Raw genomic sequence first — 72,089 nt, forward strand, 5'->3', positions numbered from 1 at the left:
CCGAACTATAGAAAGCGTTTAAAATAAAAATAAAACTCTTTCCAATGCGTATTGCACATAGTGGATTAATTTGTCCAAAGTCCATGCTATTTAAGTGAAGTTTACGTTTTCCAAATGTTTAACAATATGAAAACTAATATTTCACTTGAAAGTCTGAAAGCACGCCATTAGAGTCATTCAGATACGTGGATGTTACATCTGGAATTTTATTAAAATTCAACGTATTTGGCTGCTCTCCTCTGGCTTTGAGCATTGGCCCCATCCTGTTGTAATAGCTCTCAACTGACTTGTTCCTCCTCAGGAACTTTCCTGCTTTGGAAGCCTGGAGTACAAGTTCTAGGGCCTCCTAAAAGCTGCTTGCTTTCAGCTAGGACTCCTTCCAAGTCCTAGCATGTCAATATGCTTTTACAAAGATCGCTATGTCACGGCTTACTTTTTTATCATTGCAACAACAATGGTAGTTAAAAACAGTGTTCAGAGCAGGTTTGCTCTTTTCAGCAGTTTATTCTCTCCAAGTTGCTTCTTCCAATTAACAAAAAGGAGTTGAAGACCCCATTTCCTGAAGCCACCTGTGGCCTCCCTTTTGTAGGATAAATTTCTCTGGCACAATCAAGAGTTTCTGTAAGCTCCTGGGTTCTTTTGGAATGGAAATTAGGTGAAATGAATTTCGATTATTTTTCAGATCTAGGGTAGTGGTGGGTGTTGGATGTAAAATTCCCTGATTATATTTCAATCATCATCTGACATCTTTTTTATAACACAACCTCTGATACTTTTAAATTCAATATATTGACATCATTTTGCTGGTGACACATATGCTTTGAGCACGGAATTTGGAAGTATATACCTTGGGTGATACTTTCAAGTCTATCAGAGATTAAATACAGGTATTGGCAAGGTGGCAATTATCATCTCAACTCAGACACGGAGGCTCACTTGGCAACTAATTTGGCACAGAAAAAAATTGTTCTAAACAATCAAAATTTTAACAAGAAGTTTCAATAAGTAGTTCCCATTTGTTAATGGGCTTGTGAAAGCCTATATAATTTGAACTACCCTGACTTTGCAGTTTCATCCTTCATCTAACTCTCTAAGCTGCCAGAACAGCCACAGTCCATACTGAACTTTGTGCAGACTGAGATCCTGGACGAACAATGGACAATGTCCAGCCCATCACTGAAAACAGAACGCGGACCCACACCCCTGCCGCAACCTGCCTGGAAGGCCAAGCCACAATCTCTGTGGCAATTGGCTCAGGACAGTAAGGACTTGCTCAAAAACTGCCAACTTCTCTATGTTTTTTGCCTCTGCTTTTCACTAAGGACCAACAAGAGATAGCTAAAGATGCTCCCCAAACCAATCAGATGAGAATTTTTACATATAGACTCTGTCCTGTGTTTGTTTAAAGCATTTGTTTTTCCTTGGATTACAGTGTTCCCATGATTCTGATTTTTTTAACCTATCTATAGATTCTATGACATTACATTATATACAACCTTTGCGTTTTTCTTAAATGTCTGGATTTTGAATACTTATGTTTCCTAGGATTTAAAAAATTTTAAATTGTCACATGTATGTGGCTTTCTTCTTCCCATAGCTGGTAGGACTTCATCTCCCATTGCACACTTCTTTGAATGTTGAAAACTGTCCGACCCTTGGTTTTAGTTGTCTTGATTCTATATGCCCAATACCACCTGATCATTTCCTATTCGATTCCTGACTTTTGCCTGAATTTCCTATGTTTACTTTTGCTATACTGTCCTGATAATAATATTCTCTCATTCTCAACTGAATTTCTCCCCAGTAAGGTATTGTGGTTACCTTTGAACAGTGTTTCTCAAACCTTAATATTAGTATGACCTACCTTTGGATCTTGTTAAAATGAATATTCTGATTCAGTACCTCTGGGTTTGGTTCACATTCTGAATTTCTCCTATTGCCCAGCCCTCAGTGCTCTTGGCCCACAAAATGCACTTTGAATAATTGGATTTAAATTTTGTTTTCCAAACCTGAGAGGTTATAAAAAATTTCTGAGGTTATGGATACATCTATATCTATATCTATATCTATATCTATATCTGTATCTACATACACTCATACACACGCAGTTATTCCTCTATATCCGTGGGTTCCCCAACCAAGGACTCAAACAACCACAGAGAAAATGTCGTTAGGCCTAGGGCAGTTGTATCTGTACTGGACATCTACTGACTTATTTTTTGTCATTATTCCTTAAAAAATATAGCGTAACAACTGGAGTCACCCCTTGGTATATGTGGAGCATTAGTTCTAAGATACCCCACCCATGTGGTCAAGTCCCTAATATAAAATGGTATAGTATTTGCATTTAACCTATGCACATTCTCTCGTATACTTTAAATCACCCCTAGATCACTTATAATAGTGAATACAATGTAAGTGCTGTGTAAATGTTTGTTACTCTGTATCTTTAAATTTGTATTATTCTTTGTTTTATTGCTATTTTTAAATTTATGCTTTCAAATATTTTTGATCTGTGGTTGGTTGAATTTGCAGATGTGGAACTAGAGGATATGGAGAGCCTAACTTCTTTCCTTTTTTTCTTTTTTTTTGAGATGGAGTATCACTGTGTCACCAGACTAGAGTGCAGCGCTGCGATCTTGGCTCACTGCAACTTCCGCCTCAAGGGTTCAAGTGATTCTCCTGCCTCAGCCTCCCGAGTAGCTGGGACTACAGGCGCCCGCCACCATGCCCAGCTAATTTTTGTATTTTTAGTAGAGATGGGGTTTCACCATGTGGGCCAGGATAGTCTCCATCTCTTGACTTCACGATTCACCTGTCTCTGCCTCCCAGAGTGCTGAGATTACATTTGTGAGCCACCGTGGCCTACCTTATTTCTACAGCATTTACATAGATTTGGATCAGTCCATTCCAACTCATCCTGCTGACTGAGTTACCCATGCTTATCTTGTCATCATCCCACACTCTATACTTGCCCACATACAGACACACACAGTCGTGTATAACCACTGCATTTGGTGTTGTGACAGTCTCTGGCTTATTGGTTGATTTTGAATTATATTATTTTTTAAAACTAGTATACAATATGTTCATTTTCTAAATGTAGCACTTTATGGAATTTTATTATGTAAAACACGTGTATGTCAGTGAAAATATTAAGGTCTTATGAAGCCAAAGTTGGAATTTAAAAGGTCTATATATGAATCTGTCATTGTACTTTTAGACAATAAAGGTGAAGGCTGGGTACAGTGGCTCACACCTGTAATCCAACCACTTTGGGAGGCCAAGGCAGGGGGATCGCTTGAGCCTGGGGGTTCAAGATCAGATATTATTTCACCATATCTAATTGTCTTATCTCAATGTGTCATTTATAGTTCAAAAAACTGTGACTCAAACAGACTGTAGTTTTTTTGTAGTGTCATTTTCCAACAGTTGAAATAAGAGTTTAACCTGGGTTCTTTGATGTCAAAGCTGGGACTCTAATCACTATGATCCAAGATGTTTACAATAGCCCTACAGAAATTCCAATTAGTTAACAGATATGCCATTTATAATTTTATACAATGTAGACAAAACTATCTGATACTAAAAATGTGGAAAAACAAGTGACTATTAGTTGTAACCTAAGATTGCAAGTGAATAATAGATAACTTTTATTTTGATGTTTTTAAAACTTCCAATAATTTTTATTTTTTCATGTTATGATACTCCTACCAAACATGTCTGAGCTAAACAAACTTGATTCTTTTATCTGTCAATATTAGTCATAAATTAAATGTGGGAAAAGTCAAATATATGAATTATTGCCTCTAAATACATCAGCCAATTTAAATTTCACAATATGCCATTTCAGTTGTACATTTAATAAAATATGCTTGAAAATCTAAATTCACATAAGAGATAAATTTGGGAATGAATTACATCATAATGACTTCAAAATATCCCTAAAAGTGCTTTTTAAAGAAAAGAATAATTCAGTTCACTGGGTATATATTTACATTTTATTAATATGTTGACAAAAGTCTAGTGCTTTGAAAACTAAAATCCACAGAGTTGATTTTTGAGTATGAATGGTGATAAAACATAAAAAAGTTATGAAAATAATACTTGGGCAAAGTTCCAGCAAAATTAATTTTCAGTAGCTTAATGGTAAGAAACTTGGTTGTGATAAATAGATGGTGCCTATACTCCACATCTGTGGGAGCTGGAGAGAGGTAGTTGCTTACTCGGTTAACCTTATTCAAATACACTAATCATGAGAAATGAACAACACCAAAGACGTCTCAAAGACTATGTACTTTTGAAACTTCTCGTTGGTTAGCTCATGGATTTTTTTTTTTGCTAGATCTGTTAGATCAGGTTTCCCACGAGGGTCGCAAGGGCATGTCAAGGACGATGAAGAGGTGTAGAGGAGTGAAGAGGGATTGCTGCCTTGTAGCTCCCCTCTCTCTAGGTAAATGGCACTTTTCACCAACAGTATTTTTAGCCTGGTATGAGGTTCTCTACAATTGAGTAGCTTAGGCTGTGAAATTAAATTAAATTGAACAAGAACCAAATGTTGCAGATTGGCATCTTATTCAAACTTGGTCCAAAGATATGATAGTTTGTTTGATTATTATAAGCATTTATTTTTATTGGGTTTATCATTTGTAGGGGAATATCCGTGGCTAGCGAATAATCTCTGTAGTTTCCTAATACCTTATTTTACTTGCTAACTCCTGAATTCTTTAAGCAAAAAGCCCTGAATTGGATGATTTTGAAGATCCCTTTGAAATCGAAATTCTAGGTTCATATGCCATAGATACAGCATGCCTGGTACAGAATTGTGAACTCATAGCAACCACAGCTGCAGAACTGCTGGAATACTCCACTTACTAGGATGTAATTTTCATCAGGGTCTAGACCAAATGCTGCCATTGCACAGGACATCATACCACAAATGGGACCAAAGCAATGCATCTAGTTCCTCAACATTGATTAGAGATTCTGAAGTAAACCAGACACGGCTCATTCTCTACTTGCCTTCAACAGTGCCAGAAGTCCAAGACTCTGCAGAGGTCAGTCATGACTCAGGCTGTTCTCATGCTGTAGTGCACAACCTGTGAGGTGACTCAGTATCCCACTTCCCCCTTCTTGCTGAAGTCCTTTAGCAGTGGACTCTGGAACACCAATTTTTTGAGACAGAGTCTTGCTCTGTCGCTCTGGCTGGAGTGCAGTGCTGCAGTCTCAGCTTATTGCAACCTCTACCTCCCAAGTTCAAGCGATTCTCCTGCCTCAGCCTCCTGAATAGCTGGGACTACAGGGGCGCACCACCACGCCTGGCTAATTTTTGTATTTTTAGTAGAGATGGGGCCTCACCATGTTGACCAGACTGGTTTCAAACTCCTGACTTCAGGTGATCTGCCTGCCTTGGCCTCCCAAAGTGCTGGGATTACTGGTATGAGCCACCGCGTCCGGCCTTGAAATGCCAGATTTTTGACCTGCACATTTCTTTATATTTTAAATCTGGTCTTTGAGTATTGCATTTTCCTTAGCCTTCCTGCCCCACTCAGGCACGTTTTTTCCTACAGCTATCTAAAATATGGCTCATTTTTCTCCGTGAAGGCCCATCCCCTACAAAGTTGCTCCCAGGTGCAGCCACAGACACCCAGCTGCAGCTCCAGACCCCAGGATCCCTGTGCTCTTGGGGGCCCAGGAAGCCCCTTGCCCCTACAGGCTTGAAAGTGCCTGCTCCCATTCCCTAGCCTCTCCTTGCTCCCAGTGGCTGCTCTGGGATGGAGCAAAGTTGTGGCTGAGCCCAGGCGCCATCGTGACCTGGCCTGGTGTGCACGCACTTGGGGTGGTGCTGACACCTCAGCCCCCTACCGCCTCGGCTCCCTCCGGACTTTGGGCACCAACGATCATGGGAGGAAGGCTGAGGGGATGTTCAGGGCGGCTCGGCACAGGCCTGCAGATGACCCTCAGCATGAACAGCCTGGACGCGGTGGATGGCATGTTGATGGCACCAGGAGATAGGCTCCTGAGTGGAAAGGATTGGGTTCCACGTGAAATCCCACCTTCAAACCAGGCATGGCCTGAAGACTGGAGGCTGGGCTGTCAGTTTTGGGTGGAGTCTGTGACCCAGAGTGAGAACTTACCGTGCTTTCTCCGGGCCGCCCGTGGCCACTCATGGACCAATCAGCACACACGTCCTCCCTCCTAAGCCCACAAAAACCCCAGATCTGCCAGACTAGGACAGACGTTGGGACTACTGGCTGTGGAAAGGTGCTACCCCCTACAGGTCTCCTCTCCACCGAGAGCTGGACACTTGCTGGGCAACCTGCCTGCAGAAAGGACCTCCCCAGTGTGGGTCTCCTCTCCACTGAGAGCTGGGCTCTCCTTGGGATGAGCCGCCTGCGGAAAGGAGCTACCAACTGTGGGTTTCCTCTGAGCGTCCTGTCACTCACTAAAGCTCCTGTCTGTCTTTCTCGCCCTCTAGTTGTCTGCATACCTCATTCTTCCTGGATGCAGGACAAGAACTCGGGACCAGTGGATAGCGGGACTGAAAGCGCTGTAATGCAAACAGGGCTGAAGCACGCTTCCCCATCCTCCCCTCACCACGTTGTGGGTGACAAGGAGAGAAGAGCTGCGGCCTTTTGGGGATTCTAGACCCAGGGGCTCCCTGAGCCAGGGGTGTGACACCCTTTTTGGGGCTCTGTGGTTCCTGGCATTTCCAGGGTTCCGGCACCACTACGTTCCCCTCAACCAGACATGGGTGCCCTCAGTGGAAGCTGCTTGCGGTACATCTGATCCAGCCACAGTCTTGCACGAAGCCAGTGCCTGTGCCGGCCCCTGGACCTGTCTGCCGCACCGCAGTAACTGGCGTGCCTGGCTGTGTGCAGTGGCCAGAGCCCATGCTTGCTTGCTCACACACCCCTTGCCACTCTGCACCTGGCTTGCCCTTGGCAGGCGTGGGATCCAGGCTGGCAGAGTGAACTGAGCATAGCCTGCTAGGCTAAGTGGGCGGAACAAACCCAGTGGGCTTGAGCAAGAACTCAGGCAAAGGCGCCGCCGGCCACAGAGGTTTCCAGCTGGAAAAGTGACACCCTAAGGATTCTGAGACACTATTGGATTAGGGTCTAACTTTTATGACCTCATTTTTAGTTCCCAAAAGGTCTTATCTTCAAATACGTTAAGACTAATGAGGCCTTCAGTATATAAATTTGACAGGGGCTTGGGGGTAGGGCGGGGGGATACAGATTAGTCTGTAACACTGGGTCATTATCTTTTTATACAATACCCTCAATTTTCTTTTATTATTTTTTAAAAACTCATCCCAGTGCTCATACATATGTCTCAGCTACTGCTGGTTCCTTTTCTAACTAAACTTTAAACATTGATTATTCATAGGAAGTGCTCCTAGTTGCTCTTCTTTTTTGCAGTCTCTTACTAGATGATCTCTGTAAGGGTAAACACAAATTAAAACTAAGAGGCTTAATTTTTCCCTGTTGAGAATAAGGGAATAGAATTCTTTCCCCTTTCTTTTCTTATAGAATTACTTTAGAAAACTTGTATTTGCATTTCTTTGAAATGTATTTAAATATTTTTAAAAGCTAAATGAACCTCTTGCCAGTTTTAAGACAGAAGAAAGTCTTTATCAAGAACCTGGAAAACATCTCTTTGGAATGTAAATATTCAAGGAAGATAGTGGCTCCATCTCCTAGGTTCTGTGGGAGGGCAGGACCTAACTTCAGCTAAAGCTTGGCCCTAAGCTGCAAAACTAGTGTCTATTATAAACATATGAGAAGTGTATCTTCCTTTATATAAAGCCAACTAACATGGATAGTAACCCCAGTTGCTAGGTGAAATGCTGTGTGTGACAAATACTGCTGCCAAGTTTTGACTTGAGGACTAATCATTCTTTATCTTGAAGGCATGAATGTCATGAGTTGTGTCTACTTGGCTACATAAAGGGCTAAGATTTCTTTCCACCTTTGCCATTTCTTAGCAAATTGCCTGGGAAGTATATCACATTCTGGTTTAATACTTATTCAATAATAACATTGTTTTCTGCTATCTTTGTGGAGAGGTTATCAGTATGGGAGGAGAATTGGTTTTCAATTATATTTTTCTAATATCTCATTCATATTTTTTGCTGGCTCCCAAATTTGATCTCTGGCCGAGGCCTCTTCTCTAGGTCAGATTCTCTAGATTTCCACGTGGATGTCTTGCAGTCATTTCAATTAAAAAAATTTAAAAAAAAAACCTCAAAATACAATCCCCAATGTTGTCTTCTACACATTGTCATCACCAAATTTCTCCCATTTCAATGTAATGTGCAACTGTTGAATGGCTCCTGCAAACACTATATTGACTTTTTTTCTTATTACACACCGGCTTTCTTTTTTTTTTTTAAATTTTTTATTGTAGCAATGTGTCAGCAAAACCTCTTGATTGTATTTCCATTAAAGACCAATGTAATTTCAATGTAGATCTTGATGTTGTCATCTTTTCTGGTCTTACTAGTCTAGCATCCTATAATTTTGTGATGGGAATATTGTAATACTGCTTATCTTTCTTTGTTGATTTTAACCTCTCTCTAAACCACACTCCACACCATAACAACACATTTTCTTAACAAGTAAGATGTTTCGGTCTATGTCTCTTAACACTACAGTCTATCTGCAAAATGTATTTGAACATAGGGCAGTTTTGTAATTTTTTGTGATTTTTCATTGAGCTATTAACATTTCCATTCACTCATTAATTCATACCAAAATATTTATTAAGAAAGGGCTGTGTGCCAACAAGGTAACTACCTTTACTTGGAATACTAATTGATAAATATAACAGTAAGACATACAATTAATTTATTTTCTTTGTGAAGTTATTTGATAAAATTAGAATTGATTTACCACCTACATGGTCAAATGTAATGCTGTTAATGAAAGTCAGGGCATTCCATACAATACCGACTTGTTTATTAAGCATTAATCAGAGCTGTGGCAGATGTGACCAAGAGGATGCCCTGTACTGGACCACTCACTGTATAATTAAATGTTCCTCTCTCATAGTGCTCTCCAAACATTACAGAGATGCTTTTTTTCTCTAATGAAAATAATTGTTTCTTTATAGTAAGTAGTCTACTGCTAAAAATTCTGTGATATTTCCAGAAAACGCATATTATGAAAAACTAGAAATTGAATCAGAAGCATAAACTAGCCCATTAGCTGTACTCTCAGGATTCACAGACTTTTTGAGGGTCAAAGGGAAATAGGTAGTAAAATCACTGTTATCTCCCTGACAGGGTTAAAGTGTTTGAATATGTTCCATGAAAAATTGAAATAAGAGAAGTAAAATAAAAATTCATGAATAACATTGTTTTTAGGCAGCACCTGTTGGTTTTCAGGCATTTATCTAGGCATCTCCAAAATTCGTGGTGCATCAGTGAATAAAATCCTCCTTCTCACTCTTCCCTATCCTACACATCTGGGCATGGCAAAATATAATATAAATATAGCATAATGATAAGTAAATTGTGGTGTTATGTTATGAAAACATGACTAACAGAGAACCGTAAGGTGGATATAAGGTACACAAGTCAGGGTGCCAGGTGGGGACTGCTAACAGTATTAAATAAGGTGTTCAGGGGAGGTTTTCTTGTAAGAGGATTTGAAGAGAGTTGAATGAATTGAGAATTTTAGCCAATGGGATATCTGGGGCAATGAGATACCTGCAGAGGGGCCAGATAGAAAAAAGGCCCTAGGATGGGAGCCTGATTAGTGTGTTTGAGGCACTGCATGGAGGCCAGTTGGCCTAAAGTAGAGTGAGCGAGAGAGGAGTAGTAGGTGGGAAGAGGAAGTAAGAATGGCAGCAGGGAGCCAGATTACCTATGGCCGTATGTGTCGTCAGGCCATTGTGAAGACTTGGCCTCTAATTCTGTGTACGATGGGGACTCATTATAGGGAACTGAGCAGAAAAGTGCATTGTCTCACTTATATTAAAACAATCACTTGGCCAGGCCTGGTGGCTCACGCCTGTAATCCCAACATTTTGGAAGGCCAAGGCGGGTGGATCACCTGAGGTCAGGAGTTCAAGACCAGCCCAGCCAACACGGTGAAACCCAGTCTCTACTAAAATATATAAAACTTAGCTGGATGTGGTGGCAGACACCTGTAATCTCAGCTACTCAGGAGGCTAAGGCAGGAGAATTGCTGGAACCCGGGAGGCTGAGGTTGCAGTGAGCCAAGATCACACCATTGCACTCCAGCCTGGGCTGACAACAGTGAGACTCTGTCTCAAAACAATAGCAACAGTCACTTTATCTGCAGTGATAACTTTAGGGATGAGAAAAAGAAGAAAGGCAATATGTTAGAGGTTACTGCAATAATAGAAATAATCAGTGATAATGGAGATAGACAGGAACTAAAAGTGGATTTGGTAGGCATGCTTGGTTTCTGGACATCCTGTGAAGATCAAGGCCCCTGATTTGCTTTTAGACTGGCTACATATTGTTAGAGAAACAGAATGACTCCAAGGTTTTGGCCTATGTAATTGGAAGATTTGAGTTGTTATCTACTGAGAAGGGAAGTCACAGATGGAGTAGTTTTGTGTGTGTGGTTTTATATTGTGTTTAGTAGAGAGGGTATCAGAAGTTCAGTTCAGTATTTCTTATATTGAAGGCAACTTTGGGATATTTATGTTAATGCAGAAGTGGATAGGCAGATGGGGAACTTCATGTCTGCAGTTTGGGAGATAGGTCTGGGCAAGATATGGAAATTTGGGAGTTATCAGCTCATAGGTGGTATTTTAAATGATGAAACTAGTTGATAGCAATTGAATTAATATAGGTAAAAAGGTAAACAGAACTAAGGATGAAGCTTTGGGGTGCTCCAATATATAGAGTTCCAGACAACAGAGGAGAAATAGTGAAGAAAATTGTAAAGAAATATAGTAGGAGGAAAACCAGCCAAGTAGGTTGTTTGAAGTACTTTTCAGTGTAATCAATAATTGTTGTGGGAAATCAGGGACCCTGAACGGAGGGACTGGCTGAAGCCATGGCAGAAGAACATAAATTGTGAAGATTTCATGGACATTTATTAGTTCCCCAAATTAATACTTTTATAATTTCTTACGCCTGTCTTTACTGCAATCTCGGAACATAAATTGTGAAGATTTCATGGACACTTATCACTTCCCCAATCAATACCCTTGTGATTTCCTACGCCTGTCTTTAATCTCTTAATCCCATCATCTTCGTAAGCTGAGGAAGATGTATGTCGCCTCAGGACCCTGTGATGATTGTGTTAACTGAACAAATTGTTTGTAGAGCATGTGTGTTTGAATAATATGAAATCTGGGCACCTTGAAAAAAGTACAGGATAACAGCGATGTTCAGGGAACAAGGGCGATCACCTTAAACTCTGACTGCCAGTGAGCCGGGCGGAACAGAGCCATATTTCTCTTCTTTCAAAAGCAAATAGGAGACATATCGCCGAATTCTTCTTCTCAGCAAGGAACATCCCTGAGAAAAAGAATGTGCCTCTGAGGGTAGGCCTCTAAAATGGCCGCTTTAGGGATGGCTGTCTTTTATGGTCGAAGACAAAGGGATGAAATAAGCCCCAGTCTCCTGTACCACTCCCAGGCTTATTAGGACAAGGAAATTCCCACCTAATAAATTTTGGTCAGACCGGTTGTCTGCTCTCAAACCCTGTCTCCTGATAAGACGTTATCAATGACAATGCGTGCCCGAAACTTCATTAGCAATTTTAATTTCGCCCCATCCTGTGGTCCTGTGGTCCTGTGATCTCGCCCTGCCTCCATTTGCTTTCTGATATTTTATTATCTTGTGAAGCATGTGATCTCTGTGATCCACATCCTATTCGTCCACTCCCTCCCCTTTTGAAAATCACTAGTAAAAATTTGCTGGTTTTACGGCTCAGGGGGCATCGTGGAAACTGCTGACATGTAATGTCTCCCCCAGATACCCAGCTTTAAAATTTCTCTCTTTTATACTCTTTCCCTTTATTTATCAGACCAGCTGATGCTTAGGGAAATAGAAAAGAACCCACGTTGAATATCGGGGGTGGGGTTTCCCCCAATAAAAAATAACTTTTTTTTAGACTGATATGAAGGGATGAGGGCTGAATTAAGTCTCCATCAGTCTGACAGAGTGTGATGGAGAGGAAGGACTTGTGGCCTAAGTAGCTGCCAGTGGCTCCACACTTCAGCACTCACAAAGACCACATGCCTTAAAGCTCTGCTGTCGCCATCCTGACATGCTTAATAATTCATTAGTTATTCAATTAGTATTTAAGAATAATTCAATAAATCATATTTTAACATGCCCTTCCATTTTAATTTTACATTGGACCCCATATATAATGGGATTGGAGTATCTGATGATAGGGAATGTTGGGGAACTTTGTTCTATTTTTACATTATGCTTTAAGTATGTGATGCATGATACAGAAGCAACTTATTTGGAGATCATTTGGAAAAAATCATAGATCTTTTTCTGATTAAATTCTCTCCTCCCTGCCATTTCTTACAGTAGAGTTTCATAATCTTTTCCAAAGAAAAATAGAATTTCTAATTGCTAAAAGACTTTACATTATATGCATAATTCTGCCAATTGCTTTCCAGATGGTAGATGTGTCTAATATTTGCTTTAAAAATAGATATATTTGGATTAAAATCTTTTTTCTCTTTTTTAATATTTGTGACCTTGAAAAAATTATACAACATCTTTGAATTTCATTAACTTCATCCAAACAGTAAAATGTATAATATCTTTCTTCAGAGAATATAAATAATAAATTTAAACTCCTGACACACAGTAAGTACTCATTAAATGGTAGCTATTATGATGATTTCTTACAGTAAATTGTTCCATGCCTTCATTTTCTCTCTTCTGAAACTCAAAAAATTCTATATACCTACCTTAAATTTGGGGAATTAAAAAGATAATGCATAATTTTATTTATTTGTATAGCAAAACAACTTATTTTTGAATAGGTAATCCATGCTTACTGTATAAAATAAAATGGTATTATAAAAACTGTTGTATTGTGAAAGTTTCTATCCTCCAGTCTTTTAGCTCCCCTCCCAGAATTTAACCACTTAACATATTCCTCTGTATCCATCAGGATTCTTTTTGCCTTTCAAAAATGGTAACATACAGTACACACTCCTGTTCACCTTGATTTTTTTTTAACCTTGGCTTAGATATTATACCTTTATCAATATATATAGAGATTCCTCCTTTTTTTTTTTCCTCTAAATAGAGACTGTCTATCAAGGTGACCCTCCAAGAAGCATGGACCAAACAGTACATGTTTAGGGGCTAACCACAGAGAATGAACTATTCACTTGTAAATACAAGCAAGAGATACCTAACAATAAGTAGGTTCTCCAAAGACCTCATAGGTGGTATTTAAAATGATGAAACTAGTTCCCAGGAGACCCTGTGAAAAACTTAGCAATAAACACTATCAGATATACAGAGGAGGATGCCAGTTGTCAAATAAAACATATATGTATATTTTTTGCTCTTCCCTTCTACCTGTTTTGGTCCTGGAAAGGCCAAAGTTTATGGGTAGCAAGAGTGTAAATTAGCACAAGAACAAGACAAAAACAATTAAACCAGCCAATAAACTCCCCATCTTTAACATGGTTGGTAGTCAGTAAGTCAAAGCTCTGAGAAGGGAGAATAGCCATGACTTCGAAAAAGTTTAAAGCTTAGTTCTTGTTATGCGCTGAATTGTGTCCCCCTAAAATTCACATGTTGAAGTCTTAACCCCCAGTAGTAGAATAGCCAGTAAGCCCCAGCGCAACTGTATTTGGAGATAGGGTCTTATAAAGATAATTAAGATTAAATGAACTTTTTAGGGGGAACCCTAATTTATAGGACTGCTCTCCTTATGAGAGGAGGAGATTAGAACACAGTCACGGGGGAGTGTTATGTGAAGGCAGAGAAACAATGGCCATCTACAAGCCAAGGAGAAACAACCCTGCTGACACCTTCATCTTGGACTGTTAACCCCCACACTTGTGAGAAAACACTACACATATTGGTTACTAACCCACGGATATTTTGCTGTGTAAAGTGGCAAGGAAATTAACAGGACTTATTTTAACTTCACCCCAAAGCCAAAAGAACCAGTATCACAAAACACAAAAGAGAAAAGGAAAAAAAAAAAAAACAGCAAAGACACTTGAAAATGATATCTCATGAATCCTGCCTATTCAGAACATTGGTTTGCACATAGATTCACTTCGGGAGAATTGAAATTTTATGATACTTTTCTTAACGTATCCCCTGCCATTATTTCAAGTTATCTTTTTGCCTCTTAGTGATATTAAAAATGTCTTCATGTAGATTCTGGCTAGTTTTAAAATTTAAGTTTAGTTTTATATATTATGCATAAATCTAGTCTTTTCTTCCATAATATCTATATGGAAGTTTATTTTATATACAGGAAAGATATTGGTACATTAATTTCGACTCCAGCTGCCACACTAATTTATCTCAATGTTTACGTGCCTTTTTTAGTCAAATCTTTTGGATTTTCTATATAAGTTACACAATTATTTGCAAATTGTGATAGCTTTATGTCTTCCTCTATGTCTTTTATTATGGTAATACCTTAAAAACTTTAAATGAGAGTAACTGTAGTAGACAGCAAACATAAACCACTTTTTCAGTTAATGTAGATTTTGTAAAAACTCTTAAAGAAAAATACATATACTTAAAACAATATTTAAAAAATAAAGAATGGATGCTGAATTATATAAAAACGTTAGTATGGAGAAGAGCACATCAATTTCATTTTGTTTTTATCCTATGGTGAATTATATTAATATATTTCCTGATTTTGATATGTTCTTGCATGTTTGGGATATGCTCTGTGGTATTTCTTACTGTTGATTATATTTGTTGATTGGTTTCAGGATTTTTACATTACTAAGCATGAGTAAAACTGATCTATCGCTTTTAAAAATATATCTGCTTTGGGGCTTTTTGTCAGTTTGTATTTGATTAAAAAAAATAATTGGGAGCTTTCACTTCTCTTTATGACATAGTGAATGTTACTGGACATGCCCTCTTGACATTAAGTAAAACTAAAAACAAAAAAAATTCTAGCAATATGAAGAGGCTGTATGAAACAATTATTTTTCAGAAATTGAAAGATAGGCAGTGTAGGACTATGACCCCTGAAAAAAGGAAAACAAATTATGTAAGCTATACAATCACCCCACATTACAGACTGCAGCCATTTCCCAGGTCAGGGAGTAGAGGAGTAAACACAGGCAGAGCACAATGCTCTCAATGAATTGCAGAGATGAGTCTTGGAGTTCAGGGAAATTGAGGCAAACTGAAATTTGGGGCAAAATACTTGAGACAAGGTAGCTACCCAAATAAATAGCTCTAGAAATCTGCAAAAAAAAAAAAAAAAAAAAAAAGGTTGAGCACTAACCACACATGGGAGAGAGTAAGACGCCTCCAGACCAGCAAAAGAAGACATTCTGAGAAAGACGTGCCAAGGACTTCTGAGCTAGAAAATGTCTACTACTCAAACAGGGCTGTGAGGAGTTTGCTTTCCAAACAGTCAGATGTCACAATGATATCCCTGCCTCATTGTTAAATCATAAAAATGATTATATGTGTAGTACTACTTAGCTAACTCTTGAGTTAAATCTAAATCCTCTAAAATATACTTAAAAACAATTCTCTAGATTAAGCTGCATTGCATTTAGCTTGACTCTGACCAAACTAAACCCATCCTTCTTTCAAGATAGAAAACAAAATATCAGCATTCAACAATATCACAATTACAATGTCCACAATACAGTGAAAAATTATTAGACATGAGAAAAGACAGGAAAATGTGACCATTCACATATTTAATAGTCATGAAAATAGACATGAAAGAGATGGTTGATTAACATAAGAACTTTAAAATGACTATTATAATTATATTTGAGAGCTTAAAGGAAAACATGTGCATGATGAAGAGAAGATTTTTAAAAAGAGCCAAATATCTTCAGAGATAGAGAATCCAGTATATACAATGTCACTGGATAGATTTAACAGCAGAATAGATACAGAGGGTCCATAAGCTTGTAGAGTTTTATCAAATTTCATCAAAATGTCCTCTTAAAATGAACCCATTTTATTGTATTAAAATTACACTTTAATAAAATTCACTTTCAAAAAAATTAGAAACTTTCTCTTATTCTAAGTTCTAGAGCATCCTAGATAAACTGAAATTTCTGTCTTTAAAGATAAGAGACCTTTCTCTGAGAAAAGTGTGTGGTTCTCTTGATTTTGTTGAGAGTAGAATCTCTTTTATCACTTTCTCAATTTATTTTATGGAGTTCTATTTTTATTTTCTCTCACTTCTGGGGTTAGGTTTGTAATTTATATCAATCTATAAATAATTTCACCAGATTCTCAAATTACTTGCATAAATATGGGTAAAATGGTCTCTTTTGCTTTTTAAATTTAAATTTGCTTTTAAATTTATCCTATGTACCTGGTTACTTTCAGTATCATTTCTCATGTTATTTGTTCATTATAATATATTTATACATATCATAATTATATATTAGCTATAATTACATATATAATTAATGACATTAACATGTAGAGCTCAGCTTCACAAAAATGAAAGAAATACATATTCAGATTGCTTAGGTCTTAAATACTCCTATGACAAGTTTGTATTTAAGTAAACTTTGATGCTTTATGTGATTATTTATACTATTTTACTTTCAATGTAATTGCTTCCTTTCTTATTTTTAAGTAAAAGTAACATTTTTCTTAAAGGGCTAGCTCTTTCTCTTTTAAATATATGTGATTATTTTCAAATTCAAACGTAAGCTGAAAAGTTTAGTTGAAAACTAAAGTTTAGTTGAAAAGTTGAAAACATTAGTATCAATGAATTTCCTTGAATTCATTGCCCGGATTCCACAAACTGTCAATTTTCTTCTCTTCCAGTTTTATTTCTTTTTCCACTATTTTTTTCCAAATGTTGTGAAGCAAATCCCATTTTATCTGTAAATACCTTAGTACATATCACTACCAGTTAAGAAACTTTGATCCTGAACCTGAATGTAATCAAGCTTTTATATTAACAAGCTCATGGAAAATATAGGCAATAAGGAAAAACAACTAAAATGACATGATAAGGATATAAATAGCCAAATCTAGAATATGAGATAATGTACTGGACAAATGACACAAAAAATAGTTTGGGTGAGAAGACACGAGGAAGGAGAATTTTTATCTAGGTAGTAAGCCTTAAGACATGTGCTATGCAGATGCATCTGTGGAAAGTGTTTGAATCCTGATGAACTATCAGAAAAATCTTTTTGAGGCAATCATAATAAACTGTACACAGAAATTCAATGATATTAAGGAAAAATATTGTGTTGGGTTTGATACTGGTGTTGTGGTTTCCTTTTTTCAATAAAAGAGAAAAACCTTCAAAATTATAAAATTCATGTTATTGAGAAGAAAAGACATATTACTTAGAATTACGGTACTTCATTGTTTAGCTTAAGGGTAGATTGTGAGACGCAATTTGCTGAATTCAGTTTTGTTTAGGTTTTAATACCTGAAAACATATTTTCCCTTACAGAACTTCTTGCATTGTGAATGCACTCCCTTTCTGAAAAAAATGACTATATGATTACAACATTCTTCAGAATTTCTTCTGTATTGGAGTTTTATTTTTAATGTTTTAAATAAATCTAACTCACCATGAATATTGCCAAGATAAAGATCTATGTGTTCTAGCCACATCGTTTGAAAGGTGGTTGAAACATCCTCCCATTGAGAGTAAAGACGCAGGAAATGGTGGGGGCTTCTTGCCCCTAAGGTGTCCCTGCAGTCCTGCCTCAGACTTAGTAATTTCACAGAAAACAGATTGAAGCCTACTCTTTTACCAAAAGAAAGTTGGACTCAGATGCTGGTGGGATGGAAAGAGGAGAAATTTTCAATTAAGAGTCCCTATAGGGAGACCTATAGGGAGAGATGCAGAATACCGCCTAGATCCCCGGTTTAGGACTGAAGCACTATTGCCTTATGTGCTAGGAGTGTTGGCCTCTGAGGGCTCATAGGTGAGTACACCTAAGGGTTGTCCCTGGTTAGAGCAGACTTCCTTACCCAACCCCCAAGGGGTTATGCTGCCTACCTTTGGAGTGATATAAGGGCGAAGCAACTTGGCCTCAAATGGAAATATCTCTAAAGGCCACTTTGGCCAGTCAGGATATCAGCAAGTCTATAGCCGTTCACCTCTTCTGCCTAATATCGCTTTCGTCACTCCCTTTCAGAAATTTTTTCTGGAAGCAATGTCTACTAAACTACCTGTTTATCCCCAGATTCTCTTTCTTGGGAAAATGACCCATGGTAGAACTCCACAAATTGAGATGAAAGGTAATCACATATAATATTTCTAAGTAGTTGACTCCAATCAATACTATACTAAATGGCATTCAGTGGCTGATTCAAGGGGAAAATGACTTGAAATAAATGTTAAATGTATGACTTGCAAAATATAGGACTTTAGCCATTGAAATAATCTGATACAACCTGGAAAATGCATGGGTTAAGTAATGGCTGTACAATTGACCTAGTGGAGTTACATAGAGAGTGGAAAGCATAGTTCATTGCAGCCACTAAATTCAGTAGTATGGTTTTCCCCTCAAGCTATAGAGTAAGAAAGAGGTCGACAACTTAGCAATTTGCAGCAGACAGTCCACCATTAGCAAGAGGAAGGAGATCACTAACTCATTTTTCAAAGACCCTCTGTAGGACTTTACCTGTCAAGGTCATGATCAAATTTATGCTTTAGTCTTGACAAATGCTATGTCTCCATGTCAGTATTTTCAAGTCTGTAATTTATAGAGCTAAATCACATCTTTTGGAGGTACTTATTCTACAAAACCTTTCTGTCTTAAATATTATCATCTTTGTACTCAAAAGAACTGTATTTCCTTTAATAGTTTGAAAAATATGTCTAAGTTTTTTTTTTCCACTTCAGGCTCATTGTTCTTGATATGCTGTTAGCATTAAACAACATAAAAACACCAAAAGGGAATCAAAAAAAAAAAAGAAAGAAAGAATTGGGCATAAGGGGATTATTCTGTTATATTATGATATAATTTACATAAAGTAAAATTTGCTAGCTACAAGAGTACAATTCGATAAATTTCAACAAATGTGAATAGTCATATCCCACCACGATGATCATGACATAACACCTTTCTATTATCCCAACTTTTCTTATACTACTTTACAGACAGTCCCTCACTCTGATCCATAAAAGCCTGTAATCACTGATTTTCTATCATTAAAGTTTTGCCTTTTCTAGAATTTTACCTGAATGGAATCATACAATAGAAGCTGTTTTTGTCTACATTCTTTTGCTTAGCATGATGTTTTTGAGATTCATACATGAGATGCTTATTTCTTTTTTTTTTTTTTTTTTTTTTTTTGCTGAGTAGAATTTCATTGCACAGATTTATCACAATTGTCCATTAACCAGTTTTTAACATTAGTTTCTTTCTTGTTTTTGGTTATTACAAATAAAGCTGTGTTGATATTCCAGCACAAGTCTTTGTGTGAGAATATATTTTCTCCAAGTAAATACCTCGTAGTGGAATTGCTGGGTCAGGTGCTATGTATATGTTTAATTTAATAAACCAGCAAACTATTTTCCACAGTGACTGTACCAGCATTACTGCATTTTTACCAGTAATGTATGAGTATTCCAGTTTCTCCACACTTTTTATTATTATTTTTTTTGTGTGAGACAGAGTCTCGCTCTGTCGCCCAGGCTGGAGTGCAGTGGCTGGATCTCAGCTCACTGCAAGCTCCGCCTCCCGGGTTCACGCCATTCTCCTGCCTCAGCCTCCTGAGTAGCTGGGACTACAGGTGCCCGCCACCTCCCCTGGCTAGTTTTTTGTATTTTTTAGTGGAGACAACACTTGGTATTGTAGATTTTAAAACAATTTTAGCCATTCAAGTGATTATATAATATTATGTCATTATGATTTTAGTTTGCATTTTCTGAATGTAAATCCCATATCAGATATATATTTTGCAAGTATTTTCTTCCATCTGTGGCTTGTATTTCCTTGAGTTTTTAAATAGCATCTTTTGAATAAGAAATTTTAAATGTTGTGTCAATTTTAACAATTTTTATTTTATGTATAATGTGTTTTAAAAATTCTTTCCTGAAAGTATTTTTTCTGATCTAAAGTCACAAAATTTCCCATGGGTTTTTTCATTGAAAGTTTATGTGTTTAGTTCTGACAGTTAGGTGAATTCAAGTTACTTTTCATAAATGGTATGAAGACAGGAATGAGGCTGATTTTTTTTTTTACATGTGGAAATTCAATTGTTCCAGCAACAATTTTGGAAGACTATCCTTCCTCTCTTCACTTACCTGAGCACCTTTGTATTAATTTACATATATATGAATCTATTTTGGGGCACTTTCTTTAGTTCTATGTATTTATACGTCTACACTTACATCAATATCATACTGTTTTTGTTGGTCTGATCGTGTAAGTTCTTCAACTTTGTTTTTCTTTTTTCAAAATTGTTTTGACCAGCTCTGGTTCTTTGCATTTCTGCATACATTTTAGGAAGAGCTCATCAGTTTGACCAACAAAATGGATGCTGGAATGTGATTTGGATGTCAATTCATCTGTTAGTCAATTTGGAGAAAATTATCTTAATAATACTGAATCTTGCCAGTAGATATTTACATTTTCCTCAGTCACATTTTGTAGTTTACAGAGTACAGATCTTGTACCTATTTAGTTAAGTTGATTCTTCAATATTTCATACTTTTATGCTGTTATTCTATCTTATTAAAATTTCAAATTGCATCCTGCTAACATACAGGAATAAAATTGTTAAAATATTGACAATGTGTCATAAAACTTTGCTAAGATTCTTTTTTTAGTTCTAGTAGTTTATGAGTAGATTCCTTAGGACTTTCTACATGGATGACTATATTGTTTTTGAAGAAAGACAGTTTTACTCCTTTCTTTCCAAAGTTCGTGCTTTCTATATATTTTTATTCCTTTATTGCATTGATGGGGATTTCCAGGAGACATGAGGCATTGCACATCTTGCATCCTTACCTATCTTAGGTGAAAGGTATCCAGCCTTTCTCCCTAAAACACGGTAGGTGTAGGTTTTTCACAGATGCTCTGTATTAGGTTGAAGATGATCCTGTCAATTCCCAGTGTGCTAAAGATGGCTGTTTAATTTTGTCAAATAAAAAAAAAAAAATGAAATGACCATATGGCTTTATTCTTTTATTTTGCCAATATGGTGGTAAATTGCATAATTTTCAAAAGCTAAATCAACCTTGCATTCCTGAAATAAAATTCAGTTGATCCTGATATATTATACTTTTTGCATATTGCTGAATTCAATTTGCTAAAATTATATCAAGGATATATTTGCACCTATCATCATAAGGTGTAGTGGTCTATTATTTTCTTGTGTAATGTCCTCATCTGGTTTTTTTATGGAGGGTACTGATGGCTTCATGAAATTAGTTATGAATAATTTTTTTCTGTTTCTAAAAGAGTTAATGGAGGATTGTTACTACTTCCTTAAAAGTTTGGTAATTTTCATCAGTAAAGCCATCTGGATCTGGGGTCTTCCTCTCAATTTTTCCACTTTTAGAAACTTAATCATTTATTTTGTGAATATGGATACACATATCACATCTGAAGGATGTATCTTTAGTGAACATGATGAAGTTGTTTGCTCTTTTACCAACAGGGTCATCCTAAAGATCTGATCCATAAAGTGAGATGAATTATGCTAGGGTGGCTGAGTGCTTAGCACTAGAATAGACAGAGGGCCATGCTGTTGCTGGGGAGCACATTGGCGCCCCCGTGAGCATCCCCATTATTTGTAAATGGTACAAACTTTCTTATATGGTTTCGGATGGGAGTCATCAATCAGAGTGTTTGTTGTCTACTCTTCCCTCCCTGAACTGTGACTCGCTAATGGTTTTTTCATCTAGCCCTGCACCCCTCCGAATATAGTATAATTCCTAGTGCATTTTTAGTACTCATGTAATAAACAGAGTTTGTCTTCAATTGTATCAGAGATTTGCCAATGTACTAAACAAACAAAACTTTTAACAAAATAGTCAAAAGAAACTCTGGATTAACTATGGTGTAGACATATCAAAAAATGTTTCTATCTCATGTTATTTTTGATCTATTGTCATTTTTTCCAATTTTTAAGTAGAGTTTATTTTTTAGAGCAGTTTTAGATTCATAGAAAAATTGAGTGGAAGGTGCAGAGATTTCCCATATACTACATTCCCATATATATCTGCCTCCACATATGCCCAGACTCCCCAACTATCCAAATTCTATACCACAATGGTACAGTTGTTACAATCAATGAATCTACATTGACTTATCATTACCACTCAGAGTCTGTAGTTTACATTAGGGTTCACTTTCGCTGTTAGTGTTGGAATAAATATATAATAAAATGTATGCACCATTATAGTATCATACAGAGTAGATTCATTGCCCTAAAAATCCTCTGTTCTGTGCCTATTCATCCCTCCCTCTCCAGTAACCCCTGGCAATTACTAAACTTTTTAATGTCTCTATAGTTTTGTCTTTTCCAGACTGTCATGTAGTTGAACTCATACAGTATGTAGACTTTTCAGATTGGTGTCTTTCATTTAGCAATATGTATTTAAGGTTCTTCCATGTCATTTCATGGCTTGATAGTTCATTTATTTTTAGTAATGAATAACATTCCATTTTCTGGATTTACCAAAGTTTGTTTATCCATTTACCTACCAAAGGACATCTTGGCTGCTTTAAAATGCTTTGGCAATGACGAATGTTTTGGCAATTATGAATAAAGCTGCAATGAATATCTGTATATGGGCATTTGTATGCACAAAAGTTTTCACAGCATTTGGATAAATACCAAGGGGCATGAATGATTAATCATATGGTAACAGTATATCTAGTTTTATAAGGAACTGCCAAACAATCTTCCAAAGTGGCCAAACCATTTTGCATTTCAGTCAACTGAAGACCAATAGTTCTAGCTTGGTCCACACACTTGCCAGCATTTGAAGTTGTTTGGTGTTTGGAATTTTTGTCATTTTAATAGATGTGTAGTTGCATTTCATGGTGGTTGTACTTTGCCACTCCCGAATCACATATGATGTTGAGCTTCTTAGGCTTATTTGTCATTGGGACATCTTGGGTGAGGCATCAGCTCAGGTCTTTGGCCCATCATTTAATTGGATTGCTCACATTCTTATTGTTAAGTTTTGAGTTCTTTGTATATTTAGAATGAGTCCTTTACCAGATAGGTTTATTGCAAATACTTTCTCCTAATCTGTAGCTTATCTTCTTATTCTTTGAGCAGTGTCTTTCACAGAGCAGAAGTTTTTAATTCTAATAAGTTCAGCTGATCAATTGTATTTTTTTCATGGATCAAATCTTCGGTGGTATATCTAAGAAGTCATCACCATACCCAAGACCATCTTGTTTTCCTTGTCATGTTTAATAATTTTATAGCTTTGCAGTTAGGTCTGTGATCCATTTTGAGTTAGGTTTTGTGAAGGGTTTGGGTCTGTATCTAGATTTATTCTTTTGCATGTGAATGTTCAGTTGTTCCAGCACTGTTTGTTGAGAAGACTATCTTTGACCCATTGTATTTCAAAGATCAATTAATTATATTTGTGTGGGTCTATTTCTGAGCCCTCTATTTGTTCCATTGATTTATTTGTGTATTAGTTCACCAGTACCACATTGTCGTAATTGCTATACTAATCAGTAATCTTACAGTAAGTCTTGAGGTCAGGTAGTGTCAGCCCTCTGACTTGGTCCTCTTTCAATATCGTGTCACTATTCTGGGTTTTTGCAACCCCATATAAACTTTCGACTCGAGTCAGTTTATTGATATCCATGAAAGAACTTGCTGAGATTTTGATTGGGGTTGCATCAAATCTATAGATTGGCCTTGAGAAAAACTGACATTGTGACAATATTAAGTTTTCCTATGCATGAACATAGAATATCTCACCATTTATATATGGTTTGATTTCTTTCAACAGTTTCAATTTCTTTCAATTGATTTCTTCAATAGTTTCAAATTTCTTTCAACTATTTTTTATAGTTTGCCTCACATAGAACTTCTACAAATTTCATTAGATTTCTCTCTAATTATTTCATGTCTTGGGGTATAATTGACACTGTGTTTTTAATTTCAAATTCTACTTATTGCTGATATAAAGAAAAGTGATTTCGTAGAATATTAACCTTGTGTCCTGCAACCTTGCTATAAACGTTTATTGTGGAAGCATTTTTTGTTTATTTTCTTGAATTTTCTATGTAGAAAAACATGTAATATGTGAACAAAAACAGTTTCATTTTTTCCTTCTCATCTAGCATCACCTTTATTTTCTTTTCTTGACTTATTACATTAGCTAGAATTTGCTACTGAAGTTGAAGATGTTCTTTCCTAGTCCTACTTTGCTGAGAGTTGGAAAAATCACAAATGGGTGTTGGATTTTGCCACATCATTTTTCCATGTCTATTGATATGATTATGTGGTGTTTCCTCTTTAGCCTGTTGATGTAATGGGTTGCATTAATGGATTTATAAATGGTGAATCAGACGTGAATACTTGGAATAAATCCCACCTGGTCATGGTGTATATTTCTTTATATAGATTGTTGGGTTTGATTTGCTAATGTTTTGTTGAGGATTGTTGCATTATGTTCAGGAGAGGCATTGGTCTGTATTTCCTTTTCTAGTAATGTCCTTGCCTCGTTTTGGTATTATGTGAATGCCAACTTCAGAGAATAAAGTAGGGAGTATTCCCTCTTCTTCTATCTTCTGACCTTATGGAATTATAGGTTGCTGGATTTGTTTTTTCTCTCAAGACTTTAAATACTTCACCCTACTCTCTTTTTATTACATGGTTTCTATGACATCAGATACAGTCGGAGCCCAACAACCTGCCCATGTGAAAGCTCCCCCTAGAGGTTTGAGCAGTGGGGCACTGAAGAAGCGAGTCACACCCCCATTGCACACCCTGCAAGGGGGACAAGGGAAGTTTGCCCATTTCAGTTGAGTGTCTGACATCAGTTTGAGAGAATTCTTGGTCATTACTTCCAATTACTTCCAATATTTTTTCCTTTTCTTTCTCTTTTCCTGCTGCTGTTTCCATTACATATATGTTGTTCCTTGTAGTTGTCCAAAGTTCTTGGATATTCTGTTCTATTTTTTGAGTCTTTTTTCCTCTTGGCTTTTGAGTTTTCGAAGATTCTTTTTAGTTTTCAAAGATTCTTTCTTCAGCTGTGTCTAGCATACTACTAAGTCCATCAAAAGCATTCCTCTTTTCTGTTACAGTTTTTTTGATCTCTAACCTTTATTTTATTTTAGAATTTTTATTTCTCTACTTACATTGCCCATCTGTTCTTGCATGCTACTTAACCCATTAGAGCCTTTAGCATATTAATTCTACTTGTTTAAATTCCCAGTCTGATAATTCAGACATCTCTGCCATCTATGCCTGTGACTCTGATGCTTGCTCTAGCTCTCCTCAAACAGTGTTTTTTTGTTTTTTGTTTTTTTTCCTTATTGGTATGCACTGCTTTTTTTTTTCTAGATAGCTAGACATAATGTACTGGGTCAAAAGAGCTGTGGTAAATAGGTCTTTGGTAATATGGTGGTAAGGTATAGAGGAAAAGGTAGCCTTCTATCATCCTATAATTATTTCTCAGTGTTGTAGTGAGTTTGTGCCCCCAGGCTGTGAACTTCAGTAGTGTGTCTCAGTTCCTTTCTCCTTTCCACTTAGATGGGACAGGATGGCTAGAGTAGGCTGGAGTTTGATATTTCCCTTCTGGCAGGTCGATTAAGCTTGGGAAAAAACTGAACAGTGTAAACTCTAATAAAATAATTTCTCTTGAGGTCAGGTCCCTGTAAGAACAGAATTCTCCCATGCATTTCAAAATTATGACTTTTCCCTCCACCCTTGAAGTACAAGGGGATTTTTCTCTGATACATGAGAACCTGGCTGAACACCTTTCTACTGTAAGTCAGCAGTACACTTAGAAAAGTGTGTGTGGCCCCTATATGGCTAGATTTCCTGGAGTTTTTAACTCTCAGGCTTATCCATACTGAGCCTCCAGCAGTTTGTCACTTAGTTTATGTTTTTCACAAAGGCACTGGTTCCGTGGAAGATTCTGCTTGTGGATCTGCTCAGCAATGTTGTGATTCTCTGCAGTCTGTCTTTCCAGTTTGATGGGGAAGCAGGCGGTCCTGTGACCTCACTTATCTGATGAATCTAAGAAAAGTTATTGATTTTTCGTTTAGCTTTTTGCTTCTTTGTTAGAATAAAGTATTTACTTTCAAGCTCCTATATATCCTAAGCCAGAAACTGGAAGTCCTCTTATCTGTTAGTATTTTAATAAGATAATCACTACACATTCAACTGAATGTGAATTTGTGAACTTGTATGTAGTAGTTACCAAAGAGATTTGCCAAGCTTGTGAGTATATCATAGTGGTTCTAACAGGATTTCCCATCCCCACTATCCCCACAAAAACAACCGAAAAATCTTTCTATTGTAGCTTTGTAACACTCAAAGGACAACAATCAACCTTTTATTTAAAAATGATAAGTAGGAATATTTTTGTGATGTACAGTGGCATTGTGGCACTGAAAATATGATAGATTTTAACATAGTCAGAATTTAAACTTTAGCTTTTCCACTTTATTAGCCATATTATGTAAAGGAAGGTATATAATGTGTTTGAATTTATATTTCCCTACTAGTTTTAAAGAAGTGATTTTTGAAATATTGAGTAAAATAATATATAGGACAGTTCTTATATTTTTCCCAACTTATGTAAAATTTGCTCATTTTGGGGAATCTGAAGATTATAATTAAAAGAGCTCTATTTGTATAAAAGGAAGACAGAACCTTTTTGGAAGGCTGTTACAAGAGTTAAATAAGAGAGAACTGATAGAAAAGTGGGAAATGGGTAAGACTTAACTCATAAATATAAATTAAATGGTAATACTACATTTTAATTTGATATAAAATTTCTTACTTAGAACAACCTGAAGCATTGACTTCTGGTTGATTAGAGTAGAAGAACCCAAGAAAATATCAATATCAATCTCAATTTAGAGTAAAAGGAAGCCAGGAGAGCTTAGGCAAGTGTCCAGGTTCTTTTAAAATAAATCAGCTAGATACATGAAAGTCATCCTAGAAAGGAGTCTGGTGGGTGGCAGAGTCCAGATCATTCAGTTCTACTTAATTTGGAAAGAAATCCAGTGCCAGATTATGCAATGTATGCACAAAGTTTAGAGTGAGTAACTGCTCAATTGTAGAAAATACGTGTTTATCTTTTCATTTTTTTCCCATACTCTGATTTACTCCCATTGATTTCCTTGCCAAATTAACTAGGATGAATTCTACATGAAATAAAGTAGTCTGTTGGAATCATTTGGGCATTTTTTAGGGCTGATGCTTTGAATAACTTAATGTTTTAAATTGTCATTTACCTATATACTCATAAACATTGTAAAACTGCATTAGAGGTTGTTCTAACGGCATTTGAAATTGTCTGCCTATTATCTCTGCAGAGTGCTGTTTGCTGTAGTATTAAAATAATTTTGAAAAGCTTGAAAGTAGGAAATTGGTTTATTTTGCTTGTTTGTTTTAGTAAAAACAGGTGTGACAGAATTCAAAAAGAAAGTGCTATAGAATCAAATTAAATCACAAAAACAAGAAGTGCCATTTTCATAGAAATTTTGGAAATCAATTATTTTTTGTTTATAGTTTTTCCATGCTAACATGCAGTATTCATTAATAAAACACAGTCATTCTTTATTATAGACAAAGCAAATGTTCCATACACTACCCTAGAGAAAGACCGTTTAGAAATAAACAAGTGGTGCTGAAGGAGATGTGTAATTTGGCAAAAATAGCCACCCAAGCTGAGTTATCTTTTGGGGAAAAGAAATAGGAGATAAACAACTATCCTGAAGGGAGTTGATTTGGAAGGAAATTAAACATTTTCCCATGAGAAGCACAGCTTAGAGAGCGATCAAGTATTTGTGAATATCACCCAGCAGCCATTCAAGACAAAAAGAACACCCAAATGACATTTAAACAAATATGTTTTCTTTTGTAGTTGTTCATCTGTAAGTTTTTAAAATTACTTGTAGTCTGTTAAAAATCTCATTGGTCTTTTGTTATTAATTCAAAACAATTCTTATATTTTCAACTTTTTAAAATTTAATTCTTGCCTTCCCCTAATATTTTGTAGATCTTCTTTTGAGTCAGCATTTTGCACTTCACTTTTATTAGCATCATCTTTTTTCTTAAAGGTAAAGCAAATTTCTTATCTTTAAAGAATTGCCATTTCAACTTTTTATTAGTGACTTTAAAGTCCTTAAACTATCTCTCCTGATTTAATCTTACCATAATCTTAGTCCCATGTTTGCTAAAAATCAAAGCTAAAGATGATATTCAAACTTGATTTTGCCCTAAAAAATCTTATTTTGGAGCTTTCCATCTGAAATTAAAATAGAATTATATAGTTTATAATTCACTGAAATATTGTGAACAAGGTAAACCTTGGAGGCCCTCTTATCATTTCCTCTTGTCATCTCAACTTCAGACTCCCTGCAGTTATTGAGGCGAGCTAAGCATGTCAGTGGAGCCCTACAACCTTACACAAAGAAATCTGTTTTTCCTTTGGTAGGCACCAACTACTCACTGTATCTTGACTTCAAGTTATCACAGCTCTTGGTCTGGCTCATTTCAATGCTCATATGTGCAGAGCTGCCCAAATAACTCCATTAATAAAATGCAATCTGTGTGAGATTCTTCCTCGGCCATTCTGTGGTTAGCATACTGGTGGTCTATGCCCTGTTTTTTATATTTTATTTATTTATTTATTTATTTATTTATGAGATGGAGTCTTGCTCTGTCACCCAGGCTAGAGCACAGTGGGGTGATCTCGGCTTACTGCAACCTCCACCTCCCAGGTTCAAGCGATTCCCCTGCCTCAGCCTCCTGAGTAGCTGGGATTACAAGTGCCTGCCACCACACCCAGTTAATTTTTGTATTTTTAGTAGAGACAGGGTTTCACCGTGTTGGCCAGGATGGTCTTGAACTCCTGACCTCAGGTGATTCGCCCGCCTCAGCCTTCCAAAGTATTGGGATTACAGGAGTGAGCCACTGTGTCTGGCCCTATGCCCTATTTTATGTCTCCAACACAGAAAGAAGAGACATGCGGACACATTTTCACGAGGAATTGTGGCTCACTTTCTCAATCTGAACTATTTTTGCAGCTTTAGTTTTACTTCCTGAGGAATGTAAGAATATTATCCAAGCAAATACAAGCCTTTGGTTAAAATCATTGGATAATGTAACACTTGACCAATAATCCTTATTTCCAGTGATTTCCTAATCATAACATTTTATTCACAAACATCCAGACATTTATATTTACATTCAACTCACCTTCTTGGTGTGGGGTCTTACCAAAGCAGATCTGAGAAAAGGTTTCAAGTATACAACTCGGAAGACGGTATCAGCAAACACTGGTAGGGAAGTGAAGGAAAACAGGCAAATAAACAAACCATAGGTGCCATATGCCACTGACTAAAGAAGGTACCACTTCTTCTGGTGAGGTTAACCTCACTGTGGAATTCTGTGGCAGACTCTAGATTTTGCATGATGATTGTTCCATCCAAGGGACTGGGAAACTTGTTATTTAGGTGTGTTTGTTTAGCAAAATTCTCACATGTGATTTGTTGATATCTGCGTTTAGAAACATCAATGCCCAATATTTCTTATTGGTCCTGTAGAGGCCTGAACTTGCTTCCACAGCTTGGAAATAAAAAAAAATTTTCAGGCAGAAAGTAGCAATGTTTATGCTAAGTGTATCTTTTCATGTCAGGGCATAGAGGTGAGGTATGAGAGTATCCTGACATGGCGTAGACAGCATCTGCTATACACCTGTACCCTATCCACAACCGTGTCCTACTGGCCACGTATGGTCTTTATGAAATGGGAGCTAGCTTTAGTTTTGTGATTGTTAATTTTGTGTGTCAACTTGACTATGCTAAGAGATGCCCAGATACCTGGAAAAACATTGTTTTTGGATGTGTTTGTGAGGGTGTTTGCAGAAGAGATTGACATTTGAATCAGTGGCCTGAGTAAAGATCCATCAACACCCCTGTGGGTGGGCATGGTCCTATTTGTTATTTGTTCAGGGCTCAAATACCAAAAAAGGCAAAAAAAGAAAAAAAAAAAAGAATACTTTTTCTCTCTTTCTTAGCTGAGACATCCATCTTCTCCTGCCCTCAAACATCAGAGATTCTGACATATGGGCCTTTGGACTTTGGGACTTATACTAGGGCTCCCCTGTCACCTTCTCACTCCCAGTTCTCAGACCTTTTGCCTCCAGCTGAACTACACCACTGTCATCTTGGTTCTGAAGCTTGCAGAAGACATAGCACAGGAATTCTTGGCTTCCACAATTGCATGAATCAATTCCCATAATAAATCTCCTTTTATATATCTATTCCCTTATTGATTCTGTTTCTCTGGACAACCTCAACTAATACAAGTTTGTCAAATGTTTGCATGAAATCATCCTAAGAATTACTCTTCCCAGATACCTATATTATAGAAGTTCAGGAATGTCGGCCAGATACCTTTCCTTGCCCCATATGGAATAGTTAATGTTTACTGGTGCTTAATCAGTTCCAAACTCTACATACTATTGAATAAATCATTTAATACAACCACATACTGAGTCACCTGATATTAATTCCATTTTTACTGATGATGAAACTGAATCAAGGTAAGTTACAATATTTGGTTAAGGTAACACAGGTTCTTCTGGTATGGTTTCAATGCAGGCATGTTCCATCCAAAGCCCTGGTTATAATTATTCTTCATTCCTAGATGATCAAATCTTCTTAATCAATCAGTGTCAGGTCATGTTGATATCTGGCAGTGTTGGAGTATGTTTCATTTTGAGAATGGTAAATATTCCTTAAGATCACTTTGGAAACTTTTTTTTTTGATTGATTGTCATCTTAAAAGTATATAAGTAAGAACACCTCATCATACAACAAAGTCTTTACTGGTGACAGTGAAAACCCCCAGAGTCAACCAGTATTCTACCTGTGCACTTGCATTTGATGGGCTGACTTTAATCAATGCCAGGAAGCTCCAGATTTTTATCTTTGAGCAGAGATGCACATGTGCATATGAAATTTTCAAGCATTCTCTTAATAATTAGTTATTCCTTTGTCTCACTGTCTTCCTATTTAGTTAACCAGCAGAGGTAGCTGATATAGGCTAATGTGCTTTACTTATAATACAGTCTTTTCTTAAATGTATTACTAGCAAAGTATTAGCCAAAATTATGAGTTATTGTTAGTGATAACTTTTAACATTTGGCAGTATAATAGCATATCACTCAGGATTTAGGCAGGAAACAGAACTCACCATGTGAGCCAGGATGGTCTCGATCTCCTGACCTCGTGATCCTCCCGCCTTGGCCTTCCAAAGTGCTGGGATTACAGGCATGAGCCACTGCGCCTGGCCAGTAGTATAATTCTTAAACACATAAAATTGGCTTTGCATATAAAAAGAGTAGAAAAGAAGTTGTTAACAGCATGGGTGAGAGGAAGGTATCACTATTACACATCTGGAAGGATTACCATATTATAGATTGAGAAGAAAAGTAGATTAAGCCAGTTTAGTGTCTGGATTAAAAAAAGAATAGAATATTTTTCCTTTACAGGAGGTGATGACTGACAAAGGTGCAGGAGAAAAGAGTGTACTTTGTTAGCAGAGTATGAACTACTAAAAGGAGAATTAGGAGTCTATAATTAGTGTGTAGGTTTTATATCCTGAGCTTTACTAGTTTGAACATAGTTTGTGCTTTTAATCAGTTGATGAACTGAAAGTGGGAAAGAGCATAATCAATACAATAAACTCTAAAAATTTTGTAATTCCAAGATTATATAGTCCCAACATTTAATGGAGGTCCAATTAAAGCATAAATCCTTCAATTTGTGAAGCGGGGCAATAACAGGCTGCTTAGATAATTCAAACATTATGTACACAGCATCAATAGAAACAGACTAGAAATTTACCAACAAGTAAGCAGGAAGCTTGCAAGCTGCTCAGAAAAAAACTGGAGTTTAAAGATACATCCCCATAATGATCCATAGTCAACAGATGTATTCATTTGTTGCGCCAATTATCTGTTACAGGTCCACTAATGTGATTTCAAAAACAAGGAAGCACCATGTGACACAATTTGCTTTGAACTTCTATTTCTGAGGACTCTTATTTCCTGGAATTCAAAGCCAAGGAAAAGAGGGCTGCAGTTAATCTTCCTTTTAGTTATTATTATCATGATTATTAGAATTACTATTTTCATGAATTTTTTGAGTCTCTTTGTACTTCTGTTTCAGTATTATTACTAATGATTACCTACGCAGTCATTATAGGAACTCTCCTAGTAAGCCCCTGGAATGTTTGTATCCAAGATTCAGGTAGGTTTTAGGTGATGTCTGCTCACACCTGTTTGGACATAAAACAAAATTTCCTGCTTTCCAAATGCTGTACATTGTCTTATAAACCTGAGACATATCTCTCCTTTGTAAAGAAAGAGGTGTAACTGGCCAAAATATAACTTTTGTACTCTTTCATTCTAAATTGCTAAAATGTATTGTTTCTGGGACGAATGTGCTATTTAAAATTTTTATTTCTCAGTTTCATATAATTAGTCTCCCCTTCTCCAGAAAGCTGTTGGACACACTGTTGGAAGTAAGATCAGGAGTCTATGAGATGAAAATTTTATAACTCAAATCCTTGATCTTCATTTTAGTTCTAAATGTTGGCTAATTCTTGCCAGGGCTCAAGAGACCCTATATAACTACAAACCATCTAGGAAGCTAGAGGCCAAGAATTAGGTAAATATTGAAAGTACTTATTAATTTTTGCAGGGATAATTCAATGAATTTTTTATGATGTGAGAAAAAAATTTAAAATTAGACTGTAATTTTGAAAGCAATCACGTTTGTGCAGAGTACCTTGCGCTATTCTAGGAAATTTAAAATATAGAAGGCATGATTTCTATAAAATGAGAGTATGTATATACATTTTTGTTACTAGTTGTATATGGAAACATGATGCTTGTGATGTTTCCTGAATATGAGAGTCTTCATGGCTGTAGAATGAAGTTAATAGCATGAGGTATCTATGGTCATATTTTTATCATTTCTCTCCAACAACATGCTTATTTCTTTTCAAAAGTCAGGTACCATTTTACAATTTAAAAAAAAAGTCATTTGGCCAGGTGCAGTGGCTTATGCCTGTAATCCTAGCACTTTGGGAGGCCCAGGTGGGCGGATCACCTGACGTCAGGAGTTCAAGGCCAGCCTGGCCAACATGGCGAAACCCCAGTCTCTACTAAAAATACAAAAATTACCTGGGCATGGTGGTGCATGCCTATAATGTCAGCTACTCGGGAGGCTGCGGCAGGATAATTGCTTGAACCTGGGAGAAGGAGGTTGCAGTGAGCCTAGATCACACCACTGCACTCCAGCCTGGGCAACAAGAGTGAGACTCTGGTTCAAAAAAAAAAAAAAGTCATTTAATAGAGATCACGTTTGACAACATTATCCAGAATCTGGAATATTAACCATAATACTAAAAAAATTAGCATTATCAAAATTATAATAAAAACATATTAAGTATTCAATGGAGAACAAGGATCAACATGTAACTGAAACTTAACACTTTCTAATTTCTTTCTTTTTGTAGAGCCTTCTTTACACTTTTAATCACAGTTTTTCTTTTCTTTTTTTTTTTATTATACTTTAAGTTCTAGGGTACATGTGCACAACGTTCAGGTTTGTTACATATGTATATTTGTGCCATGTTGGTGTGATGCACCCATCAACTCGTCAGCACCCATCAGCTCGTCATTTACATCAGGTATAACTCCCAATGCCATCCCTCCCCTCTCCCCCCTCCCCATAATAGGCCCCGGTGTGTGTGTTCTCCTTCCCAAGTCCAGGTGATCTCATTGTTCAGTTCCCACCTATGAGTGAGAACATGCGGTGTTTGGTTTTCTGTTCTTGCGATAGTTTGCTGAGAATGATGGTTTCCAGCTGCATCCATGTCCCTACAAAGCACAGGAACTCATCCTTTTTTATGGCTGCATAGTTTTTCAGTGTGTAAATGTTCTTTGCAGTGTTCATTGATATTTAATATTTCAATTCTCTTTTGTGGCAGGACTACAAAATGCTTATGAATTTCCTTGAGGTTATTAATGCTGCCACTTTAGAAAAACATCACATTGGTCCACTACGTACAAACAGTGTAAATTAGAAAACAGTGGTTTATATGTGGATACTAAAATTATAAGAGTAGTACCCACCAAATTAACAATTTCATGTGGTTGTACGAAACACTCATAAGTCTTGCCTTTTTCTGGCTCTTTTCCTTTTCATTTATTAAAAAATAGTTTTCTTATGTTTGAAAATTCTTCTTAAGAAAGAAGGATAAATTAGCTGGGTGTGGAGGTGCACGGCTGCAATCTCAGCCTCACCGGAGGCTGAGGCAGGAAAATCGTTTGAACCTGGGAGGTGGAGGTTGCAGTCAGGGTGAGGCTTCATCTCAAAAAAAAAAAAAAAAAAAGAAAAAGTATAATTTTCCTGAAATTTCTTTCTTGACCTCCTCTAAAGTTCTTATGTTTATCTAGGGGTGTGTGAGTCTGTTTTATTCTTCACATACTCTTTCAATTTTTTTTTGAGACAGAGTTTACTGTTGTTGCTCAAGCTGGAGTGCAATGGCATGATCTCGGCTCACCACAACCTTTGTCTACTGAGTTCAAGCAATTCTCCTGCCTCAGCCTCCCAAGTAGCTGGGATTACCGGCCTGCACCACCACGCCTGAGTAATTTTGTATTTTTAGTAGAGATGGAGTTTCTCCACGTTGGTCAGGCTGGTCTCGAACTCCCGACTTCAGATGATCCACCTGCCTCGACCTCCCAAAGTGCTGAGATTACAGGCATGAGCTGCCACGATATTTTTAATTGCCTTCTTGGTCAGGTGCACATAAGGAGGAGGGGGACTTAAACTTCACCACAGAATTTCCTTTCACCAAATCTTGCTGAAATGAACAAAAACTAATAAAAGTAAACAAGTGACAGAAACATGACAAATAAAAAGTTCTACCAACAAAGTAAAATAAGAGAGAGATAACCTAATGAAATCATGTGCAAAACTCCATCCCATGGAATAAAACAAGATTCATTTCATTGGATCTTGTAGGAAAAACAAAAAGAAATGACAATTTATCAAACTGCTTTATTTCTCTAGAAACCATCCTGATAAAGTCCTGAGGAGTTTCCATTAACATCTCCAAATGTATAGAGGAATAAAACAACCTTTTCCCTAGTCTGATTCAGGAATAGTGGAAAGTACTGACAGCTAGAAACACAGTAAAGCATGGTAAATTGAACAGGGCTGATTCTCTTTAATAAATTAAAGACTAGAGGCCTACATATTGGATTGGGGAAATGATCCAAAGCCTAATGGTACCCTCCTATGTGAATAGAATATATCACTAAATTAATTGAAATAAACACTGCTAACGGGAATTTAGCAAAAGTCAATGTGTTCTAATGAAGACTGCATATGGCCTGAAGTTAAGCTATTGAAACTCAAAGATAATGATAGATTTTTTTTTTTCCCGACAAGTAGACCAATAAATATCAACTAAAAGCAGGAAAAATTAGGGTGATCTTCAACTTCTCCATAGAAACAGTCAGTTCACAAGACAATGAAGCGCAGTCTTCAAAGGACTGCAAGATAGAAAGTGCGACCCAGAAACAGTATCCACAGTCACAGTGTTATTCCAGTATGAGCATGAAAGAACTTAATGAGGTATGAACCACACATTTAAAGAAAAAAAGAAAAAATTCCTGATAAGGCTTATACAATTAGAGATTAATGAAAATCATGAGGTCAGGATTGAAAGTTATCCTTACCTGGTGAGCGCAGAAACCATTCATATGTAGAAATAATAGTGATAAAACAGCATGACACTACCTGTTGTTCCTAGGTACCTGATAGTTTTCTGAGGACTTTCTTCAATCTTCTCAAAATTTTAGAATGCAGATACTATTATTATCTCCATTTTATAGACAAGAAAAATGGAAGTGTAAGTGGTCAAGGCCACTTTAAAAGGCACAGAAAGAGGCAGAGCAATTAGTTTGAATCCAGGAAGAGTCTCAAGGATGGCCAGCCTCCCTCCCACTTCCACTCACTGCCCTGGTAGCCCCCAGCCCTGCAACCACAGGCGTTCCCGCTACAGAGCACACAAGGGCCATCACCCAACCCGGCTCAGGGTTATTAGGGAAGCCGTGTTGCCTTTTGATATATGTTGCATTTTAAGTTGAATTACTGTAGATCACTTAATGTGAAGGAATTCCTAGTATATTCACAGTTATATTTTTCAATTTGCCATTGTTCTCTTTGTCATAGCTGTTATTCCCTTTTCTCTCTTGCCATCTCTTGGATTCATACTGTGATTATTGTATTTATTCAATTTTCCCTGCACTTGGCTTGTCAATGATACGTCCTCCTACTAGTATTTTAGTGGTGACCTTCCAGATTAAAACGTGCATCCTGGGCATTGTTGCTATTATATTATTAGAGTGTATCATAAATCGGTACTTTTATATTCTCCAGACAAGTCTAGGGACATAGAGTACTTTAAGCACATTGATCTCCCTCTGTGTTCAGGACTGAATCCTGACAGATATAGATATAATAACTGTACAGAAAGGTCACAAATCATAAGTATGCAACTTGACACAAAATGAAAAGATCTGTATAAACAGCACCCACATCAAGAAACAGGACACGGCTAGGATAGCAAAAATTCTTATGTCATTTACCAGTCCTTACCACCTCCAAGAAAAACCACCATGTGACTTCTAACATTTTACAAAAAGGTGTTGTCTACTTTCAAACCTTAAAAATGAAATCATGATTACTATATACTCTTTTGCCTTACTTTCACTCCAGACTCCTACATATACCTTTGCTTCTATCCATGGTATTTTTTCATTTCAATTGCTGTATAATATTGCACTGTACAAATTTACTGCAATGTTACAGTTTCTAATCCTGTGCTATCAAGCATTGTAAAAGACATACTGACTTAAAATAATTATATATGGAATTTATATGTATGTATATGTGTTATATATAAAATGTTTATGTGTTAATTTATATAATTATATATGTATATTATATATTCCATGCCGGAAGGCAAAACCCACAGCCCTAACTCTCCTCTGCCTTACTCTGCATCTAAGTCTTCTGTAGAACAATGCTCTCAAGATTCTTAGAAGCCCGATTATTTCATAAAGAGGATCTGAAAGGCATTCCCTGAAGATATTTTTAGGTCTTTTTTCTGTCTGAAAGATTTTATGAATCACTTCATTAAATATTTCTGGGTTCTTAATAAAGGATGTTATGGTGCTGAGATTTGTTCTTTGATAATTTGAGAATATTTTGCCATGAGGGGTAGGCTGGAAATGAGAAGCAATTTTATTTTACAACCCAGCATGTCCTGGCTTTTTACAAGTTAAACACTTCTTTATGCCTTGTCTCTCCCCTCACATTTTATCTTAGACAATGAGAAGGTGCCAGACGGCACTTTAAATATTCTACCTGAAAATCTCCTTAGCCGGGTCATCAAGTTCAATGGGCACTTTTCCTGGTTTTCTCATTACTGCAGATGACAGCGTTGTCAACACTTCGCCGTCTGCAAAATATGGGCCTTTCCCCCCGCTTCCAATACCAGTTCCCCTCCTTTGACTCTTCACTAGCAGCCTCCTGGGGGCCTCTACATACCTCACTAATGATTTTCTCAGGACGAACTTCAGGCTGTCACCCACTTTCTGGTTCTAACACCAGTGTCACAGATTCAAGACTCATTTCTGGTATCCAATTCTGTTCCACTTATCATTGATACATAAAAAGTACCTCAAAATATAGTGACTTTATGCCAATCCTTAATTTTAGTAACAAACTTGTAATTTGGGTAGGACTATGCCGGGTCAGCTTATCCCTGCTATGCCCGCTGTTCGCTGGAGTCAGATTGATTCAGGGCTTAGGGATTAATTTTCAAGGTGACTTGTTCACGTTGGGGGCGTGATGGCACAAGCAGGCAGCTGTAGGCTCATGCAGGGTTCAGTTTCTCTCCAGGCTGGTTACTCAGTGGGCTGCTTGGGCTTCATGATAGCATGGTGCCTGGGTTCTAAGAATGAACATCTCAGGAGAATCAAGTAGCAACTGTCTGGTCATTTTATGACTTAGCTTCAGAAGTCACATAATGTCACTTTAGAAATAATTACCAGTCCACCCAAATTCAAGGGGAGAGGGATAATATACATCCCACCTCTGGAGAATAAAATTCTCAATATTTTATTTTAAAAACAGTATGTTGGATGGGAGATTATTATAATCTGTCTCACACCATTGAACTATTTCCCTGTTAAATAATGTGTCTTTGTTTTTCTATTTGAGGATAAACAGTGCCACAAGTATTATTTTAGTGCATTTTTTTTTGAGAACACATGTTTACATTTGTGTAATCATCTAGAAGCATAACTATCAGATGTTAGGATTTGTATATGATTAGCTTTAGAAGATGATGCCAAACAGGTTTCACAACTGGATTACAGGCATGCCTCATTTGGTTGTGCTTCTCGGATACTGTGTTTTTATTTATTTAATTAATTTATTATTATTATTTTATTTTTGATATGGAGTCTCTCTCTGTTGCCCCGGCTGAAATGCAGTGGCATGAACTTGGCTCACTACAACCTCTGCCTCCTAGGTTCAAGCGATTCTCCTGTCTCAGCCTCCCGAGTAGCTGGGATTACAGGTGTGCACCACCACACCTGGCTAATTTTTTCTATTGTTAGTAGAGACAGGGTTTCTCCATGTTGGCCAGGCTGGTTTCGAACTCCTGACCTCAGGTGATCTGCCCACCTTGGCCTCCCAAAGTGCTGGGATTACAGGTGTGAGCTACTGCATCTGGCCAGATACTGGTTTTTTTTGTTTGTTTGTTTGTTTGTTTGTTTTAACAAATGGAAAGTTTGTGGCAACCTTGTATCTAACAAGTCTATTGGTGCCTTTTTTTTTTTTTTTTTTAAACAACAAGCACTCACTTCATCTCTTTGTGTCACATTTCGGTAATTTTTGCCATATTTAAAACTTTTAAATTATTATATCTGTTACGATCTGTGATTAGCGATCTTTGATGTTAATATTGCCATTATTTTTGGGTGCCACAAATTGTGCCCATATAAGATGACAAACTTGATAGATGTATGTGTTGTGACTGCTCCATCAATTGGCTTTTCTCCAATCTCCTTCTTTCTTTTGGGGCCTTCGCTGAGACACAATGATACTGAAATTAGGCGAGTGAATAACCCTATAATGACCTCTAGTGTTCAAGTGAAAGGAAGAGTTGCACAACTCTGACCTTAAATCAAAAGCTAGAAATGATTAAGCTTAGTGATGATGGCATGTTGCATATTGAGATAGACTGGAAGCTAAGACTCTTGGGCCAAATAGCCAAATTGCGAATACAAAGGAAAAGTTCCTGAAGGAAAGTAAAAGTGATACTCCAATGTACATATGAATGATAGGCCTTATTGCTGATATGCAGAAAGTTTGAGTGGTCTGGATAGGTCGAACCAACCATAGCATTCTCTTAAAGCCAATGCCTAATCCAGAGCAAGGCCCAACTCTCTTAAATTCTGTGAAGTCTAAGATTGGTGAGGAAGCCGCAGAAGAAATTTTGAAGCAAGCAGAGGTTGGTTCATGAGGTTTAAAAAAAGAAACTATCACCATAACATAAAAGTTCACAGTGAAATAGCAAGGTCTGACGGAGAAGCAGCAGTGAATTATCCAGAATATCTAGCTAAGAAAATTGATGAAGGTGGCTGCACTAAACAACAGATTTTGAATGTAAATGAAACAGCCTTCTGCTGGAAGAAGATGCCATTTGAGGTCTTGCTAGTTAGAGAGGGGAAGTCAAGGCCTGGATTCAAAGTTTCAAAGGACAGACTGACTCTCTTGTTTGGGGTTATGCAACTGGTGACTTTAACTTGAAGGCAATGCTCATTTACTGTTCCCCAAATCCTAGGACCCCTGAGAATTACATTAAATATACTCTGCTTATGCTCTAGAAATGGAAGAACAAAGTCTGAATGACAGCACATCTATTTGCAGCATGGTTTACTGAATAATTTAAGCCCACTGTTGAGACTTACTGCTTGGAAAAAAAAGATTGCTTTCAAAAGATTATTGCTCATTGACAATGCACCTGGTCACCCAAGAGCTCTGATGAACAGGTACAAGGAGATAAATGTTTTAATGCTTGCTAACACATCATTCATTCTGCAGCCTATGAATGAAGGAGTAATTTAGATTTTGAAGTCTTATTATTTAAGAAATACATTCTGTAAGGCAGTTGGTCCCATAGATAGTGATTCCTTTGATAGATCTGGGCAAAGTAAATTGAAAACCTTCTGAAAAGAATTCACCACTTTAGATCTCATCAAGAACATTCATGATTTATGGAAGGAGGTCAAAATATCAAGATTAATAGGAATTTTTAAGAAATTGATTCCAACTGTCATGGTTGACTTTGAGGGGTTCAAGACTTCGGTGGTGGAAGTTTTTGCAGATGTGGTGGAAACAGTAAGAAAACTAGAACTAGAAGTGGAGCCTGAGGATGTGACTGAATTGCTGCAATTTCATGATAAAATTTGGATGGATAAGGATTGCTTCTTATAGATGAACAAAGAAAGTTGTTCATGAGATCGAATCTCCTGGTGAAGATGCTGTAAGCATTGTTGAAATAACAAGGATTTAGAATATTACATAATATTAGTTGATAAAGGCAGTGGCAGAATTTGAAAGGATTGACTCCAATTTTGAAAGAAGCTCTACTGTGGGTAAAATGCTATCAAACAGGACTGTAAGCTGTAGAAAAATATTTCATAAAGGCAATAGTTAATCAATGTGGCAAACTTTATTGTTGTCTTTAAGAAATTGTGACAGCCATCCCATCTTTCTTCCAACAGCACTCTAATTAGTCAGCAGCCATCAACATCTAGGCCTGATCCTCCACCAGTAAAAGATTATGACTAGGTGAAGATTCAAATGACCATTAGCATTTTTTTAGCAATAAAATATTTTAAAATTAGGGTCTGTACATGTTTCTTTAAAGACATAATTCTATTGCACATTTTTAGACTACAGCATAGCATAATATAATTTTTGTATCCATTGGGAAAACTAAAACATTTATGTGACTTGTTTTATTATCATACTGGTTTTATTGAAGTAGTCTGTAAGTGAACCCACATATCTCTGATGTATGCCTGTTTATGATTTTACAATCCCACTAACAGTTTATTTCCACTCCTCAAAAGTACTTGTATTTTTGTGGGCTAATAATAGCTGACAATTATTTGCTCCTTGTCCTTGAGAAGGAAAGTCTGCTTCTCTTCCCTTTCAATTAGCTCTTGGCCCAGCAGACTGCAACAGAATTGAAGCTGTAGGACTTTCAAAGCTAATTAGAAATTATGAAAAACCCAAACCTTGTGGTTTCCGTTTGTGCATCTTGAGATCCCCTTAATGAGAGCTACACACCCCAATGGAAGTGGTCTGACCACCCTGAGATCATGTGCTGAAGGTCTTGTTGACAGTATGGTCCCAGCCTTCTAGGACATTTTCTAGATGCCTGTCACATGAGTGAAGTTGTCTTGAGTATTGCCCACCAGCCCACCCGCTAGACTAGTCTTGAATACTGCTAATGATTTCCATCAAGGCCGTGACAGAAGAATCACCAGTGTAAGGCTGCTGGATTCTTGACTCATGACATCATGAGATAGAAATAAGGAAATGGAAATGTAATGAGAAAGACATAATGAGATATAAAATTGAAGTGTTTTAATCTATTAAGTTTTGGGGTAGTTCATTCTGCTGCAACAGATAACTGGAAGGGTATTGTTGTTTTAGCCATTAAGATGGCTGTTTTGCTTTAGCCATTATGATGTACATGCAGTAATATAGCACTGTGCTTTTAGTTTGCATTTCACTGACTATTACAGTGCTGAGCAAGTTTCTATATTTCAATAATCTTTATTGATGTGCCTGTGCAGTTTTTTTTCTTTTGCCATTTCACATTGAGATTATTTTTCTTTGTGGTTTCCGGACTGTTTACATTACATTGACCTATACAGAGTTGGGATTTTTAAAAATTTCTCCTTTCATTCTGTTTCCTATTGCTTTATTCATCTTGAAGCTTGATTAATGGTCCTATACAGATTTAGGATTATGATACTTTCCAGATATGTTGGCCCTTTGCGACAGTTATCTTTTAACACAGTATTTTATAATAACTACACAAATCTGGTAGCCAAAATAAGGAGGAATGGGATGGGCAATGACAGTGGAATGACTGGGCAAAGTTTTTGGTTAAAGATAGATTCACAGTTGCAACTGCAATTCGCTGGGGGCACTTAGGCAATTCTGCCAAGCTTGGCTTAGCGCTCCCATAAGTTTCATAAAACTGTGCTCCCCTCCAGGTGGTTCTCATGTTCACAAGTCTCTCCTATCATGTTGTCTGCTAGCCTTCTTGAAATATTCTAAGTGTGGCCCCTCGGCCCAACACACACACACACACACACACACACACACACACCAGGGAGAAATTAAAAGCACATGATACTCTTTCAAGCCCTTGCTTTCAATAAATCTGCTAATTTCCTTTTAGCCAAAGCAAGTTTATCAGTCTGTACCCAATCAGGAGAAAGAGATGACACCATTATTTAAATAGAAGAAGTTTAATATAAATAATTATGAAACTATATTAGCTTCATAAAGATGAAGCTATCTTTATATAACTATCTTTACATACAGATGTAAAGATAGTTAATAGGTGCTCTAGGGTTGCAAGAAAATAAATAAACGAGGGGAAAACTAATAAAGAGGGTGGTGTTCTTCCAAGGCTAGAGATCAAATCTTATTAAAGAAGCTGTGGCTTTAGCTTACTTGAGGAAGTAACACACACTGATGGCATCTGCCAGAGTTAGTTCAGTCACCTGGTAATCAGGCTATAACTTTCATGCACGTGAAGGTGAGCTGAGACTTGGGGGTAGGTATGCAATGAGAGTTGGAATGTCACTATCATTGGCAAACACACAAAAAGAACACAAAGTTCATGTAGAGGAGGCCATGAAGAGTACCCAGGGCAACAGAGAGCTGGGGCTTGAGAGTGGGTTCATACAATCATGTCACTGATGTATGCATGAAGCCTGAAGCACGTGATTTCCATGTCAGGAGGGCCCCTGGAACCAACCTTCCAGGGTGCAGATAAACCTAGGCTGGCGGGATATTACACAGGGTGCTTCTGTGGGTATGAGGCTGGGAGCATGCAGTATTTACAGCCGGAGAGCTGTGAGAAATACAGCTCTATCCTGCAGACAAGATAAAGGCACATAGGGAGAGTAGGGTGCTACTAGGAGGCTTGGAACATGTGATGTCTGTATTAGGGGCCCCGAGAAGTCACCAGGCCGGGCCAGAGCCATAGGACCACTAAGCGACTACCACTTTGGGCATGGGCTGGGCAAGAGACCCAGCAGATGTCCCTACATTTATGGCCACAGATAGATCATAAAGCAGGAGCAAGAAAAAAAAAATATATATATATATATATAGAAAACTCAAACTTAGAAGAGCAAGCTTTTTCTTCCTATATTGTCTTTCTAGTGACCTCTCCTAACAAAACATCATGCTCACTGAAAAGGAGAAATAAATAAAATGATATTGCAGAGTAGGTGACGAGGGTGAATTTGGAGCTAAGGGGCCATAAATTGATGACTAACACAGGCAGTCATGTTGCAAATCTTATATTCAGTGCATGGGAAAATTGACGCCATCTCTTTAGTGAGAAAGCTGCAAAAACATAAGACAAAGGGCATATATAAACATAAGCTTAAGTTTTTTGGTGATCAATCAAAAACGTAATCAACCACAAATCAGTCCCTGGCCATAATGACTCACAAAACTTCCATGTAGAAAACATGCTCATTTCTTTCCTTGATCCCTCCTCACATTTCATTCAGTTACATCAGATTCATAATTGAGGATCTTCTGATCAACATCAAATCCATGTATGTGGTTCCTTTTGTGTAGCTCCTTATATTCTGCAGAATTTTTGATGAGACAGATGTTATCTGGACCCCCCACCACCTGTAACTTCAATGGTGCAAAAGAAAAAGATAACGACCTGATGTAGTTATTGTAGAAAATTCTAATTTTCTACTCAAGAATGAGAACAATGGCTATCTAGTTGTCCCTGTTTCAATGGTATTCTTAAATCTAGCTTGGAAAATGTTGGCAGATACTCCAAATTTTGGAATATTTTATTTAGGACTTAATTATAATAACTGAGAGTAGACCTACATTTTTCTCCACATCTCTAGGTCCTTATTTTTTAGACATTCATTTTATTTTTATTCTTCTCCTTAACTACTTCTGAAAGGACATTGGAAAATTTGTGACTTTTAACCAACTTTTACATTCTCCTTTCTCCCTGTAGAAAGGTATGGCAGAGAGCTTTTGTTTTTGCACTTAGAGCAACATGAGTTCATTTAAATCCAGGTTGGAGGCATTTTTGACAATTAAACTCCCTTAGAAATTTTGTGGGTTTCCCATAAAAGTGACTTCATTGAACACCATTTACCAAAATCCACTCCTACATTTCCCTTACAAATATGCTACTCTTCCTAGATACATGATCACTTTGGCCATAATAAGCTGCTGTATCACAATGTTCTTTAGATTTTTGAAACTGAGATAGTATCCTATACACTACATATCTGAGATGGTATCTACCTTAATTAATTCACAAGTCTTTTACTGCCATACTCTTTATTTTATATATAATTGCATTTTCTTTTGAGAATCTTTTGCTCTCCAGAATGTTTGAAGATTACACTTTCATATCTAACATATTAAGTTCTCTTTATAATTTCTGTAAATTCTTCTTTGGATGTTCTAGGACAGCTTATCATATGTAGCTATTAAGGGCCAACTGACCCATTCAACATTCCACTAGAAATATGTTTTGTTTTGGTCCTAACCAACTGTTCACTAGGTATATTTTTTTATATTCTAATTTAATTTAATGCACATGATTGTTCTATGGTCATTTCATCACTACCCAACACAGGTTGTTATGTTTCTGGTCTTCTATAATAATTTTCTTGCCATTTTCTAACTTTTCCTATCGATTTTCTTGCTAGTTTTTTTTTCAGCTCTGTCCACTGTCAAGTACTAAAGCCAGTACATATTATACATTTTGTTATGATATCACTCCTCTTTTGATACCAGTTTCTGTATCAGTTCTCTATTTTATATAACAATGTTTCTAAATGTAGTGGCTTAACAAGTGACATATTATTCTTTATCTGTCTACAAGAGAGCTGAGTGGTGATTGTATTCATTTATCAGTTCACTACCACAATCCTAGTCAGCAGCATGTAGGCTAATTTGTTGATCTTGGCTGGTCTCTCACTCCCACGCTCTGGCCTCCTTCTTTGGAAGCTGTCTGACTACTGGCTGGACTATTCCAGTCTTAGTTTGGACAACTTATCTCTTCCCATGTGTTTCTTTTAGCCACATGTTTCTAAATTCTTTCCAGAAGGATAGTTTGGGCACATTCTTATGACTATCACAGACAAGCAAAAGAGAAAGCCAAAACCCACAAACACTTCATCAAGGTTTTATTTATATTAAAGCTGCTAACTTTGGCTAAGACAATTAATCGCAGTAAGCCAAAATTTAAGGGCTGGGAAAATATACTCAAACAAATTAGTTAAATGAATTTCACAGTCACTGCAAAGGACATGGATACTGGTGGAAATGCACAGTTGAGGTTACCAATACAATCATTCAATTATACACCTTTGTCATTATAAAATATACATCTCTTTCTCTCTTAATGCTATTTGTTTTACCTTAAAATTGAATTTTCATGATATTAATGTAGATTAATTTAGTGTAATTAATTTAATGTAGATTAATAACTTTTTTGTTATTACTTTATGTTATTTTTCATTCCATTTCAACATTTCTGAGTACAACTATTTGTAATTTTTAAGACAAATTGCTTTTTTTAAGGTCAATAATCTTAGTGTTTTATGTAGCATATTTAATCCATTTATATTTATTGGTATTGCTGGTATCTCACTTTTTCTCTTTATTTTCTCTTTGATCTACCTCTTCTGTGTTCTTTTTATTCCATTTTTGATTTAATTTTGTCTTATTAATTTTTTACTATGCTTCTACCTTTTACTATAGAGATTAAAGCATGTATTTTGATGTATTATGGAGTTTAAAACAAATGAATATTTTGACCCTTCTCACAATACTGTTAGCATCTTTAAAACTGTTAAGCTCTATCAACTCCCCACCCACCTCTTGCATTTCATGAACATGTATATCAATGTACATATTTTGGCCATCTAGGAAACTGTAATAATTGTTTATTAAAATGAATAGTAATTTATATACAGTTACTCTTTTCAGTGCTTCTTATTTCTTTTTACATTTTTACATTTCTTTGTGGAATCATTTTCTTTCTAATTGAAACACATATTTTAGTTTTATCCTTTTAATATATTCCTGCTGGCAACAAATACTGTCAAACTTTTCTGAAAATATTTTTATTTTCTTTTATTTATTCCTTGAATCTTTGTTTTTCTTGGAGCACCTTTGTTTCCCCTTCATTTTTGAAAAGAATTAAAAAGTACAGTGAGTTCTCATTTATTCTGAGGGGACTTATTTTCTTCCTACAGGACACCTACCTAGTCAACTACCTTTTTAATTTCAGTGATAATTTGCTCATTTGAGGTATTATGTGGCACCCAATAATTAAGTAGTGAAAATAAAATAGCAACAAAATGAGGTAAAAAAGGTTTAAAAATTGAAGTGTTTTCCTAAACTTGTAGACAACGGTATCATCTTTACAAACATTTTGAGTCATTTTTTTCTTTCAGTTTACTGACAGTTAAATACCATAGTTCCCTCCATTGTAAGTATCATATCCTTATATATATTTATTGATTGAAGGGGTATTTCTGATGCTGTATGGTAATAAATTACATCTGTTTTTGTGATCATGTCCACTTTATATGTTCATAAAAGTTACAGACACTCTTGCCATAAATACATTTAAATATCAAATGTTATACATACACAGAAAATTGTGTATACAATTGCAGTGAGTTTACACATCTAACTAAATTATACTTAATAAAAAAAGAGCTTGGGTCAGGCACAGTGGCTCACGCCTGTAATCCCAGCACTTTGGGAAGGCCAGGGCGGGCAGATCACCTGAGGTCAGGAGTTCGAGAACAGCCTCAACATGGAGAAAACATGTCTCTACTAAAAATACAAAATCAGCCAGGTGTGGTGGTGCATGCCTGTAATTCCAGCTACTCAGGAGGTTGAGGCAGGAGAATTGCATGATCCTGGGAGGCGGAGGTTGCAGTGAGCCGATATCACGTCCATTGCACTCCAGCCTGAGCAATAAGAGTGAAACTCCATCTCAAGAAAAAAAAAAAAAAGAAAGAAAAAGTAGAGCTTGCACAATGATTAAACTTTAACTACCAATTATTCAACTACTCATTGTTCTGTAGCACACTTACTCAAATAAGCTAAAACAGAGCATAATAATTTAATAGATACTTCTAATTTTTTTCTTTTAGGAATAATTGCTACATATTTTCTCTATATAATTACAGAAGTAATTATTGTTTTGTTACTTTACGTATTTTCAACATTTATGGAAAATATTAATGAATATTGACATGATAGAAAAGTTACCTTTTATTGCATTATTTTAAAAATTAAATTATTTTATCTATTTTGGGGCATAAAATTTATAGATGACTAAAAATGTTGCATGTTTAAAAAGAGACAAAGGTAATTGAGTAAGTGGAAAGTGAAAACACAAATCCATTAGACATATAGTGAATAAACATCTCATAGTTTATACATCAACAGAAATTACAATTGTGCTGCTTTTCTGTTAGATGGGGACAGATTTATATGGCATACTTGCTACCTTTTCACCTAATATTTTCTTTGATCAATATTCATCATTTAATAGAATACTTTACCTGAATCTTCACTTTATGATACTGTCCTTTTACCAAGTTATTAGCACTTTGGAAGAATGGTGTTGTTAATTTTGCTTTCTGAATCTCCTACAATTAGAGAACATAGCAGAACTCTTTTTACAGGTTAATCAACCAAAATGTTATCTAGGTAAGATCAGTTATGAAATGAGGACTATACATTAATGAATTCAAATCCAATGAATATCCCACCATATTTCTACCATGATTCTTAGCAATAATAACATAAGGACTTCATTAAAACACATAAAAAGACAAATGAAAAAACAAACCAAAAAACTCCAACACCATCAAAAGGAGGTTGGTTAATTTTGATAGGTTCAAACAGCCTTTGTGCACAATTTTCCCATATAAAAAAGTCCAAAGTCTGTAAGACTTGCAAAGTCCTTGATTGCTTCTCTGGTTTCATTGTCATTAACGCCTTCCCTTCCACCATCTGCACTAACATTTTACTCTGTAGTTATTAGTTGTTTTTAGGTTTCAAAAGTTTAATGTTTGTTCTCTCTTTCTATTGGTTTTCCCAATATTACTCTTCTCTTACCCATAAAGTAGCAATAAACTCACTGTATTTTGTGTTTTTCATTTTCTTCATAACTCCTACAAACTACATACTGAGTGAAGGAGAAACCATGTCGCTTTTGCTTGTCATTGTAGCTCCAATGTTCGGAACAGTAATGAGTACATGTTTGTTGAATAAATAGCATAAACATACTGCTAGTGAGTCTGATATTTCCAATCTAGAGCATTAATATAGCTATGTAAATAAGTTTCCCTGATTAATTTCAGTGCCTTTATATTAGAAACTACAACGATTCTGCTAGAGAGAAAAAAATATTACTTGTACTAAAACACATATTTTCATAGAAATTCTCTAGGATCCTCTCTCAGAAAAACATCTACTGAACATTGGATGCTATTTTCCATTAATGCTATTTTAGGAATGATAGACTAAAAAATTTCTAGAGTAAGAGAACATATTATTATATGTAGTAGCCTCTACATTATTTAAGTGTTTGATACAACCAATAGAACTATTTGAATATCATGTTTAAGAGGGTTTAAATGTCTATTAATATAACGTTCTAATGCTAAAGGCTAAGAAGATCTGGTTGCTAAACCAACTGAGAGCAGTATTATTTTGAAATATATATCAGTTTTATAGCAACATAAGGTTAGACTGTAGCTATGATAACTTTATCTCTAGTGATCCACTGAGGGCAGTGTAAGGGTTTTATGATGATATCTTCATTCTGTCAATCACGCCATTTTAAACTTAGATCTTGGGATATTTGTTAACAAGATTTCTTTACAATTGGAATCATACTTTAAGATTCTGTTGTGACAAATATCTTAACTATAAATATTCGTAGAACAGTAGTCTTGTAATCTAATGTGGTTTGGTACCCGAAGTCTTCTAAATAACTTAATTTTCTATGTAACCATAGTATTCATATAACAACTCTGTACTACAGTAATAGCCTTTTTAAAATATTCAAAATATTTCATGCCTGTAGAGGCAACAAATAAAATATATTCAAATTAATATCCTGTTGTGATCATTGTAATGAACAAACAAATTTTGCTTCATGACTCAGGTTCATCATTCTGCTTAGTGATTTTACTTTTCTCTAGAGTATGGGTAAGTGCTGTGAACTCAGCATAATCTCAGGTTTCTTCATTCCTAAATAAATTCTACCTACCGCCATGATTTAATTAATAAGCCACCATTTTTATTGTGTGTGTGTGTGTGGGGGGTGTGGGTGTGGGTGTATGTCTGGGGGAACTGCCTTTTCTAAAGACAGTGTAATGCGCATTCTTTCACTCTAACAAAACTGTGGTCTCCATATATAAATACACCATCAGTGGTATTCTGAAGAAAGACTAGAGCAGTATAGTCAAAATACAATGCAGAATACATTGAAGTGTCCAAAGAATAAGGCAGGTGGGGCATCTTTATGAAACTATTACCAATCAGAAGATGAGCAGAGTGGAGTCTGTGTCAGAGAGGTAGACCTGAAACAGGGCTCTGAATGTTGTGGTTAAGAAAATAACACGTACCTCAACATTTCAAAATCAGGTTTACATAAGCTACTAAATATTCACCAGGGACAGTTTATTCTTAAACCATAAAGCTAGGCCAAGTATAGTTCATAAAACTGCTATGGGGAAATTCTCATTTGTGTCTACAATGTGTTCTGAGAAACCTTACTGTAGAGCAGATTGTTATAAACATTTTATATTTTCTCATAGGAACAATGTTATAATTTGATGTTATATGGTAGACCAAGCATTTAATAAATCATAGACATGATTGAAAATGTGTCTGAAAGTAACATACAACTACAAATTTGTGCAATAATTTTAAATGATAAAATTATGCTCGGTGTTCTATTCAATGAGCATAAATGTACCATATATTCTGATAATTCACAGTCCCCCAGTGAATCATAAAATGAAAGCAGAATATATAAAAATACAATTATGCTGCATTATCACTTGACCTATCATAAGATTAATTTAATTTTCCTCTATTATTTTGTATATTCCTTTCTCTAGGGACCTCCTCATTCTATTACTACACTCCCATACACAATTGAAATAGTTCCTATATTCAATGTAAATTTCAATACTCAAATCCATCCCACTAACAGTATAATTAAATGTTGAAACTGAGATGCATCTCAGACCAAAGTGTGGAAAAGATCAGATGGCTATTTGGAAACCCTATTTCTAAATGGTAGAGGGTATGCCTGAGTTACTATTGACATACATCTGTATGCAGGTTTTGTTTGTTTTTGTTTTGTTGTATTTTTGGAAGTCAATTGTATAAAGGAAAAAAAAATACTCTTTGAATACTTAAAAAACACATGAAAGAATCTCCTTAATTCTTTCTATCTGTTATGTTCAAAGAGGTGTCATTGCAGATACTGTGCAAATGTATTTATTCCAGGCCTTAAGTGTATTTCTTTAAAATTTTGGTCAATATGCTCTTATTGTTTTTTAGCTGTTCTTATCTATAGTATCTTCAGTATTTTCTGACATCAGCTATTCCCAGTCTCTTATATCTTTTTGAATCTCACTGAGGCAATTTGGCTAATAAGCATGTTCAAATTTCACCTGTGTCCCAATGTAAACACACACACACACCAAAAAACTAAAAAAAAAAAAAAAAATTTAAGAACTGTTACCTTTTCCCAGACATCAGTTTGTGTGTTTAAAACAAACCCTCAAAGGATGACTGTGCATGCTGCCTCTACCTCTGCTTCCCGTTCTCATGAGAGTGAAGCTTCATCCCCTCTGCTTTCTGGCTTTCTCAAATGTTTTTTTAAAGTAAATAGTTGACAAAGTCAATCAGCCTTTGCCCTTCCTCCACTTTTTCTCCTCTGGAACTTGTAACACTGTCAACACTTCTTGGAAATTCTGTAATCTCTCACAACCCGCTCTTGTACTCCTCCTGCTTTTACTGCTGTCTTCTCAGCTTTATCTTACTCCCTAACACAGTTATTGCTCTAATATTCTGAGCTTGTTTATCTTTTTCAGCACAGTTACCCTTACCAATCTAATCTATGCACGGTGTTTTTCATTTCTTCACAGAGAAAGTTTCCCAATTGTCCATCCATGTGCTGACTTCTCCAGGACTCATGTTCTGTAACACCCGCTGGGAATTCCGAGCTGGTTATTTCCCCAGAAGTTTCTGCCCTAGATAAGCTACTTGCTTTCTTCCTGTTTTATCAGTCTCAAACCTAACTGCTCTCTAAAACTCAGGTGCGATATCAACCCGGCTGTGAAACACTCCAGTCTCAATAAATGCTCCTTCACTTGTGCTATTTTGTACCTACATTTCGAATATATCACATCTATCTTTACATTTGTTTACCAAATGTGTTTGTATCACTACAACAGTATTTTCAAATTTACCAAAGGAAAATAAACAATTCCAAAACAGCAAAGTTATTAAATAGTCAGTTAGAAACTAATTCGGGAATATTCATATATATGCGTGTTAAAAGTTAGACTTATTTCCAGGATTTTTTTTTATCAGTATTTGTGAAAATGCTAATAGCGTTAAAATACAGTGACCTTAAAAGCTAACAAAGTGACAAACTTGGCTTCCTTTTTAGAAGTAGGTATACTGTCTCCAAAGCGTTTACTACAGATACTTGGTCTATATATTTAGTGCTGAATTATATGATTCTAAACATTAAAATGTAAGCAGCACATTTAACATAAAAAGAAAACTAGTTCTAGATGAGATACATATGTTTCACAGAGATTCTCAGTTATTAATGTTGCTACAAAATTTCCATTTCAATAGCACCACAAGAATCCAGGTATGTGTAAGATAGTCTCCATTAAGAATCAGTAGCAATCTTATGTTGCAAAATATGGGGTGTCTTCAGTTCTTAATATGTTAATTTTTATCTTAATTCTGTGATACCACTTCAGTATGGAGAAAACTGAAAAAATACACATCATGTTCACTGCTGATTAAAAGCTTTTATTTACATTTTTACCTGATTTTTCATTCCAACCTAATATGCTAATTCATTAAGTAAACTTGATATATCATATTGCGAATTATTATGAGTAGCCCAGACGGAATCTTCATGTGAATTCAAAATAAAGGCATCCTATCTCAATATGCTTTGCTTCCAATTGTAATACTGATTTTGTTGGAACATACATGTCATTGGTATCTATCAAATTATTGTTGCAACCAACATATAAATACATTATATTTGTGAATGAATGGCACCTCCTTAAACTGTGGCCTGCTTGTATAATACATGACCCCCACAGCAATGTGCGCTGTGTGTACAGGCCCTGGACTGTGCTACATTTTGTAGATTAAATGCCCCTGAGCTTTAGTTTCTGAATTTCTTAAAAGAGAATGGCACCTGTCTCATGGAGTTTCTGTAAGCATATGGAGAAGTATTACAACATTAAGTATAAAATCATTATTCAATAAATCTGCTTCTGTGTCTGTGTGTTATTTTTTAACCTATACTTAAGAACTCTCTGAAGATTCACTTAAGAATGTTGTCCTAATGCTCTAGGCCTGGGGTTAGTACATTTCTTTGCAGAAAGTACCACATAGTAAATACATTAGGCTTTGCAGGCCGTATGTTCTCTGTTACGATACTCAACCATTGTATTATAAAAGAAGCTGTGGATAAGACAACATGCAAATGAATGATCATGAGTGTGTTCTAATAAAATTTAATTGACACACACAAAAATAGTGTGTCTGATTTGGTCCACAGGTTATAGTTACTGACTTGTCATCCCAGCCCATACTGTCTCATTTCTTCCTTAATACCTAGAGGCGTTATATTAGTCTAATTTCAATTTTTAGGCCTTGATTCAGAAAAAAGTTTCAAAGTAAGGAACATTAATTTTCTCTTAAAGCTCAGTTTGTGTCTAGTTTGGCTGAAGTTAGAGAAAGTTTATTTGCTGAAGGCCTCCTTTTCTTAACTGTATGTATCTCTAAAGTTTTTTATTTTCCTTTTCTCTTGTCTAAACTGATGTTTTTCTTCCCTTCTTTTGGGAAGAAAATACTTTTTTTTTTCTATTGACATTCATTATTTAGGCATTCCATTTTTTCACTTTTTTCTCATTTTTATAAATATATTTGTATAAATCTAAGCAACTTTATTTTCTACAGTTATATACTTTTTTAATTAAATAAACTCCTCAAGGCAGCCTTTCTCATATTCTGGGGTGCCCAGCATCTCTGTCGTAGCTTTTGTGGCCTTTCAAAATTCCTATATTCTGATAGTCTGTCTCCTTATAAATTTTTGCTCAGATGAAATTATCAACCCTATTAATGGTCAGAGCTATTGTTCTACAAGCCACCATTAACTCTAGTTCGAGGCCTGAAGCAATCTGTGAAAGAAGGCGTTGGAACAATGCAGGTGTTCTACCATATATCACAGAAAAGCTAATTTAGCTTTCATAATGAAAACAAGTATCAGTGTCCTGAAGTTTCCCAGCCCTGGGCAGGGATGGGTATTGAACTCCATCAATGTGAAAATAAAAGTTATTTTGCTATTTTTAATAGTGTCTATTACTCAAAGAGTATTTACTGCTTCTTATTCTTCCTTCAATACTGGTTTATTTCTTTATTTCAGTCTTATTCTTAGTATAGAGAATCTAATGTATTTTTTAAAAAAGAAAAGTCAAACCAATAATCTTCAAAGATATATGAAACTACTATATGCCAAGCAGTGTGGCATCAAGTACAATCTATTTTAAAAGTTAAGAGGAAACATAATGAAAGATTTGAATGTACCCACCTACACTGTATTATTGATTACACTAACCCAAAGTACACACTATGTTGTTAGTTAACTATTACAACTTTGTTTTAAAAGAAAAATAGGCAATATATGAAATAAGAATTTAAGTAAAATTCAAAGCAGGGTATTCTTTTATTAGAATTTCCACCAATACACTCAAAGGAATTCAAAGACTCACGGCCACAAAACAAGTTTGCATTAATTATCACGGTGTGATATCAGCATTTTTTGTATATACATGCCCACTTATGATAGGATTATGATCTAGTAAACCCAAGCTAAGTTGAAAATAACAAGAGTTGAAAATTCATTTAATACACCTAGTATACCAAACACCACATTTTAGCCTAGACTCCTTAAACAGGAGATTTTCCTTGTCCTCTTTGCAGCCCTTCCAACAGAGCAGTCTCACTTACTCAGCCTGCAGCTCTCAAGCCCTCATAGGAGGGTGAGTGCACAGGTGAGTGTGTGCAGGAACCAGGGCAGCTGCTTTTGGGAGCTGGCAGTAGCAAAACTCTGTGGGGGGCCTAACAGCAGCTTCTGAGGGGGAGTTTCCTGCGACCCCCGAAGTCAGAGAGGGTGTGTGTTATAGTGCTCTTTTAACTTTGCCATCCACAGATGGCTTAAGTGTTAAACAGCTGAGTGGGCCCTCTGCCTTTTCACAAGGGCAGAGGGTCAGTTTGGCAGTTTTTAGTGTCTGCACCTGTGTCATCTGAGCTCTTGTTCCGCATTCAGGAAAAATCAGTTCATATGAATGAATTGAAGGGTGGTGAATACGGAGGACTTTATTGCTGATGAAAGTGGCTCTCAGCGGGAAGGGGAGCTAGAAGGGAGGTGGAGCGGGAAGGTGATCTTCCCCTGGAGTCTGGCCATCCAGGCCATACTCCTCTCCGAAGCAATGCCGTTAAGCTGTCCCTCTGAAGTAAAGTTGCTTCTCTCCAACATCAATCCATAGTCTCTGATGTCCAGCTGCTTCTCCTCTTCTCCCCTCCTCTGCTCTCTGACAGTTGGGTCAGGTTTCTTTTTTTCTTTCTTTCTTTTTTTTTTTGAGATGGAATGTTGCTCTGTCGTCCAGGCTGGGGTGCAGTGGTGCGGTCTCGGCTCACTGCAACCTCTGGCTCCTGGGTTCAAGCAATTCTCCTGCCTTAGCCTCCTGAGTGACTGGGATTACAGGCCTGCACCACTACACCTGGCTATTATTTTTGTATTTTTAGTAGAGATGGGGTTTCACCATGTTGGCCAAGCTGTCTTTAACTCCTGACCTCAAGTGATCCGCCCGCCTCAGCCTCCCAAAGTGCTGGGATTACAGGTGTGAGCCACTGCACCTGGCTCCTGGGTCAGGGTTTTTATGGGTATAGGTTGAGGGGAAGGGCAGTCCATGGGGTAGTTTTGGAAAAGCCAACATTTTAGCAGGAAAATGTATGTTCTCGCTCTGAGCCACAGGTTGAAGCTTGAGGATAGGGCTCTGCCAGGGACCCCGTGCTTTTCTGCCTAGAATTTCTCTGCCTCCTTTCCCCATCATGACCATAAACATGCTGAGAACACTCACTTTAGTCTACACCTGGGAAACGTCATCTAACACAAAACTATTTTATAACAAAATGTTGAATATCTATCTCATGTAATTTATTGAAAACTATACTGAAAATGAAAAACAGAATGGTTGTATGAGTACTCAAAATACAGTTTCTACTGAATATGGATCATTTTTGTACCATCTTAAAGTCAAAAACTATTAACCCGAGGACCATCTGTATGGATTAAGATATACATAACCTTGGTTTAGAATCATTTTCATGCTATACTACTCCACTCTTACTTTTTGTTTTCTCTGAGTGGGTATCATTCCAGACCATGCCACAGTCCTGCTCAGCTCAGTGTTTCCTCCTTTCATGGATTTCACTCAATTATAGCAAACATTTGTTCCCATATTTGTAAAAAGTACAGCTATTTGATTAATTCCCAGGTAAATAAAAAATACAAAATACATGAAAAAGAAAAACAGGAATTGAAAAGAGTACCTGGAAAAATTCCAAGTTACCTGCAATTGCTATCTAAATAGAGATAAAATAGAGATAAAAATATAATTAATTTTATTTTATTTTTATATGAACTTTTCTGAAATGAATGAGTATTAATCTTAGAAAACATCACAATCTTTTATCATAAAAATTTCTTTCAGCTCTGAGTCTATAAATATCAACTAAATGCATGGAAGTACAGCAGTTTCTAGAAGGAGCTCACAAATGGTGATCCTATTCAGGAAGTTTCGGGTCTTCCCAGGTTCTAGCAGGAAATATTTAGCTGTTGTTACTGTGCCTAGAACTAGTTGAGGACAGTCTGAAACTCAGGCACTTGACTGCAAGAAACTTCTGGCAGCTCTTTCCACAAAGACATTTTATCTTTGGCTTTGGAATTAATTGTTAGAGGGTGATGACAGTAGGGATGCAAAAGTAAAGTCAGTTTCACTTTCAGGGACTAACTAAAGTTCTGTCACCAAAGAATAAAAAGTTACCCATTTTGCTTATAACTGAAATAATATAACCACATTCAATGTATGTATTCATTGTAGAGGTAAATTATTAGGCACCCAATATGTCTCGGGCATTGTTTAGGCAGTTGAGATATGTCAGTTAAAAAGAAAAAAAAAAATGCATAAGAAACCCTTTATTGAAGGCTACACAATCCAAACAAGTTGAGGATTAAATGTTACTTTGCACAATCTTTCCTCATACTGTCCACCTGCTCTATTTCACTAAAGAACAATCAGAATCTCTTGCTTAACTTATCTACTTTCATGTTTTGGGAATAACTCAATTTTTCAGCAATGCAGAGGTCATTGACAAAAACATTTTGACTATGTAATTTATTATCTGTGATGAAATCAAATGCATACATTCACAAAATTGTTGTGCTCATCTCATGAATTTTCAGATTAACTTTTGGGTTTCTTTACTGTTACTGCATATATATTTTCTCTTAGATTTCTATCTATACTAACAAGAAGATTAACTTTTAATTTTCAGAGAAAAACTCTCTATATATTCTCTATAAATATTTTCAAGAGCTCCATTTACCATTAATATGTTGTACTTAATAGCCTAGCCTGGTTATTGAATATATGTGTAATTTTACTGATTAGAATTGCTTTAGGTCAGCAGTTCTTCTTTTCTGAAAGTGCATCAGAGGATTTCTAATTGATGGATTCCAAAATTTGTTTTATATTCCTGCAGAATTTTGCCAACACAGTGAATGGAGCAAAGGGCTGAAACAGCCATAGCTCCATGAAGCTCAGATGACACTTCTGCAAAATGAGCTTCAATTCAGTTACATTTACGAGTAAGAATTAGTTTTCTGGCCTTTGGCTCTAGATGATGGACTCTTATAATTAGACTTTAAAGTTCTGCATGTGATTAAATCTGCAATCCTTTGATTCCCCTCATCAAAGCACATTATACAAGTTTTTGAACCTCTCTCTATTTGCCTTCAAGCTTTTGTGCTTTTCTCCTTATGTAATCTCAAAACAGTTTAATAGGACATCTATTCTGAGTCCTATAAATATAAATACCTTGGGGATTTTTTAAGAAATAAATTAGATAAAAATTAGTATGATGACTACTCTTCTCTCCTTTTTTTAAAATGGGTTAACATACTTTGAAAAACTTTTAAGGTTTATAGAATAGGTATAGAAGAGGAAAAGTTTAGAGAAATCTTACATTGTAAGAGGGAGCTCATTTGGCATCAAAAGATAAAAGCACATAGTCCTGCCAAAATTAGAAAGGGACAGAGCCAATAAAGTAAAATATCTTTTCGTTATGTATAGCCCCTGGCATATTATACTTGCTCAGGAGATGTTCATTTATTTATAATTATAGTTATATTATAATTATAGATAATTATATAATGATTATATAATTTATTATGATAATGAAAATGCCTCAGAGCTGGTGAACAAGTAATCACTGGGATTCAGATCTTCTTGGAGGTGCCTCCATTTCTATCAAGTCCCTTTATTTTTATGTAATATAAATTATGCAAGAATATGTGCTTAATAAAAGCAAAGGCAAGTCAAATGAAAGGAAAATTTCACATTATATTCTTTGACTATATATATATATATATATATCTTTAAAATTTTATTTTGGTAAGAGAAAACATACCATTTCAACCATTTTTAAGTGTTCTTCTTTGTCTATTGTAACAATTTTTGACTTGAAATCTATTTATGTTTTTGAAATAAATGTAGGCGCCCCTGCTGTCTTTTGGGTATTTGCATGAAATGTCTTTTACCATCCTTTCGCTTTCAACATAGGGTTTTTCTTAGACCTAATGTGAACCTCTCCTATAAGCATGTAGTTGGAGCCTGCTTTTTTATCCATAATAATTCTGTGTGTGTGGTTTATTTATCAATCAGTGGACACTTGGTTTTATTCTACCTTTGGCTACTGTGAATAATGCGACTATGAACATGAGTGTACAAATATCTGTTTGAGTCACTGCCTTCAATCCTTTTAAATTTATACCCAAAAGTGGAATTTCTAGCTAATATGGTAATTTTATTTTCAATGTTTTGAGAAACCACCATACTATTTTCTACAGTGGCTGCATCATTTTACATTCCTACCTGTGGTAGTACACAGAGGTTCTGATTTCTTTACATTAATGCCAACACTTGCTATTTTCCTTTTTTAATAGCTATCCTAATGGGTGTGAAGCTGTATCTCAGTGTTGTTTTGATTACACATTGCTGATGATTAGTAATGTTATTTGTTGGATGTACTGTGGTTCATAGTACTCTCTTATAATCCTTTTTATTTCTGTAAAATCGATATTTTCATTTGTAATTATAGTTGTCTTCTCTTTTTTATTGTTAGTAAACCTAACAATTTTTCAAATGTATTTTTTTTTCCAGAAAACCAACTCTTAGTTTCATAGATTTTCTGTATTGTTTTTCTGCTATTTTCCTATCTCTGGAAGTTACCATAAAAGGAATCTTTATTTCCTTCATTATGCTACCTTTACAGTTAATTTCTCTTCTTTTTCTAGTTCCTTCAGGTATAAAGTTAGGTTTTAAATTTAGATCTTTCTCCTTTTCTTTTATTTTTATTTATTTATTTAAAATTATTTAAGTTTTGGGATACATGTGCAGAATGTGCAGGTTACATAGGTATACACATGCCATGGTGGTTTGCTGCACCCATCATCCTGCCATCTACATTAGGTATTTCTCCCCCACCCCACTGACAGGCCCTGGTGTGTGATGTTCCCCTCCCTGTGTCCATGTGTTCTTATGTTCAACTCCCACTTATGAGTGAAAACATGCAGTGTTTGGTTTTCTGTTCCTGTGTTAGTTTGCTGAGAATTATGGTTTCAAGCTTCATCCATATCCCTGAAAAGCACATGAACTCATCCTTTTTTATGGATGCATAGTATTCCATGGTATATATGTGCCACATTTTCTTTATCCAGTCTATCATTGATGGACATTTGGGTTGGTTCCAAGTCTTTGCTATTGTGAAGAGTGCTGCAATAAACATGTGCGTGCATGTATCTTTATAAATCATTTGTAGTAGAATGATTTATAATCCTTTGGGTATATACGCAGTAATGGTATTGCTGGGTCAAATGGTATTTCTGGTTCTAGATCCTTGAGGAATCACCACACTGTCTTCCACAATAGTTGAACTAATTTACACTCCTACCAACAGTGTAAAAGCATTCCTGTTTCTTCACATCCTCTCAAGCATCTGTTGTTTCCTGACTTCTTAATAATTGCCATTTTAAGTGGCATGAGATGGTATCTCATAGTGGTTTTGATTTGCATTTCTCTAATGATCAGTGATGATGAGGTGTTTTTTATATGTTTGTTGGCCACGTAAATGTCTTCTTTTGAGAATTGTATGTTCACATCCTTTGCCCACTTTTTGATTGGGTTGTTTGTTTTTTCTTTTAGATTTGTTTAAGTTCCTTGTAGATTCTGGATATTAGCCTTTTGTCAGATGGATAGATTTCTAAAATTTTCTCCCATTCTGTAGGTTGCCTGTTTACTCTGATGATAGTTTCTTTTGCTGTACGGAAGTTCTTTAGTTTAATTAGATCCCATTTGTCAATTTTGGCTTTTGTTACCATTGCTTTTGGTGTTTTAATTATGAAGTCTTTGCCTATGCCTATGTCCTGAATGGTATTGCCTAGGTTTTCTTCTGGGGTTTTTATGGTTTAGGTCTTATGTTTAAGTCTTCAATCTATATTGAGTTAATTTTTGTATAAGGTGTAAGAAAGGGGTCCGGTTTTAGTTTTCTGCATATGGCTAGTCAGTTTTCCCATCACCATTTATTAAATAGGGAATGCCTTCCCCATTGCTTGTTTTTGTCAGGTTTGTCAAAGATCAGATAGTTGTAGATGAGTGGTGTTATTTCTGAGGCCTCTGGTCTGTTCCATTGGTCTATTTATCTGTTTTGGTTCCAGTACCATTCTGTTTTGGTTACTGTAGTCTTGTAGTATAGTTTGAAGTCAGGTAGCATGATGCCTCCAGCTTTGTTCTTTTTTGCTTAGGATTGTCTTGGCTATACAAGCTCCTTTTTGCTTCCATGTGAAATTTAAAGTAGTTTCTTCTAATTCTGTGAAGTAATAGACACAACAAAAATGATAAAGGGGATATCACCACTGATCCCAAAGAAATACAAACTACCATCAGAGAATAATATAAACACCTCTATGCAAATAACCCAGAAAATCTAGAAGAAATGGATAAATTTCTGGACACACACACCCTCTCAAGACTAAATCAGGAAGAAGTCTAATCCCTGAATATACCAATAACAAGTTCTGAAATTGAGACAGTAATTAATAGCCTACCAACCAAAAAAATCCCAGGACCAGATGGATTCACAGACAAATTCTACCAGAGGTATGAAGAAGAGCTGGTACCATTACTTCTGTAACTGTTCCAAACACTAGAAACAGAGGGACTCCTCCCTAACTCATTTTATGAGGCCAGCATCATCCTGATACCAAAACCTGGCAGAGACAACAAAAAAAGAAAATTTCAGGCCAATTTCTCTGATGAACATTGATGTGAAAATCCTCAATAAAATACTGCCAAACTGAATCTAGCAGCACATCAAAAAGTTTATACAGCATGATCAAGTTGGCTTCATTCCTGGGATGCAAGGCTGGTTTGACATATGCAAATCAATAAATGTAATTCATCACATAAACAGAACCAATGACAAAAACTACATGATTATCTCGATAGATGCAGAAGGCCTTCAATAAAATTCAACACCCCTTCATGCTAAAAACTCTCAATAAAATTGATATTGATAGAACGTATCTCAAAATAATAAGAGCTATTTATGACAAACTCACAGCCAGTATCATACTGAATGGGCAAAGCAGGAAGTATTCCCTTTGAAAATCGGCACAAGACAAGGATACCCTCTCTCACCACTCCTATTCAACATAGTATTGGAAGTTCTGGCCAGGGTAATCAGGCAAGAGAAAGAAATAAAGGGTATTCAAATAGGAAGAGAGGAAGTCAATTTGTTTCTGTTTTCAGATGACATGATTGCATACTTAGAAAACCCCATCGGCTCAGCCCTGAATCTCCTTAAGCTGATAAGCAACTTCAGTAAAATCTCAGGATACAAAGCCAACGTGCAAAAGTCATAAACATTCCTATAAACCAATATTAGACAAGCAGAGAACCAAATCGTGAGTGAACTCCCATTCACAATTGCTACACAGAGAATAAAATACCTAGGAATACAACTTACAAGGGATGTGAAGGACCTTTTCAAGGAGAACTACAAACCACTGCTCAAGGAAATAAGAGAGGACACAAACAAATGGAAAAACATTCCATGCTCATGCATAGGAAGAATCAATATAGTGAAGATGGCCATACTGCCAAAAGTAATTTATGGATTCAATGCTATCTCCACCTTTCTTCTTTTTAAACACAAGGATTTTACAATTATAAAATCCTGTTATCACTGCTTTCACTAAAATCCCATAAATTTTGATATGTTTTAATTTTCATTTATTTCAAGATACTTTTATACATTCTAGTTTTTCCCATAATTTTTTCTTTGACCCCTTAAGACGGGCATGTTTGATTTTAATATATTTGTGGATTTTCCCATTTTCATTCTGCTTTGATTTCTATGTCATTACATTGATTAGAAAAGATACTTTGTATAATTTCAATCTTTTAAAATTTATTGAAAGATTTTTGTGGCCTAATATATGATGTATCCCGGAAAATGTTTCATGTGTGCTTAAGGAAAATGTGTGTGTTTCTGTTGCTGGGTGCAGTGTTCTGTATATGTCTATTAGGTCCAAATGATCTATAGTGTTCACGTTCACTGTTTTCTTACTGATCTTCTGTTAAGTTTTTCATCCATTATTGAATATGGCAATTGAAGTATCCCACTATTATTACAGATATTTATTTCTCCTTTGAATTCTGTCAAAATTTGTTTTCAATATTTAGGGAGCTCTGATGTTTGGTTCATATATGTTGGTGATTATTGTACCTTTTATGAATTCACATTTTTATCATTATAAATTGTCCTTCTTTGGCTAGTATAACAATTTTTGACTTAAAATCTTTTTTTTTTTTTTTTACTTTTTTGGAAATTAAGTGTAGGTGCCCCTGTTCTCTTTTGGGTATTTGCATGAAATATATTTTACCATCCTTTCACTTTCAACATAGGTTTGTTCTTAGACCTAATGTGAACCTGTTGTATAGGTATGTAGTTGGATCCTGCTTTTTTATCCATTCTGCCAATATATGTCTTCTGAGTTTAGATTTTAATCCATTTACATTTACATAATTGCTGATAGGAAAAAAGTTACTATTGCAATTTTATTTTTTGTTATGTCTTACAGCTTCTTCGTACCTTCATTTTCATTCTTATTGTCTTCCTTTTTGCTTATTTTTTTAATGACAGGTTTTTATTCCCTTCTAATATCCTATTGGGTACATTCTATAGATGTTATATGTGGGGTTACCATGGGGGTTACATATTGCATCACAAAGTTATAGCAAGCTATTTTAAAGTGATACCAGCTTAACTTCAATTACATAGAAAACACTACTTCTTTACCACTCTGCACCCCCCAATTTATGTTACTGATGTCACAAATTGCATCTATATAAAATGCATGCTCCTTAACATAGATTTATACTTACTTTTGTGTTCCTTTCTCTTAAAACTGCAGTATTATTATGTGTGTGGTTGAAAAGAATGTATTCTGATGCTATTGGACGGAATGTTTTATGTAGTCTATTTGGTCTAAAGTATATTTAAAATCCAATGTTTTCCTACTGACTTTCATTTGGACGATCTATCCATTGTTGAATGTGAGGTATTAACATTACCTATAATTATTATATTGCTATTTTTTCTCCCTTTAGATATGTTAATGTGTGTGTGTGTGTGTATATATATATATATATATATGCTTTGATGTTGGCTGAATATATATTTATAATAGTTATATCTTGTGATAAATTGACCATTTATCATTATATAATGACCTACTTTGTCTGTTGTGATAGTTTTTAATTTTAAGTATTTTGTCCAATGTAAGTGTAGCTACTCCTGCTTTCTTTTGGTTATCATGTTTTTCATCCCTTTACTCGCAGCTTATTTGTATCCTTAAAACGGAGGTGACTCTCTTATAGGCAGCATATGGTTGGATTTTATTTTTTGTTGTTTTGACCCCCTCCCCCATTTAGTCACTCTGTCATTTCATTGAAGAATTTAGTCCATTTAAAACTAATTATTGATAGGTAATCAGTAAAGACTTACTATTGCTATTTTGTTAATTGTGATTTAATGATTCTCTATAATAGTATGCTTTGAATCTTTTTTCCTTATTTTTTATATATTCACCATAGGTTTTTGCTTTGTGGTTACCATGAAGCTTACATAAAATATCTTAGAGTTATAACAGTTTATTTTGAGCTGACAGCAACTTAACTTAGATCATATATGTGAACTCTACAATTTTACTACTCTCCATTTTATGTTTTTTGATGTCACAATTTTCATTTTGCAGTTTGTATTAACAAATTATTGTAACTATAGTTATTTTAATACTTTTGTATTTTAACTTTTATACCAGTTGTTATAAATCATTCACATGTTACCATTATAATATTATTCTGAATTTGATTATGTACCTTTACCAATGAGCTTTATGCTTTCATATGTCTTTAAGTTACTAATTAGTATTAATTGACCTCATCTCAAAGAACTCCTTTTAGAATTTCCTGAAAGTTACATCTAATGGTGAAGAACTCCTTCTGCTTTTGTTTGTGTGTAAAAGTTTTTATTTCTCCCTCATTGCTGTATGACCACTTAGCTTGGTAAAGTATTCTTGGTTGGGAGGTGCTTTTTTTCCCCCCCTCTCTTTCAACACTTTGTATATATTATCTCACTCTGCCCTAGCCTGTGAGGTTTGTGCAGAGAAACCCACTGATAGCCACATGAGAATTACCTTATATGTGATTAGCTTCTTTCCCCTTGCTGCTTTCAAAATTCACTCTTTTTCTTTTCTTTTCTTTTTGACAGTTTGATTATAACATGTTATGATGAAGTCTTCTTTGGGTTGAAACTTATTGGAGATACGTGATCTTCATGCACTTAGGGGTCTATATCCCTCTTCAGATTTGGAATGTTTTCAGTCACTATTTTAAAAGTTTTTAAAAACTTGTTTATTTCCCTCTACTATAATGCTATGGTTAGCTTCTTGACGTCTTATAAATCTCATAGGCTTTTAAAATTTCTTTTCTTTAAATTATTTTTTCCCTTCTGGGTAATTTCAAACAATATTTCTATGAGTTTTCTTATTCTGTTTGATCAAATCTGCTACTTACGCTGTCTATTGTATTTTTTAATTCAGTCATTGCATTCTTCAGTTCCAAAATTTCTGTTGAGTTCTTTTTTAAAAATGTTTTATTAATGTTGTTTAAGTTTCTCATTGTGTTCTTGTATTATTTTTCTGATTTCATTAAGTTGTTTATGTCCTGTTGTAGCTCACTGAGTTTCTTTAGAACAATTACTTTGAATTCTTTGTCATCCAATTTATGTATTTCAATTTATTTTGAAATAATAATTCAAAAGACTGAGGATGTCAGTCTTTTTTCTCTTAAGACATCCAAATGATTGGATAAAGTCCACTCACACTATGGAGGGTAGCATGTTTTACTCAAAATCTAAGGATTTAAATGTTAATTTCATCTAAAAACTACTTTTACAACAATATCAAGACTAATGTTTGAAGAAATATCTGGGTATCATGGCCTGGCCTAGTTGATGCATAAAATTCACCCTCACAAATCTACCCTTTGTCAACTTGACACCCATACATATTTCCCTAAACCATAGTTAATTTCTAAATACGGATAAGAGATAGGACATGCTTATATTTAACATGAAACAATAAAAAATGCACTAACTCTTTATCCAAAAGGTAATGCAAAATTTATGGGTGTTGTTCACTCTCTTTCTTGGTATCCTATAACTGAAATATTATGATGTAATCTTAAAACACTTAAATACTATGATATACTCAATATAACTTATATAATAAGGAGGTAATAGAGAAAGAAAAAATATATCGTATGAACACACACAAACGTATCCATAACAAAATAAGAAAAATATCCTTATGACAATTACAGTCCTTGCTTCTGGAACTGGTCACGTTGTTGTAGTTGGTATTCATAACCATTTTCTTCCATTATCCATTCTATATTCCCTTTGCCTTCAGCAAGTACCTCAGCTGATTGTGGTTCTTTATCTAATGAAGTAAAGGGTTATTCCTGAAGGTTCCAAGTCATTAGTAGTCCTGTCTTAATTGGGTTGTTTTGGTTTGCTCTTGGCTTTAATCACAGGACACAGCAATACTAAGAAATATCTCCCATATTCCAGATATATTCTTTCTTATTGCCAATGTGAAATAGTAGTCCAATTTCCCCTTGGTAAGCAGGATCAAAACATTGTAACTCTTTTCTTTTCCTATTGGTTCAGAGACATGAAGATCCAAAGTGGGTGAGTAACAGTCCTAACTTTCAGTTCAATAGTGTAATTGTTGTGTCTTGTTGTGGAAGCTTTTCTCCCTTTGAAGCTAAGACTCTTAGGCCAGCAGAGCAGAAAGTCATGGGAACAGAAAGCAAAATTTTTCTAGCGGGTCACTAGGAGTAATAGTGATGCCACAGCCATTTGCACCCCATGATTCCTGGACCTGTGAATCCTGGATATGGGGATGTAAGCTACCACATTTGGCAGCTGATTGAGCTGAGAGAGTTACAAGTATAGAGAATACTCCAAGACATCCTGTTTTAATTCCCAGTGTCAGCATTACTTTGTATCCCCACTGTCAGTACCCTAATTTAGATCTTTATTGCAGTAGGAATAATTTATTACAGTAGTCCCTAAATTATTTACTTCTTCCATCTCACCTTATAATTTCTTAAACATTTATTCTACATGCTGCTATTTTACATATCATTCCTCCTTAAAATTATGCAATCTTCCTGTATTCACAATACAAAGTTTACATATTTTTTTCAAACTTTCAATTACATGAAAAATAACCTCTATTTGCCTTACAGTTCAAAATATGACATTATACAATGCAAATGACAATTACACAAAATAATTTTGGCTAGATAAACACATTAGCTTAAAAAATATAAAGATGAGTTTAAATCTCAAGTTACAAGAAGCACAAGGACACAGTTTGACCTTAACCATCTTTTGTCTTGGCTGTCTCATACAGATCTCTGCTTCTTTCTGAATGTGAACTCTTTCTCACTGATGATAGCTTTCTCCCCATGGGGGTAATATAATTACCAACCACTCCAGAGCCATACACTTCATAGTTTCTGTCACTAGGCAAGAAAAGACTCTTTTTTCAGCTAATAAAATCCTGGAATGCAATCTCACTGTTATGGTCTAGAGTCATGTGCCAACAAAAGATTCAGCTCTTGCAAGGACTTCATATTTGAAACAAACAGAAACAGAGAGAAAGCAGGAGATAGGGAAGGTAATATCAAATGAGACTTAAAACACAAACACAATCTTTCAAACGTCTTTTTACTTTTTCTAAACAAAACCTGATTTCTCGAGATTTTCTGAGACATACAAAATGCATTTTAATCTTTGTTAGTGCCGTGTTTCTCAACTTCAATGGCTAGTCCATGTTCCCATTCACACATCCAAGCTTTGAATTTCCTATAATATGGGATTCAAGTCTACTACTTCTACAAAATGTTTTAAAAGCAATCCAGACTTCAGGACTTTTAAGTTATTCTGATGATATTTTTTACTATTTAAAAAGTGGTATATACTAATTTGTGTTCCTATTTAAATTTATTCTAATATTCATTTCTCTGATTATATGAAAATATAGCCTCATCAATGTAGTAATCAAAATTTACAATACCTGGTAACTCTAGTGAAGAATGAATTTCCCAACACTAATTTCTTTTGCTGTTACTGAAGTCATAAAAACCAGGCATTCAAATTTTGAGAACTCTTGAACGTCAAATTTATAACTCTAATATGAAGGTGTTAAAGATTTGTATAATTTTTTCCGTGAAAAATCAACAATAATTAAAATTGAAGTGATGCCTTTGGAGGATTAATGTGTCAGTGCTTTTTTGATTAGCTAAAAATCAAAGAAACAAGGCAACAAAAGGCAAAAGATGATTTTAATGCAATTCTATTTTCCTATTTTGATTTTATTCAGTGTGATTCTTCTTATTCAAAAAAAGTTTACCTAACCACAGAATTCAAGACATGATTTGGACTTAAATTAACCATTTTATTTTTATTTTAAAAAATTAAAAATATGAGGGGAATAGAGAGATGTAAGTCAAAGCGTACAAAGTTTCAGTTTTTGTCAGATGAATAAATCTAGAGATCTAAGTACAGCATGAGGAGTATAGTTAATAATATACTGTATACTGGAAATTTTCTAAGAGAATAGATTTTAGATGTCCTTCACATAAAAAAGGTAACCATGTGGATATATTAATTGGCTTGACTGTAGTTATCATTTCACTATGTGAATATATATAAAAAATCATGTTTTGTGCATTAAATATATGCAATAAAAAGAAAAAAATTAAATTATTTACCACTTTTATGAAGGCCAAAAAGCTTCTTTTCCCACTATGGTTGCTCTGTATAGTGACAGTTTTTAGTTCATCAGTTATATGTATATGTATAGTTTCAGTTTTGGTTCTTTATAGTGAAGCAAAAATTCAAGTAAATACTTTTGAAGCAAACCGTGTATCTTCTAAATTTTACAATTTTATAACCTATTATTTTTGAATGATTTACTGCTTATAAGAAGCTGCAAACATAATGCAGAGGGTTTTCATGCACATTTCACCCAACTTCCTCCAATGATAATACCTCATGTAACAATAGCACGTTGTTAAAAAATGGAAACTTACATGGATGTAATACTGTTAACTGAGGTACAGATTTTATTTGAATTTAACCAGTTTAGATATGCATTTTTATTTTTAGTGCATAGTTCTATGAAATTTTTCACATATGTAGATTTGTGTAACATCACCACAATCAGGATAAAGAACTGTTCCATCACCAGAGTCTTCTTACTGTGTATAATGGCACTTACAGTTTGTGGCATTGTGTGCATCATACTTTATTTGCATCAAACTTGAAGTTTTCATTTCATTATAGAGAAGCAAAGGCTCAAGTAAACAGTTAAGTAACCAACCTTTATATTTTCATATTTTCAGAATAAAAAATACTTATTATGGTCTTACATCTGCATAGGCTTTCTTTTCATTTTAATTTTTTTTTGTAGAGATAGGGTCTTGCTATGTTTCCTAGGCTGGTCTTGAAATACTAGTCTCACCTTGGCCTCCCAAAGTGTTGGGATTACAGGTGTGAGCCACCAGGTCTGGCTTGCTTAGACTTTCAAAAACATCCAATTTAGTTTTCACAGGAACACACATTGTATTGATTAAGAGATATTTTGGTAACTTATGTAATACCAAAAACAATTTTGCCTGTTATAAGGTTGGGTGGGAAAAGCACAAGTGGGTCTACACAAGCATTCAACTAACTGGTAGGAGCAGAAGACAGAGGCCTAATCCAGAGAGCAGATTGCTGGCTGCAAGCTTTCAATGAGCTGCGAACATCAGCCATCATGTTTTACAGACAGAACCTGACTACTTGATTGCCTGACGGTCAAGATTAATTCAAAACATGATTGCTCACAACTGAATTAAAGAATTAGAATTGAAGCCAAGAGAAAATTACAAAGGCTCTCAAAGCAAAACTAGAAACCTCAAAATACACAGGATTAGGGCTACAGGGCAAGAACAAGGAACCTAGAGAACACGTGCTCCAGGCATTAATTGCCATTTGAAAAATGGAGGCCTAGAGTTGCAGATCATTTAGTAAATTATGGAATTAAGTTTGCTTTTTAACAGAAAATCTCAGTTTCTTTTTTATAGTGAAATTTGTTATTATTTTTAAAAATATTGCCTAGGGTTTCTGGAAGAAGGTGATTATGTTGATACTTGAAAACAGGATCAGAGTATGTTCAACCTCCAGTTAAACTTCCTGAACGAGGCCCTGGAATATGGCATATGGAGGCAGCTGGCATCTTCTTACCCACCCTGCTCAGCACCATGTCCTGAATGTCTAGAAAAGACTGTCTTGAAATTTGTTTTTTTTGATAGGTCTAATGTAGAGTACGTATAAATTTTTTTCTTTTTTTTTTTAGACAGAGTCTTGCTCTGTCACCTGGACTGGATTGCAGTTGCCCTATCTCGGCTCACTGCAACCTCCGTCTCCCAGGTTTAAGCAATTCTCCTGCCTCAGCCTCCCAAGAAGCTGGGACTACAGGTGCCCGCCACCATGCCTGGCTAATTTTTGTATTTTAGTAGAGATGGGGTTTCATCATATTGGCCAGGCTGGAGAATTTTTTAAACATTATTTTCACCAAACTTTTTTCATGCTTTGATCCTGAAGACATTACCTTTTCAGATGGCTTTATACATAGATTTTGCTTTATTTGGAACTTTTAGATCATGGGCTTGGACTATGCTGTTTCAGATTATTGTGCTAACAATGGGTTTATCTTGACCATGCATATAATTTAAAGGAAAAAAAAAGGAAGGAACATGTAGATAAGTTGACTATATGTGGCTTTATATTCTAAAAACTTTAGAATATAATTTTGAAAGGAGTTAGAGCTTGAAAGAGCTTGACTAGTGTATAAAATGCTAATGCATGATGCTTTTTATATGTACAAATTCAACTGAACTTTATTTTAATTTCAAATTTTAAACTCTAGATTCAATGAGTGCACGTGTACGTTGATATATGGGTATGTTGTGTGATGCTGAGGTGTGGGGTACAATTGATCCTGTCACCCAGGTAGTGAGCATAGTATCCAATATCAACTGAAGAGTAATACAAAACTTGCCAAGTTGTCTAAAGATTTAAAAGATGATAAAACATGGGAAATGGAACCAGATAAGTCTGTTAGAACACAATCATATACAATTCAAAATCAAGCTCTTAGTTGGATACTTCCACAGAAAAGCCAGTGAAGAAATTCCACCATTTTTGAAATGGTAAAGTAGTTCATACCATAAACAATAACACATTATTTTTCCTGAAACAGGTCTGCCAGGAATTATTCTTGAAAGTGGTCTTACTGATTGGGCACAACTATTACACAGATATTGAAACTATGCTACCAACTCCTGTCATAGCAAATATCTTCCTCTAGAAATTAAAACTAATAAACTGAGGAAATAATAGAATGTTGATGAACCTATGAAACTTATAGCAGTGAAAACGAATAAACTAATTACAAACACTACATTGATCAAATGCAATATGCCTTTGAGTATATATGGCAACCAGACAGATTTATCCTCTGAAAGAGTGATAGACTGATTTTTGTGTGACAAGAGCAAGAGAGAAAGGGTGAGGAGGGAGAGAGAAAAGGATAGTCTGGGGTGATATTGATTTGGGGATAAGAAAATTATTGCTCAGACACATGGACCTGAAAGTAAAAAATGATGTCCAAGTAAAAATATAAATAGAACGAAAGTTACAAAAATAAGAATGAGCTGTTTGAAATCAAGGACAAAGGATGTTTTAATAGCAAGTGTTAGAAATAATTGATTATCTACACTATGTTTATTTATTTATTTACTTTTTGAGACAGAGTCTCCCTCTGTGGCCCAGGCTGGAGTGCAGTGGTGTGATCTCAGCTCACTGCAACCTTCGCCTCCCGGGTTCAAGCGATTCTCCTGCCTCAGCCTCCACAGTTGCTGGGATTACAGGTGTGTGCCACCATGCTGGGCTAAGTTTTGTATTTTTAGTAGAGATGGGGTTTCACCATGTTG

The sequence above is a fragment of the Macaca mulatta genome, chromosome 5, assembly GCF_049350105.2.
Source record: "Macaca mulatta isolate MMU2019108-1 chromosome 5, T2T-MMU8v2.0, whole genome shotgun sequence".
Taxonomy (NCBI): domain Eukaryota; kingdom Metazoa; phylum Chordata; class Mammalia; order Primates; family Cercopithecidae; genus Macaca; species Macaca mulatta.